This window comes from Toxorhynchites rutilus, chromosome 2, assembly GCF_029784135.1.
Source record: "Toxorhynchites rutilus septentrionalis strain SRP chromosome 2, ASM2978413v1, whole genome shotgun sequence".
Lineage (NCBI taxonomy): Eukaryota > Metazoa > Arthropoda > Insecta > Diptera > Culicidae > Toxorhynchites > Toxorhynchites rutilus.
Window position 1 is genome coordinate 192,730,501 of NC_073745.1, and position 51,190 is coordinate 192,781,690.

Here is a 51,190-nt window from a genome sequence, read left to right on the forward strand (position 1 = left end):
ATCGTCTTTTATGAGCAAAACTGAACAAATAGTTGACTTATTTTACATATTGAGGAAAAATAAGGTGCGGCTAAACGAATATCTACCATTGTAGGCGAACGATGGGTGGCATATGCAGATCCTTCTCTTATCGGCTGAACGGAACCCCCTGCATAATAAATTATATAAACAAACTTAATATGATATCGATTGCAACGCTTTTTATTTATTTATTCATTTTTGTCAAACAAATGTAAACTACATACTTATAGTGAATTCGTTTTTGAAACTGGGTTAGTTCCAAAATTGACTCTGTATTAATAAAACGTTTTCGGGTTCACGAATGAGGAGGTTAGTTGGCGTGCGTTATCTAGTCTATTTTTTTTATATTTGTGATGACAAATGTACAGTGTCGACGTCTGGTGGCGATTTGAATGCTTGGGAAGTTAATTATTCTCTATCAGATCAGAAGATTGAATGAAAATTTCTACTTCATGTTGTTTGATTACCTAGGACATGTAGGTCTGACACTTACTTAACCATTTGTCAATACATTTCCTGTTTGTTCCATAAACAATTACCATTATGATATAAAATAATCATCAGACACAGTTTTCGTTTTACATGTTTTTGCAATTTCGAAAAAGGAACAAAGTTAGCCGTGGTCGAGTGCGGATGTGTTTTTTCTTCGTTCCGTGTTTGGCTCGTTATCCATCAAATGATATGTTCAGACCAAGGAAAGTGAAGTGGAAGGTAAAACGTAATGTCAGAATTGCCGTTCGGACGTATCCCGTAAGTTTGAATTTATTTACATAGATGGTATCCAAACTACACTAAACATTGACTACAGTTTCGCCGGCACGGTTGATTGCCGTTATGAACCAGCACAAAAAAACAAAGCTGCAAATTATGCGCCAGTGGCGATACCACGATCAAAGCATTCCCTGAATAAATCATATCACATTAGCCGAGCCAGCTGGCGGAAGCAAATGCATAAAGGGTACTAGGTTACTATTTTCAACGACAACTGTTTGTTTATTATACTGCTTCAAATACCTTCAACGAAATCAAATGTAACCATACCAACGTAAGTAATAACACCACCATAACGCCACCTGTTAACTCCACCATCTTGTTTCAGACGTGTTTCGGGTTATTCTATTATACGTCGGGTATAATTTGTTGGTGGAAGTTATCGATTTCGAAATCGCTGAATGGTGTAAAAATGTAAAGCTTGGTTCGACTAAATAAAAGCGAAGTTTTAGGTGTTTTCTTTCGCAAGTGATGTGTTCAGGCTTGAAGGCTCAGGAAGTGAAGGCTTTCTCGATGCCGATGTCACTCGACGGTCTGTACAAACCTGAAAGTTAGAGAAAAGGAAATAGGAAAAGAAAAAACTAAAGTTTTTGTGACCTGATAAATCATCATGACTATTCAGATCTTCGTTTTAACCTAAGTGGTGCGGATTCAATCCACTTCATTTTCAAGCAAATTCATGCATGTTTTCAAGCGATTTCTTGCAATAAATTCTCAGACCACCAGAGATGCCAGATTTACAAATATGTTTGTAAATTTACAGACATATCTGTAAAACTTTCTATTTTTGTTGTAGACTTTTTGGATATAACAATATTTCACAGGTATTTCAAAAAATAAGAGGCTCTATCCATCACATCAAAGATATTTGACTCACCATATGACATTTTTCCACAGTTTTAATACAGAAAAGTTATTATATTTAGTTTATATCAATACACATGACGTTAGACCAGCGATACTCAACCTGCGGCCCGGCAGTCTTTCTGGTTGGCCCTACTGGTGTGTATAAAGTTTGGAACTCATACACATAAGTACTTTTGCCCTGACATCATTGCAGACGAAAGAGAGGATACGGTTATACACAATTAATGAAAAATTGCATTCTATGTAGGTAAGGAAAAATCTTGAACGAAAATTGTCTCTGATAATTATTTTCTGTTCTAGATAAGATTGTTTTGCTGGAATGCAAGGAGATTTATTGAAAATAGTTAAGTTAGGGTCAGGACTTTGTCTTCTAAGTATTTGAACAACATCGAATAAAAATTTTCATTCTATTTTCAACAACTTACATTCGCTTTCGGGTCTGCTTATGACGAAATATGGGTTACTGTTCGATATTGTTACCACAGTGATCTAAAACTTGTATAGTCTTGCATGGCGGATGGAAAATATACACTGTATTTTCTTATAAATTTCATCAACGACAAGACCGCAAGCCTTGGTGAATGTCCAATATATCAACGAAGAAATACTGATTTTTATAAAAATTAACAACGCGTATGTATGTGTATGTATGTATGTGTAGATAGTTGAAACATTCAAACACACTTACAACACATAAGTTATTTAGTGGTCCCATAAATCAATTTTTTCCACTTTTTCCCAAAAATGACAAACGAAAATTAATAACTTTTGAATCACTGAACCGATTTAGATGATCGACATATAAAATTGAAACTAATGACCTAGACTTTTATTAAAAAATATTTAACCTGCAAAAAGAATAATTATATTTTAGTATTTATTGATTTTAGTGGTTTTTTATTTTTTATGACTTTGGCGCTATATTTTTCAAATATTTTTTCTTGAAAGCTGAGCATTTTTTACATAACATATCTCGATACCAGAGATGCTATTTTTTCGTTTTTTAGATATGATTTTTCAAAGTTAACCGGTGGTTCAAAAAATCATTTTTCCCCCTTTGTCCAAAAATAACTTTCTGCAAAAAATCATAACATTTGAACTACTGCACCGATTTAGATGATGATATATTAAATTGAAGCCAATAAGCCAAGCCAATAATGTCACACTTGCGGGAAGATTGGATTCTAGTAGCATAGGTCTAGTTCAGTCACATATGAATATGTTAAATGTTAAATTTACAAAATTATAACTTAAAAACGATAATTATAGCATCTTTGATATCGAGATATGTTAGGTAAATAATCCTCAGCTTTCCATAAAAAATATAGAAAAATATAGCGCTCCTATCTTTAACCGAGAAAACTATGAAAAACTAACTCAATCAATAATTACAAAAGCAAAAATTCAATTTTTTCGCAAAGGAATATTTTTTCAAAGAAAAATAACTCGTAAGCTTCAATTTGATATACCGATGATATGAATCGGTCCAATAGTTCAAAAGTTATGACTTTTTGTAGTGGGAAAAATGGGGAATATTGTTTTTCGAACCATCGATTAGTTTTGAAAAATCATATTTCAAAAACGAAAAAATAGCATATCTGATATCAAGATATTTTATGAAAAAAATTCTAAGCTTTCAAGAAAAAAATATAAAAAAATATGGTGCCCCCTAGTCCAAAACCATGAAAACATTAAAAAACGACTACAATCAATAATTACGAAAATAGGATCCATATTATCTGCAAGTTCAATATTTCCCAATTAAAGCTCATTGGCTTCAATTTGATGTGTCGATCATCGTGGTTCGAAAGCTATAAATTTTTGAAAAAAGTCATTTTGGGAAAAAGTGGAAAAAATGATTTTTTGGATCACCCTAAAATGGAAATGGGCACCCTAATGAAAAAATAAAAAAAAAATACGAGTCTAATGTTTTGCGATGAAGAACATAATTACCATTTTTGACGAAGATCTGAGAACCACTGTATTGGTTTGGCATGGAATGGTTGTATATATATACAAAATACAATCTTACGTGCATCGCGATGTACAAAGTATTAATGAATATGTGAAAATTAACGTTAAAAGACATTTCTATAGATCTGCACACTTTTACAGACTTTTCCACTTTTTCACAGACATTCACATGTTTTTGCAGACTTTTTTTAAAAATCATCTCTTCCTTCACTTTTTATCGAATATTTTCAAATCGCAGGAGGATTTACGTGACTCTGACTTCGTTTGTTTTTATTTCGTTCGGAAAAACGTTATGTCAAAGAGAGGGGACATTAAAAATGCGTTGCTCAGTGAAAGGCTGAGATGCTCTTTCAGAGATGCAATGGTTAATTGAACAATTAATTGAAAAATGTAGTTCGTTCATTTTATAATTTTAATTATTTTTGCCCTTGACAACAATACCTCTTTTATAGTGTTGATTATCAGAAGAAAAATAACACTCCTGATCGTTGGATCTTGTTTGACATTTTAATTGGATCTTTTTTGACAGCCTATTTGATTCAGTCCGCACTACCTAGGTTTTGACAATCTTTCAGCGCAACGATTAATCAGAAGACCAAAAAAAATGAATAAAACGATTATCGAAGAAAACTTCGTTACATTTGTCTATAGGATGTGGTCAACTACACACAGAATCTTTAAAATTTTAAATATTCACTCATATTGGTACTTACGTATCAACGCCACCGGAGCCGAAAACAATAGAGATCAATTTTATTGTTCGCAAGGGCACTCAGTTATCCATAGTATTGTTGTTTGCATCGTTTTGGTATTTTTAGTGCTATGAAAATGTGTGTTTCGAATTTACGGTATTTACGTATGAACGCCACTAAAGCGTAACTTTCATTATGATATTGTTTTTTCATAATGAAATTTATTCTGAGGTCAATGTAGTGGGGACGAAGCACCCGTCTAACGAGGATAAGGAACCGAGGCGGCCCCAAGCCACCTAGGTGACGCAATCCGAGTCAGCCCCTGCCCACCATCGGAAGCAGTGGCCTTTCGCAAGTAAACCTGCGTTCCACCGATTGCCTGGTTAGTTTGAAACATAAGAGACGAACATTTAGCTTGGTCCGACCGAGCGCTAGCGAACGTAGGATGGCGCCCATTTGCCTGGTGCTTTACGTTTGTCCGGTTAGTTTTTACTTTGAGATATGAGTAATAAATATACCGCAAATTCTAAATACGAATTTTCGTAGCAGTGAGAAATAACAAAACACTGCATACAACAGTACAATACATAAACTAACAAAAAAAAAAAGAATAATAAAATCTCAACGTCGGTGGCGTCAATATTTAAGTACCCTCATATTTTCTGAGTGTAAATGTGTCAGTTCATTTCAGAAAACATCTTACAGAAAACCCAGTATGCAGATTTATTACAGTCCCACTGCATGCCGACTCGCATCCACTTGTTTGTCAAAATCGTCTGCAATTTGTTTAGGAAGAAAAATCGGGTTCACAAATTGATTCAAATCCTGTTTTTAATAATGTAAACTAGTGAATAGATAAATTTTGTGATTGTTTAGAAATATTAATGGAAATTAATATCTTCTATGTGATGCAATGGCAGGCTATTTAGATCCCACTCAATTTCGTTTCTACGAATCGATGAGGGTGATAAAGCTGATCAAAACAAACAAACCAATGCTCTCCGTAACACCCACTTGGGTGAATGCTCCCTTGAATTGATTGACATAAACAAGAACCAAATTAAAGAGCAGACTGAATATTATAAATTATTATTTTGAAATTGATGTTATGGCAGTAAATGTTTGTGTAGCGAAATAGAACAACGTTATTTGGACAATGGATCCTCATGAAAATGATCTCCAACATCAGAGAGAGTTTCGCAGAAGAAGAAACCAATATGCAAGTGGAAGTATCTGCAATATCTTCGTACATAGAGAAGATCGGTGTTCAGCGCTGACCCTTCGTCAGATTACAGGTTCTCAGCTGTTAGGTCTAATTGTTTACAAATCACTCGTCCGTCGGTTATATAACGCAACCCGTTAGTGGTGCAATAATTACAGTGATTAGACCATTGATAAGTTTATTGAACATAAATTGGAGGTAGGTAATAATAACTTCTGCGTATGATAACCATTCAAGGGTTTTCATTTTAGGTCTGAGAGCTGTGCGTTGTTCGCTGAGTCATGGATAAAAACGACAGCTCGAAACAAAGTAAGAGCAAAAGACCGTTTTTGGGATTACTCTCGAAGCGATCTTCTCGGGTGGAACCTCAGAGATGCACCGAAAGCTTAGACGATGCTGGTGTCCAAGACTCAGCGGATAACTCTGCTTCGAGTCAAACTGACACCAGTCAACAAACTCAGCTGCGAAAATCAGAAACGTCAGAGAATGACAATACTAAGGTATCGATTACAACCCAGCGACAAAACTCTTCCAACCAGAGTGATACCAATTCGTATCATTTATTGTCAACGTCTTCTACGGCTACGACTTCATCGGCGGATCATTGCACTCAAACGTCATCGTCGTCGCATAAATCAAACAGTAACTTCGTCACAAGGTAAGCAGCAGAAACTGGATTCATGAATGATTCAATCATGAGAACCACTCATAGTTGTTTAATATTTTTTGGGATGTTGCCATGAACGGAGAAACTTGGCGCTCGGTTGGCTTTGTTACGTTTTCAATTCTGGAGCTATTCGAATTTCCAAAGTTCGTTGATGGTTTGTCAAGGAAGGCCGCTATGAGCATTCTTTGGAATACGGCTAGGCGACAAACCGCTTCAAAGCTTATTGTTCGGTTCTCTGAACTATCTTACAGATTTCTCATCCGTTGCCAGATCATGGTTTATAATTGGTGATTTAAAACTTTGGAAATGTACTCCAACTGAGAAGTTTTATGTCTTTATACCATGAGTATCTTACCCGCGGAGTACACTCTTCAGTTTGCTCCCCGTATTTTTGCAATTGCTCTGTCATTTTTGATCTGCTCATGCGTCAAGAAATCCATGGTATCCCAGATCATCTACGCTCCGATGTGATACCGTAGATATTTTCGGTAAATTTGGAACGATCAACTGAATTGTGCAATATCTAAAGCCCAGACTGTCTTGGACTTGTAGTGAAATATTCGGGAAAAAGTGAGGACTTGACTCGAGAATTATTCACTGGATTTGCTCGGTAGTATTGAGACCCAGACTAACATATGCTTTGCTAATGTTGAACTACAACGTCTGGCATGTTTATCCATAACTGGAGCAATGCCCAGCGCACCCTCCAAAGATGCTCCCTAGATGCTTTTTATACTTTCTTTGCACCAACATGTGCGACGTGAAGCGGAAAAATGTTCTCTTAAGGTGGCCGTACACTGTTTGCCCGGAGGTCAAATATTTGATATTTTTTGACAGATAAGGTTTGATTTGATATTTGTACAAACACTATTTTGTTTGCCACTCTTCAATTTTAAACAGTAGTAAACAATATCAAACACCGAACATGGAAAAAAAATCAACTGAAATATCCAAGGTAACCTAACCATGTACCGACAGGTTCGAAGAACAGACTGAAAAAATATTTTAGGCATCTTCTTCTTCTTTTTCAATGGCACTAACGTTCCTAGAGGAACTTCGCCGTCTCAACGTAGTATTACTTGCGTCATTTTTTATTAGTACTTAGTTGAGATTTCTATGCCAAATAACACGCCTTGAATGCATTCTGAGTGGCAAGTTCTAGAATACGCGTGATCACAGTGCAAGTCGGAGGAAATTTCTTTGACGAAAAATTCCCCCGACCAGAACGGGAATCGAACCCGAACACCCGGCATGTTAGTTATGACGCTAACCACTCGGCCAAGGGAGCACGATATTATATTTTAGGCATCCAATAATTGAATATTTGCTTGTCGTGTTTTGTGTAGAATATATTTGATCAGTACACGTTGAACAAATTTTATCTGTCAAAAAGAATCAAATATTTGGCTTCGGTCAAACAGTGTATGAGCACCCTTAGGCTAAAACGTGTAAAATATTTTCTAGAAATAGATCTCACAGTGTATTTACAAATCCTGAAAGTTTTTCAACTGAACACTATAGTAAGCATGAATGAATACTGGATGGGAATAAAGACTAACTTCAGTGTTCCATTCAAAGTGATTGAATTTAATCGTAGTGAATGGAAAAAGGTGGTCCTAAAACTCGTCCAGGGATCGATATGTCAATTCCATTGGGACAGTGTTCCACAGATTTTCAAGCAGAAATACAAGCTATTCTTAAATGTACAAATATTTGTTTGGCTAGAAAATACAGGTATGCCAATATATGTATCTTCTCAGACAGCCAAGCAACTCTCAATGCATTAAAAACATACACATGTCAGTTAAAGCTAGTTTGGGAATGCATTCTATCTTTAAAACAGCTAGCTGCTACTAACGAAGTTAATTCCCTGTGGAACTTTTACCGTCTCAACGTATGCATTAACTAGCGTCATTTATTAATACTTAGTTGAAATTTCGTGAGCCAAATAACACGCCTTGAATGTATTCCGAGGGGCAATCGGGAATCGAACCCGAACACCCGGCATGATAATGTGAGACGCAAACCACTCGGCCACGGATGCACTGAAATTCATCAAATTTTCATCAGCGCACGTTCATAACAAACAACTCCGCCTGCGAATGACGGATCTCTATAGTATCGTGTCCGAAAAAGAACCTGAAACTAACCATGGTTATTATGGAAAGAAAGAAATGGATAAGCTCCTAATCACATTACTCACCACAGTGAATCCTGATTCTTACCTCCCCCCACTAACAACTATCCCTTCCTTGATAAACGCTAGGACCACGCTATAGAGACGACCCTTCTGGGCGGTGAATTTCATACTAACATTCATTTCCTTCCCCTGGCGACTGTAAGGACATAGCCGGCGTTATTATTGACTATTTAAAGTTCGAATCACCGGAACTTGTACAATGAGAATGGTTTGTTACTCCCAAGCGTCATTCAGTGTGTTCTTTGTGCAACTTCACTGGTTCAGGTCAATCACGGAGAGCAACTATGAAGTGTACAGTCTACCCAAGCTCAAGCTCAAGCTCATCAGCGCGCGTTCGAAATAAACACGTATTCTCTCTCGGTACGAAGTGTACCAAACTCATGAACCCGAGAGCGTAAAATGAACACAGCGCAGGGTTCAGATACTAAACATCGCTTCTTACTTGTGTGATGCGCGCCTCATTTTATACACACGCATACCAAATTCTAGTGCCCGTTCAGTCTTCGCTTGTTCTAAGCAACTCATAAAAATAAGAGCGCTTCATCCATACCGACCGTATGCGCTTGGACGAAGAAAAATAAATCAACAGAGGAAGCAAAGAAGACAACCATGTTCAAGTGCGGTTTTAAACTGGATATATAAACACGGTGTATGGATACGGTACAGTAAGGATGTTCGAACACTATTCAACTATGTTTCGGTGCGTGTGATTTGCCCGAGCGCATGTGTATACAAGGAGTGAGAGTTCAAGTGAGTGCAAAAAAAAAGTTGCACATCAGCATCGCGTTCCATTCCGAAGACACACTAGGTTCCTGGTCACTGCGATATAGAAGGTAATGAAAAATCGATCAATCTACTAGCAAGATTTGGATCTTCGATTAAATTCGTCGGGAGAGCCATTTTGTGGATTATTTACATCATACCTATTGCAACCCTATTGCAACCGACCAATACATTGCTAAAGGCAACCTACCTAGTTATAAGCAAGGTGCCTCTATATATACCAAGTGAAACAATCATATGAAGTACACTTTCAGCCATATTGGAATTGCTGTCGGTATTGTTTACAAACAGCTCTGGTGAAAATCTGTACCCGGTCGGAAGAACAGGAAAATCATCAGAACGCTGCCTGCGGCTGTCTACAAACTGCTACGACACTTATTCGAACGATGCCTACTATGTTTAGCTTCTGCGAATTTATGTGAAAAAGAAGGGATGATTTTGTAGAATTTCATTCTTATCCAGTTTATCCACTACTCTCGCATGTGAAAATGCAATAATGGCGTATCCTAGCAATAACAAAACAAACAACCCCCGCTCCACAAACCGTAATCCCCTTCTTATTGAAGTGATGATGTTGCTTCACCTGTTTTACATTTATACAAGCGCCTTGGTTATAAGTATTGCTTTGACGTTTCTCCCAAAACTCTGTCTCTGTTCACGCTAGTCATCGTTCAATAAAGACGAGTTTATTTATTGCCGCTCTGCCTATTTTATTAGGTTATGGGCCCAGCTAGTAACAAAATAAAAGTCCGGAACATTCTTTTTTTTCGAAAGTAGTAAACGCGGAAATTGGTGACGAAAAATTGTGGCTGTTTGATGGAACGAATTTCGGAAACTGGAAATTCCGAATTGAAGTTCTGATGGCGGACAAAAATTTGCTGGATTGTCTGGAGAGGGCCATCGATGACGAGGAGTACGCGAGGGAGCTTCCGGAGGATACAGTGGCTGTCAAGGCCAGGAGTGCAAAAATTTGCTCATCCACTGAATAGCAGAGGATCAATTGGACTACGTAAAGGACAAACGGACGGCGAAAGAAGCGTGGGATGCTGTGAAGAACGCGTTCGAGCGTGTCGGGATCGCAGGTAAATTATTCCTGAAGAAGCAGTTCCAGGAATTGCGGTTAAAAGAAGGCGAAAATGTGAAGACGCATCTGCTGCAGTTTGAAAAAGTGCTGTGAGAGATGAAGGCTGCCGGGGTGAAAATCGACGAGGAGGATGTTGTTTGCCAGTTGTTGCTATCGCTACCGAAGTCTTTTGATGTGGTAATCACGGCTTTGGAAATCATTCAACCGGATCACTTTACTATGGAGTATGTGAAGAAGAGGTTGATGGACAAGTCGGCAAAACGTGCGAATCAAACGGGTCACGTGGTGAATCATGTTGGTGAATCAGCTTCGCTGGAAAGGACGCCGGTTTCAAATGTTTCGAGTGTGGCAGATTCGGGCACAAACGTGTGGACTGTCCCGATTATCGACCTACAGGTAGTAAGGAGCACCAAGCCAAAGGGAAAATCCAATCGAAAAATTAAAGGAACCGCACATGCTACGTGCGAGGATGAAACTTTGTTTATTGCAACCACAGACAACGGTGCATTTGCGACACCTGCTGTGAAGACAGGTAAACGAATTGAATGGTTTTTGGATTCAGGTGCGACAGATCACATGGTGAAAGAGAAGCGACTGTTCGAGGGAATACACTCACTGGAACGGAAGGTGTGCATTTCAGTGACCAAGTCCGGTCAAGTCATCGTGGTGGAATCTGCCGGTACAATCCGTGTCGATATGATGATCGATGGTAAGAAGCAGCCAGCGGTGGTGAAGGCTGTTTTGTACCTACCGGAGTTGCAGTGCAATTTGTTCTCCGTGCGCCGACTCGAAGACAGCGGTATGACGGTGAAGATTGCTACAGGAAAAGTGATTATCCAAAAGGCAAAGCGGATCGTGTGCATGGGGCACAGAAGCGGTCAGCTGTATGCTCTTGATATATACTCTCGTGGAGATATGGGATCAGCGAATGCGAGTCCCATGACGACGAAAAACGACGTTTTTGATTCGTGGCATCGGAGATACGGTCACCTAGGAGGGACTAACATGAAGAACCTCTGGAAAAACGGGATGATCGAGACAGCAGCGAAGACTCGTTCCATGATGCAAGACGCTGGTTTGCCGAAATCGATATGGGGTGAAGCTGTTCTCACTGCCGCATTCATTCTGAATAGAAGTCCGACGTCTGCTCTAGAAGAGAAGAAAACGCCGTTTGAATTATGGTACGGTAGGAAGCCAAATGTGGATAAAATGCGTGTGTTTGGATCAACAGCATTCACATGGGTGCCAAAGGAAAAACGTGGAAAATTGGATCCAAGAAGTGAGAAAAATGTGATGGTAGGATACACGGTGAATGGATACAGGATCTGGGATCCTAGGAGGAAAACAATCTTCACTTCCCGTGATGTTATGTTCGACGAAGAACGGAAAACGGAGCGAAAACAAGATCCAGTAAAAGTGTCCTGTGAATCAGCCGAAGAAGACTAACCTAGTGTGGAAACGTACAACGTGTCGGTGCAGACTGAACCAACGGGTTATGAATCATCTGAAGAGATTGATGCCGAGGAAGAAGCTGCCGGCGCGCTCCCTCCGCAATTAGAAATTGACAACAGTCCAGCAGAAATGTCGACGAGGCACAGTGGACGGTAGCGCAAGCTCCCCGGTAAGTTTCACGATTTTATTACTGGATTTGAAGCAAATACTGGCGGTGAATGTTTTGCAGGTTCAGCCGGAGTTGATGCCGTTATGGCGTTCGCATTGAACGCGGAGGCGTTTGTTGAGGATCTACCATCAACCATCGATGGTCTGAGGAAACGAAGCGACAGGAACCAATGGAAGTCTGCCATCGAAAGTGAGCTCGAATCGCTCAGGAAAAATGAGACGTGGGAACTCGTACCGAAACCAGCAGGAAAGCACCTTGTGGACTGCAAGTGGGTGTTCAAGGTTAAGTGCGACGAGGCTGGAAATGTGGATCGCTACAAAGCGCGATTGGTTGCGAAAGGCTGCTCACAACGGAAGGGGTTCGACTACGACGAGACGTATGCACCCGTAGCCAAAATCACCACTGTTAGAACGCTCTTGGCGGTGGCGAATAAAAAAGGGTATTACATTCATCAGATCAACGGTGTACTGAAGGAGGAAATATATATGCGACAATCTGAAGGTCTCGAAAGTACGAATCCAGATTTTGTGTACCGTCTCAAGAAAATCTTATAAGGCCTGAAGCAAGCTCCGAGGAGCTAGAATGATAAATTCCATTCATTCGTGACGAAGCTCGGATTCAAACGGTCCAACGTAGATACCTGTCTCTATAAGAGTTGGAAGGAATCCGTCGTCTATCTGTTGTTGTACGTTGACGACATCATTCTTGTATCTGATAGAATGAATTTATTGACTAGGTTCAAACAGCAACTGTTGAAACAATTCGAGATGTCTGATATGGGGGAGTTGAAACTCTTCCTTGGTCTGAAAGTGGACCGTGATTTCAGCGGAGGTACTTTGAATATGAGTCAACCTAAGTACATAGCGGATATGTTGGATAGGTTCTGTATGGCCGACTGTAAGCCAGTGGCGACACCGTTAGAACCAAACTTGAAATTGGAAATCGAGGAACATCAAGTGACGAAGAAGTAGTACAGGGAACTCATTAGCAATGGTGTCTCTCTAGTCAACGGAGGCCGAGTACATATCCCTAAGTCAAGCTGCGTGTAAGGGGATTTGGATTAAAAATTTGCTTGAAGAACTTGGTGTCGACGGCGCCAGTGGTTGTGTGGTTAGCGTAACAGCCTCACAATCCGATCGGCCTGGGTTCAATCCCAGCTGGCGCCGTTGGGATTTTCTGAGGCGAAAAATCTCTGGTTATGTCTTCATTCGGAGGGGAAGTAAAAGAAGTTGGCTCGGCTCATGAGTTGCTGGGTCTGATAGGTAGGGACAGGTGGAGTCGCCTCCCTGATGTCGGCGGAAATCGACATCAGGGAGGCGACTCCATCGACATCCGGTATAATTTCGTTCGTGAGAAGATCCAGAGCGGTGTTTTCAAAATATTATACAAGCCGACATTGGAGCAAGTGGCTGACATCTTTACAAAATGATTGGCACGTGGACCGTTTGAACATTTACAGAACAAGCTAGGGTTGTTCGGTTGTACGAAGGTGTTAAGTTAGCAACCCTATTGCAACCGACCAATACATTGCTCAAGGCAACCTCCCTAGTTATAAGTATTGCTTTGACGTTTCTCCAAAAACTCTGTCTCTTTTCACGCTAGTTATCGTTCAATAAAGACGCGTTTATTTATTGCCGCTCTGCCTATTTTATTGAAAACCAGTCTTCAGAAAACAAACGCTGCGCTGCGTTCGAGTTCAATTTTCATCAGCGCGCGTTCATAACAAACACGTATTCTCTCTTGGTACCAAGTGCACCGAACTCAGAAACAAGTGAGCACGGCGCAGAATTAAGATACTAAACATCGCTTCTCACTCGTGTGATGTCCGCCTTATTCTATACACACACACACACACACACACGCACATCAAATTCTAACGCCCGTTTTGTCTTCACTCGTTCTAAGCTAAGCATAAAAACAACAGCGCGCTCTATACCAACTGCCTCAACAAAGAAAGCAAAGCAGACAAACCAGATTCGACCGTGGATACGATGCAGTAAGGATGCTCGAATTTTGAAGCGAGCGGTGTTCACAACAAAACATTTCAACTTTGTTCCGGTGCGCTCGGGCGCAGGTGCAACGAGTGAGAGTTCAACTGGGTGAAAAAAAAGTTGCACCGCGTTGCATTCCGAAGACTGCTGGAAACCTTGGAAATATCGATGATTGAAACCAATTAGGGGGCTCTATCAACACCAAGATAATCTAAACTATTCACACACCTTGTAACAGAATAACACGCAGTCTACTCAGCTTGAATGAGGTAGATTTGAGTACATCAAGGCTCCCACAGAAGAAGAAGAAGACGGTTCATTTATAAACGGGTCCACAGGCTTTGCCATCTTCGATGAAAATTCCAGCGGCTCTTATCGCACGTTGTCGCTCGCGTTGACGAGTATTGTCAAGTCAATGTTGGCAGATAAGTTGAGATGTCCAAAATGCTATAGTATAGAGAACAAGAAGGGGTGTACATTGTACCACTCTAACAGAATGGTCACTAGCCAGCACAACCTTTGGCTCGAGTCATTTATATCTCTAAAGAGTATGTGTATGTATTGCCGCGACTGAGTAAAAGTGTATCGGTCGGATAGGAGGGATATGACACAGGGATACAACGGAGGAGCAACATAAATAAGCTTTGGCATCGGCGTTTCTGAGGAACAGGCAGAAGATTTGGATTGCGGTTATCTAACGTATCCCAGATGGAAATATCCGATTGTTTGCCTTGTATCCTCAATGCCCTGGAAAACTGAGAGCGTGCAGTATGAAACTGGATAAACGACCAGCCAGCATGTTCGATGTCGTGGTAGCCATCGCCACAATCACATAGATTGCTTGCTGCGAGCTCAACGCGATAAATTTGTGCGTTTAGGTTTTTGTGATAGTGCTAAGCCGTATCCGGAAACCGAGGATTGGAGAATCGTGACAGCAAAGCTCGTGTGAATATCGGACTATTTATAGAAGATGACCAGTTTAGATTGATGAACAATTGCACGTGAAATGTGGCTGGCTCTCAAAGAGCACCACGAAAAGGGAACAATATCGACGAGAGTTCATTATCGTGCAGTGCAAATTTGTCGGAAGGTGATCACATGGAAAACACCTGGATGACTTGTTCGATTAACTCTCTGCAGTGCAGCAACAATTGGATGACAAATTGCAAATCGTAACGATTTTTCGGAGTGTGTCTGAATCATATTGCGGTCTAATACAGAGCTTGCAACAGAGTTTGCCAACTGAACTGTGGCGTTATCAAAGTAACCGTTATGACTATTACTATTACCGTATTACTATGCTACTGCGATTACAGTCACGATTACAGTCACAAATCATTACTAAAGCACTCCGAAGGGTGCAAACCCACATCACACTTCAAGCAAATATACAGGGTTTTCCATTTCGGGCTTCCGAAATTATACAGCCCTGCGCTGACAACCGTTTGACATAGCTGTCAACCAAAGCGTCATATCGTTAGTTGAATGTCTGCCATTTTACAATATGGATCGTTTTAGCATCGCACAACGTTGTTACATTAGTAATCACATTTGTCAATCATATTGATGCTGCACGATGACAAATCTCAACACACCACATCCAACACAACACAAGCTCTCATGCAACACCTCATGTGTATCGAAACATACCGTCACGCAACATCATCACTACACAAGAGTGAATCAGTGGTGATGGAGGAGCATCACCAATACACCAACAGTAGAGAGAGCGAGCAACAAGCTATCGAGTAGCAGATAGACACACGACTTCTAGCGGAACGATTGTCGGCAATGGTGGAAAAAAAAGGTCACGGGAGCTGGCTTAAGAAAAAACCATTGGAGGCTGTTGGTAAAAGTTCTGGTAAAAGTTCGATCCGAGTGGAAGAATAAGTTTTTTTTGGTGGCAATCGTAGCAGAAGGATCGAGGATTAAATACTGTGGGTGCTGCTGATGTTGCTGCAAAGTTATGTCAATCTGCGGATTACGGCTGATGGTGGGAATTCGACTGGAATGCAATCCTTGCTGATTTTTGGGAATTGCGGTTTTGCTTGTCGGCAAGATTGCCGCGGTTGACGGAGATTTTTTTGGAAGTGAGGCGATTTATGGTGGTGAACGCCGCGATCGTAGTGCTGGTTTCGGTGGTGCAGTGAGGTGTGACTTCCTTTTCATGAGGAATTACCGGTGTCACATGACCGAAGGAAGGCCGTTCTTGTGAAGAAGATTAAAGTAAAAAACGTGAGGGTGGCGCCAAAAAGGAGTGAGTTTGCAAAAGTGCAGGAGAAAGTCAGTCCATGAATTTGAAGGGTTTACCGCGAAGAGAATTCCGTGGAAACCAGTGTCGTGACGCGTATTAGTTGTGGCCTGATTTAGTGGGCAGGTTTTGCCGATTCAAAAAAAAAAAAAAAAAGGAAAAGGAAAAATTTGAGAAACAGTGCTAGATTTCGCTAAGCGCCATAAGAAGCGGCACACGTGGTGGTCGTTTCCGGTCGAAAGGAATAAGAAGTAGAGGAGAAGAGCGGCTGTGAGAAAAAGCAGCATATCGAAGATAGAGCGCGCCAGAAGAAGGCGGCCAACGGAAGAGCGGGACGCGCACGCTCCGAGAGAGGCCGCGACAAGCAACGGGAGAGCTGCCCGCATCGGAAATAAGGTGAGTGTGTGTGCATGAGAGAGAGAGAGAGAGAGAGAGAGGGAGTACATGTTCGTGTTGTGGTGTTGAGGTATGCGTAACGGCGTGAGTTACAGCCAATTCCTGGCATAATGGCGGCACATTGAGCAGCCCCCCCAATATCATGCAGATTGATTAAAGGGTGGAACGATCTAAAAAGGAAATAAGATCAGTCTCGCAATAACGTGTTAATTTTGTTAAATTATACTATAAAAATGATGAAAAACCGGCAAATGTTTTTCGAGCATTACGGACGGATTTTGGTCGTCATGGACGGCCTACAGAGCACACAATCGCTAATGTAGTGCGTAAATTCGAACAAACTGGAGACGTAGCGGATATTGTGAAACCTGTGCATCATCGTAATGTGCGTTCGGCCGAAAATATTCCAGTGTGGAGGATGACCCGAATGTTTCGATTCCACGGCGTGCTCAGCAATTGGGCTTGTCAAACACATCATTGTGGCGAATTTTGCATTTGGACTTGCACCTACATGCATATAAAGTCCAACTGGTACAAAAATTAGAGCGTGGTGACCATGGAATGCGTCGGGCATACGTCGATCGGGTAAACGAACAACAGCAGCAAAATGCTGAATTTTCGCATCAAATTTTCTTCAGCGATGAGGCACATTTCGAGCTCGGTGGCTATGTGAACACCCTAAATTTCCGTATATGGGGCTCAGAAAATCCACACGTGATTGTTGAGAGGCCATTGCATCCGCCAAAAGTCACTGTTTGGTGCGCATTATGGTCTCGTGGAGTCATCGGGCCGTATTTTTTTGAAAATGAAGACGGCGAGACGGTAACTGTGAATGGTGAGCGCTATGGCCGCATGTTAACCGATTTTTTTTTTGCCACAAATTGAAGATATGGATACGGATGACATGTGGTTTCAGCAGGACGGCGTCACGTGTCACACAACACGACCGAACATGACCATATTGCGAACGAAATTTGAGGGACGCATAATTTCGCGTTTTGGTGATGCCAATTGGCCGTCCAGATCATGCGATTTGAACCCGCTAGACTTTTTTTGTGGGGTTATGCGAAATACCGTGTTTATGCCAACTCTCCGCAAACTCTTGAACATTTGAAAGACAACATTCGTGAAGTTATGACCGAGATACCGCCCCATATGTTCCGAAAAGTCATCGTAAATTACCTGTTCCGGATCAAGGTGTGCGAGGAAGCCCTAGGTGGACATTTGAATGATGTTGTATTTCACACATAATGGCATAAACCAAACTTTAATTTCAAATAAAAGTTTCATCGAAATTCGAATTCTAAGTGTGTTTTATATCAATTTACTTTCGGAATTTAAAGTTGGAAAACCCTGTACATATATAAGGAATATGAGTTAATTTTTTCCCAGTGTCTGGCTCTCCGCTTCTTGCTGCTGCCCGAGGAGCATTCTTGTGATTGGCCTCGTTCAATGTTGCTCTCGACATTCACTTGTTTGCCAAAACCGGAAGGACCGTCCTCCGAGTCACTATCTCCAGCATCCACATCGCTGTCTCCACCGCTTGGGGGCACGATGACAAAGTCAATATTATTTATTGACACTAGATTTTCGAAAGCGTCTTCGTCGAAATCAATCAGATAATTGTACAGCTCGTCCGGATTATCGGGAACCTGATATATCCTATTGAGAAAAAAATATACCGTAGTTGCACAGCGTATGAAATTTCATACGCTCAAAAGTAAACATAGATTTTTTGCGGTTTCATAATTTTCTTCGGATTTTTTGCTAGATATCATTTGTTTACACTCGTCTAGTAGTGTTGTGCCACAGATTTGAGCAATTTAGAATCCTTCAAGAGGTAAAACTTTGATAAATTTTTGCGACTCCATTAAACTCGAACTTTGCAAATTTCAATACACAACAAAACAACAAAAATGACACTGACACAAAAAAACACTCTTAAATTGTCATGTGGTATCATTTAAAATGCGCTTAACACTTTAGTTTTATCAAAAACAGTTATTCAAAAACGGGCCTTTTTTTATCCCTTTTGTTTATTTTAGGCTCATTAGCATTTTAGCTGTAACAGAGCCGAATTTTAATCGTGTACATGTCACATGTTTATCATATCTATAATTAGCACATTACACAGTTGCCATTTTTCGGCGTTAGACTATTTCCTACTATACCATTGCATATGGTACAAATTTACACAGTAGCCATTTAGGCGTAAGAGTTTTCTATCTGTTCTTCCATTATCCAGTTAGACCGGACAGCGGAGACAGTTGTTGATCATTGTTGAGTTATTTATAGAACAGCAGCCCGATGTTTCTTGCAGAGCAGAGTAGTTGTATGGACGAATCGATCTTTATTCGACCGTGGATCGATCTCCATCGCTGATGATTGTTGCGTGGACGTAGCTATTCTGTAACAACACAAAGATGATGGTCAATGAGGGCCCTGAGTTTTGAACTCACGATCGATCGCTTACTAAGCGAACGCGCAACCAATGTGGCTACGGAGACCCCCCTATAAAAAACGGGCATTTTTGCGTATTAAATTTCATACGCTGGTCACTAATGGGTTAACCCATTAGTAGTACTTAATTGAGATTTCAATGCCGAATAACACGCCTTGAATGTATTGTGGAGTGGCAAGCTATAGAATACGCGTGACCTCAGTGCAAGTAGGAAGAAATTTCTTTGACGCAAAATTCCCCGGCCAGAACGGGAATCCAACTAACCACTCGGCCACGAGAGCACCCTCGTATTTATTTATTCTGGGATGATTCATCTGAAATCTGTGGTCTTAATAAATAAAATATCTACAGCTAGGCAATTATAAATTCGACGAACTGGTTACTTTTTTAAAGCAGCAGGATGTCTCGCCGAAATCAAATAGGTCTTCCACTAACGTAAAAGATCCAATCATCGATGACAGCGGTTCGTTGTATCCAAACAAGTTACAATAGAATCTATTTTGCAGCAAAGATCGCTGACGAAGAGCTCGTTGACCAGCACGAATTTATATGAATTTATATGGTTCATTTATATGGTTCAATAATGAGAGTAGCCGAGGAGAATCAACTTCCCCATTCAACAGCTTTGATACGTGAACCGCTTGTTGTATTCTGCGCCTTCTCTCAAGAGTGTCCCTGTTTGAAAGTTTGCATCGATCCGGGTAGGCAGAAAGATTCAATGGATCGCGCCAAGGTATATGACGCAAGGCCAACCGGATGAATCTTCGTTGTATACACTCTATCCTCCATGTCCAGAAAACCACATTTAGTGTCCAAACAACGGCGGTAGTTTTGAGAATTGGTCCTACTAGTGCACAATATACTGAATTCAAGCAGTATGGGTCAATAAAATCCTTTGTAATCTTCGAGCTGTCGGTTTACCTTAGCAATTCTTGAGTTGTAATGAGCGTTGAACGTCTAATTCGGATCCAGCACGACTCCAAGGTCAGTAACTTTTTCAACCCTTCCAAGCAGAGCACCGTCGATGCAGTAGTCAAACAGCAACGGACTTTTCGAACGATGGAACTTAATGGAGCACTTCGGTACGCTGATGATAAGTTTGCTCAGATGGCACAAGTTAACAAACACATTCAGCCAATTTTGCAAACGTTGGCAGTTTTCGGCTGAGCGGATTACGCAACTTAAAATAAACGGGTACGGGATTACTTTTTAAAAAATGATGTATTCCATTTGACGGTCAAACTAAGACTAACTTTATTCTTCTCTTAATGCTAACATGATCGTTTATCAGCTAAACCCTAAATATGTCAACTCAGCACCATGCGGGCGGGCCTTGGATGATGTTTATTTTATGATCACGCTTCCAATTCCTTCGCTAGCGGATCCGATGTTTTGTTTATCAGCCAAGCAGCATAATATTCGCCTGGTCTGCAAATTCCATGCGATGCTCGATCGTTAACTCCTCCCTCCTTAGTGATGATGCTCCGTATCCATCACACCTTCAATGATCGGCTCCCTGTATCTGCTGTTCTCAGTAATTGTGGGTTGATTTGTTTGGGTTGTGATTTTAACTTCAGATCTGTGAAAACGGAAGAACAGAATAATGATACCAAAAACTACAATAGGGAATGAACCCAGAATTGAAGTTGTTTTCCAGTGTAAGCCTTTATTCTCCAACTGTATATGGTCCAATATTTGCCTTGTTTCTAAATGCAGATTATGTAAATGTTCCAAACTGATGTTGACTATTTCGTGTTGTTGTTCGACAACGATACTGTCTAATGGTAGATAAGTCGGGTTTCCACCTAGGTTTATCCTGTTTGCGTTGTAGGTTACATTATTGAGTATGGCGGTGCAATTGTGGAACGTGGTCAAGAATGATCCGTTCAGGGTTTTGTTAGTTATTCCACACGTGGTTTCCACATGGATGTTATCTATTGAGTTCATCAAAATATGTTGATTATCCAGATGTAGAACCTCTTGTTTAGGAATGTAGGATGTAAAATTGCATTTGGCTTGATCACCGTTTAGTAGTTTTGGTACACATTCAGATACATCTCTTTTGATTTCATTTCTGTCGAAAATTGTTTGATTCAGATTCTTCGTAATGTAATTCCCACTGGAGTGTGCTAGAAATAGCCTGTTTGTAAGGTATATTTGCTTGTTATCCTGTATGGTTGGGTAAACATGGATTTTCCTGAAGATCCGGTTTTCCAAAACGGGGGTTTTGATAAGAAGTACCATCTCTTTATCGTTGATGGCCACGGATGTTTCGATGTAGTTCAGCGCCTCGAGATTAGTGTGAATTGTCAAATTCTGGCTTCTTAGATCCTGTATTATTACGTCTAATTTATCAGTGCTTAGAATTTTTTCACTGATAAGTCCTAACTTTGCTAATGTCATACTGTCTAATATATTTTCTAGTTTTTCAGAAAGATATTTTAAGTTTAGGTAAATATTAATGGAATGAATTTCCAAAGCCTTTGAATTAAAGAGGGATATTGCTTCACTTGTTTTACATATGTATTCTTTCATTTGTGTTGTAATTTTTCTATTTATTTTGACCTGCGTATTATTTTCATCAATTATATTATTGATAGTTGAATTAATCATTCTTAAATCATTTGCATCGGGACTGCCTGCAATGAATTTCCAAATTGATCCTAAAGTATCCCATCTTTTATGTCTTCTAGTGAGAGATAGTTTTTTCAATCCATCCTTAATTTTATGGAATTTATCCTGGATAAGATGGCTGAACTGATTCGTTTTTACTTTATTATATTGTGATTGCAATATGTCAATATTAACTCGCAGAGATGTGATGTTGAAGTGGTGTATATAATAGTGAAAATCATAGCGAATTCTTCCTCATATACAAATAGCGGTTGTTGATTTAAGCTTCTTATTGAAATTTGTTTTTCGTTTGCGTCTATTGTGCAGTTGTATAGTAGAAGGCAAATCGTCAGTCTGTAAAAGAAGAAAGTCAAATGTCCAGTTAGATTTTCCTGATTTTTATGTCGTCTTTATGTATTTTTCGTCCCTTGTCAGTAGTAATCGTGCTTCTGTGAACTTGTGCTATTTTGATTTTTTTATATCTATTTTTGTGTTTAAGTCTTTGTCTTGTTGTCTCGTATGTGTCTTGATTTTGCTCGATGTCTACAGGTTTTTTCTTTTTATTATGGTATTGTATGTCCTTTTTCTGTTTTTTTCGAAGGTTTTTGTATGCAGTTTCAATTATTTCAGTAGTCCGAGGAGAAGGAAGTATTATTTCATAAGGTGTAAATTGTGTTGTACTGTGGATAGTCGCATTGTACTTTTGGACAGAAAGTTGGATTAATTCAAGGATAGATCTATCTGGATTTTCGGTTTTGTTGATTCGATAAAGTTCCAATATAGTCGAATGAAGACGTTCTACTATACCGTTCATTTCACTTCGACCAGTTGCTGTGACGTATGGAGTTATTTTATGCAAATTGTAAGAGTTGACTAATTCACCAGTCATAAAGGATTTTTCACCATCCATTACAAGAATTTCAGGCGTTTTATATTTTAAAAGTATATCTTTTATAATTGGTGTCAGATCAACTGCAGATCTGGATTCTATGTGTGTCACTTGAGCGAACTTTGAAAATTTATCGATATAGGTAAGGAAGTGATTGAAGTGATAATGATAATGTTGTGCTCCCGTGGCCGAGTGGTTAGCGTCATAACTAACATGCCGGGTGTTCGGGTTCGATTCCCGTTCTGGTCGGGGGAATTTTTCGTCAAAGAAATTTCCTCCGACTTGCACTGTGATCACGCGTATTCTAGAGCTTGCCACTCAGAATGCATTCAAGGCGTGTTATTTGGCATAGAAATCTCAACTAAGTACTAATAAAAATGACGCAAGTAATACTACGTTGAGACGGCGAAGTTCCTCTAGGAACGTTAGTGCCATTGAAGAAGAAGAAGAAGAAGGAAGTGATTATTTTCCAGGAAAAGTATATCTATATGTACGATTTGGAAAGGGCTTTTAGGTATAGGAGTTTCTTGAATCGGGAATTTGATAGGACGCCTGTCATATTTGCATTCATGGCAAATTTGACAGTTGGTTGCAAAATCTTTGCATTTTTGACGAAGTTTAGGGAAATAAAATTTGCGAAGAATTTGTAACACGTTTTCTTCAGCACACCTGTGAGCTCTATGGTGCTCATTCCGGACGACGTTCCATTGCTGGTCTTCTTCCTCGATGTCTTCCAATAGATTCTGGGTGTACCTAATTTTCAATAATCTCTGTTGACCGAAATGTTCTCGATAGATCTCTTGTAATTGTCCCATTATGTCTTCTGTGGTGAACAGTCCGTTCAGTTTTGTATAATCGAAATTATTCTTCAGAATCTGTAATAAAGACTAATTAGTTATTTCGTTTACAAATATTGTTATTCTAGTAAAATTTCCAAATAATTTTTTTGTTTCAATTTTATCAGGTCCTTTTTTGATTATTACCTGGTGGCGATATACATTCAATGGGGCTTCCGTAGATAATATGTAAAAGTCATCGGTATTTTCAGCCGAAAGCTGAGTACCGGTAATTGAAAATTCGATTTTCCAGGTGTATAGACGATTTGGTAGTCATGTTCTTCGAGATAAGCTTTCCAACGCTTTAACTTGGCATTGGTGTTTTTCGGGGACAAAGCAAATGTAAGCGGTTGGTGATCAGTTAAAATTTTGAATTTAGCACCATATAAGTAATTCCTAAACGTTTGAAGAGCCCAAAATATTGCTAGCATCTCTTTCTCCGGAACTGAATATTTTTCTTCTGTTCTGGATAAAGATCGCGAAGCAAAATGTATTGGCAAATCTTTTCCGACGTCACCTGAGATAATACTGCTCCTATGGCATAATCTGAGGCATCAGTCGTCAAAGTAAACGGTTTATTATAATCGGGGTAGATAAGAATATCATCTGAAGATAGTATTTTTTTCATTTTCAAAAAACGTTGCTTCTCAGTTTCAGTCATTGAAATTTTTTTGGCAGAGGCTGGATTTCTCTCCCCTCGAAGAAGGTTTGTGAGGGGTTTTGCTATTTTAGCAAAATCTTTCACAAATCTCCGGTAGTATCCGATCATACCTAAAAATCCGCGAAGTTCTTTCATTGTCTTAGGTTCGGGATATTTATTAATAACTTCAATTTTTTTACTGTTAGGTTTTATTCCATCGGATGAAATTATATAACCCAAAAATTCTGTTTCAGTCCGCAAAAACTCGGATTTATCAAGTTGAACTTTCAAATTGGCTTCATTCAAAAGCGTCAAAACTGTATTCAAATTTTTCAAATGTTCATCTAAATTTTTACCGAAAATTATTACGTCATCTATGTAGACGTAACAAATTTTCCCAATTTGATCCCTGAGCACATCGTCAATGGCTCGCTGGAAAATTGCTGGAGCATTTTTTAGCCCAAAGGGCATTCTAGTAAATTCGAATTTCCCATTATTTATGGAGAAAGCTGTTTTATCAATGTCGCTTTCTTTCATCCTGATCTGGTGAAAGCCAGATGCCAAATCAAGAGTAGAAAAATATTTTTGCCCTTTCAACTGGTCTATAACATATTTAATTTCGGGCATTGGATACTTGTCGGCAATTGTCTTTTCATTGATTTTTCTATAATCAATGACCATCCTGAATTTTTTCTCACCAGACGCATCCGTTTTCTTTGGAACTATCCAAACAGGAGCTGTCCAAGCGGAACGTGAAGGTCTGATAATACCATCAGCAAGTAGTTTACTGATTTGTTTGTTGACCTCGTTGAAATCGTGAAATTTTTGTAAAAGAAATCGTTCAGAATGATTAATTCTTGGATAGAAGAAATTGATGTCAATAGCAGAAGTTGCGTTGAATTTACCATTCGCACTTGAGATCGAATTTGCTGTAAAATTGTATGGTTTCGAAATTCTGTATGAATAAGCTAGCTTAGGGTCGATGATACTAATGTTTGCACCAGTATCAACTAGAAAAGGAAAGGTTCCGATTGTGGTTCTCAGATTAATATATGGCAAGGCTGGTCTTACCATTGGGGGCACCACCCTAAAAAATTACTTTCAGGAGAAGTAGTTGTATCTTTGATTGTTTCATTATTTTCGGAGACAACGTTATTGTTTGAAGCACTAGGAGAATCTTCGATTTCTCCTTGTTGGTCGTAATATTGATCTTCTTGATCATAGTATTCGTCATAATTTTGGTAATACTCTTCTGGCGATCCTTCTAAAGGATGTGCCTGTCTTTTGAAATTTTGAAATTGTCCTGATAGTTCCCTTGGTCTTTTGAAATTGAAATTTGGTCGATTGCCGTAATTAATATTTCTTGTCCTCAAACTTTGATCTACTTCCATCGGTTCGGGACGTAGTAAATTTTGTGAAGGTCCAGGCCTAAAAACATTCGCTGGGGGAAAAGGAGGAGAATAAAAATTGTTTCCCCTGAATGGTTGCTGCTGTGGAATAAATGATTGTGGCCGAGGAATGAATGCTTGCTGCTGTTGAACAAATTGTTGCCTCCTTGGGGGAATTTGTGGTGGCTGTTTATGTGCAATTTTTAAATAATCAAGCTCTTTTGGTTTTGGAGGAAAGTGCGAATTACTTTCATTCCTGAAATTTGAACGCACGTCTAGATTATAATATTCTAAACAAAATTGATAAGCCTTGCTCAATGAACCAGGCTCTGCAATTTTAAGAAGCATTGATAGTGGACGTTCCAGACCACGGATAAAGGAGTCTAATGCCTTTTCTCTAAAATATTGAATATGGACTGTCGCATTCCCTCTGTATTTTTCGTCAGTTTGTATTTGTGCAATAATCGATGATAGCAGTTCGTTCACTCTGCTGTAATAAATACTCAGAGTTTCATTAGGAAGCTTTTTTATGGTTGTAATTTCGTGATCAAGAGTTTTTAATTCCCTCTTATCACTATAATACATCAGAAGGGTGCTTTTGATATCTCTCCAATTGGAAGAAATATTATTGGCATTTAAAACATCGGCAGCCTCGCCGGAAATTTTCCTACGAATTGTTTTTTCAATAATTTTGTATTGAAGCGATGTTTGAGATAAATCTCTATACATCGCGAAAATACTCTCGACGTCCATAAGCCAGTTCATCAATTCATTGGCTTTCCCGGTAAAATTATTGAGTCCTTTTACAAAATCGGGAATTCTCCCTAATTCTGTGAAATTTTCCATCATCTCCACTTGTCCTGCTACTGGCAGTTGTGGTGGAACGAAGGCAGGATTCATTATCTTTGAAAAATAGAAATCTAACCTGGATTTTTTAACGTTCTTCAGTTTTATAAAGAAAATAAATCAAAATTTTCACAAAAAAAAATATATCTCACTTCACACGTTATTCACACGCACGTTTCTAATCACACTGGTTTTTATTTTAAATTATTATTAATAAGGATAATTAACTTACATGAAGGACCATGTCCTTAGTACGGCCAGCATTTGCAAATCTGGACTTGTAGTAGGTTGACCCTCGATGTGGAGGAGGCTACAACAGGTAGTTCCGGATGCTCCGTTTTGCTTTTAGCTACTACGGTCCGTAGTACCGATCGGGGAGTGTCCCTCGGTGTCTGCAATCTCGCTTAGTCGGGTGTGGTGCCGGCTCCTGGGACCGGATATGATGTTCCTATCGGATATTCACTTTTTTCGGATTGAGGAAATTTTTCACAACACTCACGACGTTATCCGTTTTCCACTACAAGGGTCCCTATTCGGGCGCCACTTAAAATAAACGGGTACGGGATTACTTTTTAAAAAATGATGTATTCCATTTGATGGTCAAACTAAGACTAACTTTATTCTTCTCTTAATGCTAACATGACAACTCAGCACCATGCGGGCGGGCCTTGGATGATGTTTATTTTATGATCACGCTTCCAATTCCTTCGCTAGCGGATCCGATGTTTTGTTTATCAGCCAAGCAGCATAATATTCGCCTGGTCTGCAAATTCCATGCGATGCTCGATCGTTAACTCGCAGAATATTTGCATGTCATCAGCATACATGAGTTTGTAGTTCAACCCTAAATTCTTAGCAATGTCATAAAGTAACAATGTGAACAACAAAGGGGCTAAGTTGCTTTCTTGAGGCACTTCAGACAATAGCAGAAGCTCGAGGAAATTTGAACGCCTTTTCTTTCCGTCAGATAAGATCTCATCCTCGACACGAGCATTGCAGATGATCCAAGACGTGGCAGCTTAATCAAAAGTACGTTGTGCTCGTTCCTATCGAAAGCCGCCTTCAGATCGGTATAGATATCATCAACTTGAGCCTTGCTCTCCATAGCAGTAATGCAAGTGTTGGTAAAGCTCAACAAACTCGTGGTGACCGACCTGCCAGGCATGAAACCGTGCTGATCGGTAGAGATGAACTTCTTAGATTGAGTAAGGATAACTTCGCCGACGAATACTTCAAACAGCTTGGACGCCGACAAACTTGTAATTCCACGATAGTTCCTGACGTTCTGCTTATCACTGTTTTGACGTAGGACTACGTCTTTCATTTCTATACCGGGGTGTAAAATCAAAGTTTCGAAAACGAAAGCGTTACGCCGGAGACCGAGATTTTGAGTGTTAATAGCTCCTAAACAACTGAACGAAATGGTATGATAAACACTTCATTCGAAAGATAAAATTTCTACGCGTTCTATACTTGTTACTTTCTGATCCAAAAACTTGTTTCAATAGTCTTAAATTTGCTTTCAAAACAGGCTATTGAAATCACCAATCGGTATATAAGCGAGCGCCGCTTGGAAATCCACTCAGTTCTAATTGAACAGCGATTGGAGCATGTTGTCGCTGTTGTGGTGAAGCTCTTCATTTATCATGAAAGCGCTGATGAACGGTGTCACCAAGAGCCTGTTTGTGCACCTTAGGCCAGAAGGGAATCCATCAGGAGGAGAGTGATGCCACAAACGGTTCCCCGGGAAGATCTCGATGAAGCCGCTACACACACACACATACACGCGCGGAATTCTTTCCGTTTGGATGCCATTCAGCATCGAGAAAGATCCGGAAAATAATCTGCCTGTTCCTCTAGGAATTTAAAAATACATTCATGTGAAAGAGTTTATTTGAATGTTTTCTATCCATGTAACACTGTGACCAAATACATTTGGTTTTGTGATTTTTCAATCAATCGCAATTAACAGGATAGCTTTTGAAGATTATTCTTCCCCATCAGTAGGATATTTCCGTATCCAATATTGAATGCATAAAACCTTGTGCCTCCAACGTAACGCTCTCGTTTTCGAAGTTCTCCAAATATTCATTCATTCAGAATGAATTCAGATTAAACTTCAAACAAATGATCTCTAAATCAACGATAGTCCTACGTCACCCTTGCGGTTATACCATAGATATAACCCACTTCCTGTTTTTGAAGACAGGAAACATAAAAGATTCCTTCCAGATCTCAAGGAATACATTCTCACGCAACCAACGTTGGATGGTGAAACAAAATTCGGAGGCCAACGTATGAACATTTTGACAGTCATTCAGGTAGGTCCAGTCAAGAGTGGGAGGGTAATAACGAATTGCATTGTAGTCTTTTTTTCCAAATCAGGGGTGCACTCAACGACAACAGAAGAAGTGGAAGAACTGGAAGAGATATTTCCAACGGTGGATGGTGCAAATCTGAGGATAACAGCGCAACCGCAGCTGTATTGACGATTACATTACAGTCGTTTGAGTAGAAAACAAGATCAATAGTTCGATCCAAATGATTTCGGTGCCAATTGACTTGACTCAAATTCAGAAAGTCCATTCCATTGATCAGTGCAGAACTCGACACAGATACCGTAGAGGTTCTTGCTAACAAAGCGTCACTGCCAGCACTCTGCAACCACTGTAAGCGTGGCCACCAAGCAGGACCTGATATACAAGTGTATCTTTGTCACAAATATCACGAACGAAGGCCACATGTTCATCTAACAAATCCACGTCGCGTCTACGATCAGGTGGGATGTATACAGAACCGATGGCTAATCGTTTATTTCCGATGACAGCGACAACAAACACCTCCAATCTTTCACCGTGACGCGTGTGGACTTGCGTACAAAGGTAGCGATGGTGAACCGATATCAACTCGCCACCAAAGCACGTTTTATTTCTGTTTATAGAACTGAAGTCACATCGGAAAACGTTAAACGTCGGTTCGAAAATTTGCAGGGCATCAATACAATCATTAAATCCAGTCTCTGTCACTATCATGACGTCGTAATTACAGTCCGTAACAGCCAAAAGCAAATCGTCGATCTTATTCCTAACACCTCAGACGTTTTGATAGTACGGCCGAACACAATTGACGGAGGCAGCAACGGGCTGTGGTGGTAACCATACATTGGATCGCTAGAACCGTTGGACTGATAGGTAACTGAAGTACTGAAACCATTGCCGTACTTGCCGAGAATAGCATGGTGGAAAACCCCTTCTCTAACCCCACTCACAAGGTCAGAATAACAATGAACGAGACGAATGAGAGGTCATCCAGACTTTTCCCACGAGATACAAGCTTAGTGAATTTGATCAATGAAGAATCCACATTCGCAATCTCATGAATGTGTTGCTTAACGTCACATTCTTTCTGGTCAGGAGTAAACGGGGTACCGTAGAAAGCTGTCATATCGTCGGTCGATCCAGCTTTAGCGACACTTAAAGTACCACTACTGCGTCGTGAAATGTTGTTATCATTCTGATTTGACAGAATGGCAGAATTGGGTTGGTTACCATTACGTTCAGATCAAGCGAGAGATGATTTATTCAAGTTGGACGAAGTCGGCGTAGATGCAGTTGCATTAGATTTGGTGCTGGACTGCTAGTTCGATAGTATATAAACTCGTCGGTTACCCACAAGTTTTTCAGATTGTTGTCCTACTGAATTATTGACTTCGCCTTAAACCTAAAAATATGAACATTGGACGGGTCAAAAGTCAGTTTTGAAACATTTTTGCGTATTCGGTTGTAAAGCTTACGTACACATACCTTAAAATAAGCGCATGAAATTAGATGAAAAGGCTATTAAGCTAGTGTTTGTGGGATATTCAGAGAGAGCCGAATATTGTGCCGGCCAACGATCAGAGCATAGGGAGTTTGAAAAATTTCAAATTATGAAAAACTCATTCTAATTCCAACCTTGAGTCAACTGCGAGCAATCGATTACATATTACTAACATAGTTATAAGGCAAAATTGTAGGAATATAGGACTCCCGAAAACGCCAAGCTATAGCCAAAAGCGCTTTAATAAATAAATACATTTTCTAATTCCAATTTTTGATCTATTCCAGGGATGTTCCCGGTGCGGGTAGAGGTCGTACCGTGACAAATAGGCTAAGTCAACAGTTTAATCTTTGCTGTTCGGTGGACGAGAGTTTGCTCAAATCGCCAAAGAAAAATCGTCACTCCGATCCCCATGGCGGGGGACATTCGCTTGATCAAAACAATCTGCAACAACAGCAGCAGCAACAACAACGTCGCCAACAGTTAAAACTAGAGCTAAGTCCAAATGCGCCGTTGATCGGTATTCCAGTAGATAAATCTAGTCCAATAGCAAATAGTAGTCAGCCGAATATAGTAGATAATGCGCCAATTATGGAGGGGAATAGTAGCGGTTCACAAAGCAATAGATATACAGAAGTAATCGGGAATAAAGTGGTCTCTAAGCCGGTAGTATTTCGAGAGTATCATACCCAGAGAGCAATCGTAAGTAGCAAATCTAGATTCAAGGATCGGTTTCTTCCTCCGTTGCCAAAATTGGACGGTTATGAGAAAATGGAACAGCACTACAGCTCTCCAAACATAACGGAGAAGGAAGATCCTGAGGGTTCTGATAAGAGAGACAGTCGAAAGTCCATGTCATTCGACACTGTCATTGCCGGGAATGACAGTGATACTTGTACTGGTAATCCGGCAAGCGCTGATTCACTAGCTAGACAAGCTTTGATGGCGGCTCACGTTTTGAATCTCATACCAGCCGAGAAAGCTCGCCAGAGAAATTTCCTACATGGACGATTAGGTACAACATCACTGTTGGGTGCTTCGGAATTAGATAAAATACTACCAACTAGGGAAATTACGATATTCGTCGGTACCTGGAATATGAATGGACAAAATCCGCCAAAGCAGATGAACGATTTTGTTTTTCCAACAGCGCTAGAGCATGTTCCGGACATCATTGTATTTGGCACACAAGAATCGTACTCAGAGCGTTTCGAATGGGAGGTTACCCTGCAGGAAACACTTGGTCCGACGCACATTCTTCTCCACTCTACCAGCCTTGGAACACTCCATTTGGCGGCCTTCATTCGTCGAGATCTGATATGGTTTTGTTCGGAACCTGAGGATGCGAGCTTATCGGTACGTCCCGGAACCGCATATCGGACGAAAGGAGCCGTTGCCATATCGTTCTGTCTGTTCGGTACATCATTCCTTTTTGTGACATCCCATTTAACGGCGCATCAGCAGAAGGTGAAGGAACGTGTGTCGGATGTGAAGAAAATTATACACTCACTCGATCTTCCGAGGAATTTCACCATTAAACATCGCAACAAAGATATTACACAAAATTTCGATAGTGTGTTTTGGTGTGGAGATTTGAACTTTCGTCTAAGCGAACCTCGCGATAAGCTGATGCAATGGATCGAAACTACTCAATTTCCGCTGCCGGCTCATCTCCCGCATGGGTTTATGCACACTGATCAGCTGACGTCTGTTCTGGCCGACGGAGCCGCCTTTAAGGGATTTAGAGAGGCCAAAATCACTTTTCCTCCTACGTATAAGGTAGATTTTTATTCACTTGCAATCATTGTTGTTGTACGCCCTATTACATTATAATATGTTCACCCCAAGCTTTCAAATGTCTATAAACAGTTCACATTAGATACTCGACAACAACACAACGTGTCTATATAAAAATTGTAATGTTGTTTATTCGTGTAACAGTATGATCCTGGCACTCAGCGTTTCGATACGTCCAGTAAACAACGGGCACCAGCGTATACCGATCGTATCCTCTACAAATTCAAACCATTGCCAATAACTACGGCCCACCGTCGGACAAGTTCCGCTTCCGGTGGGAAAATCACTCATCCTCCCTCTCCAGTGAAGTGCTTAGCGTACGACTCAGTGCAGAATATAACCACTTCGGATCATAAACCTGTGTGGGCACTTTTTCGCAGCATCATCCGACCGGGAATGGACACGTAAGTAATAGATATGTGGTTTGTGTAAGACGCCAATTATATCGAACATCCTTCCATCAGCATTCCCTTAGCTGCTGGACTTTTCAATCGGGAAGTGTATCTGGAAGGTATGAAGCGACGCCTGGATAGCTCGGGATCTAGTTCTTCTGCTGTTTGTAGTATACAATAATGATACGAAAAAATCGTAATGTGATAAGTAATCAGCACATAGGTAATATTTTCTAGTCCACTATACTGTGATGAGTTACTATGAAATTAACGGAATCTTCATGCAATCACTGTACAATTGCGCATTTGAAAGTACTTCTTATGTTGGGAGCGTAAAATCCCACGGAATCTCTGAAATCATAGGTTCGAGAGAAATGCTGATGGAATGCGTTACTAAAAAGTGACTATAGCGTTAAGAGTGAACAAAATGAAATGATACAAAAAAGACAGCCTTGAGCAGCAAGAATTGTTTCTAGTCGATATAAAAGTCAATTTTCTACCATAGTATTTGTAATCTAATGTATATTTCCACAGTACTGAATTCTAGCTAGTCGTGTCATTAATAATAATCATGACATATCGTTTCAATACATATATCTAATTCTCAATCGTGAGTCGAGTATAATGTATGGCTGTTTAGGGTCCCTTCGATTCACAAGCGATACTATCGATTTAGGTGCGTAATATTTCCGAAAAGAAATCATTCTCGTGATAATCTTTGATTTATCCAACATTTGAGATAAAATCACGTAATGTAGTCCAATAAATGTTCTGATTAATAAAACACTTTTTATCCTTTTACCTCTTTTGGTAAGTAAAAATCCCGTTATTACTTATTTGACCAGTATGTGAGATGTAAATTCAAAACGGCACCTGAGCAGTCGCAATGTATTCAATAAAACTAGTGTTGTGATCAAATTTCCAAACAAAATAAAGCGAATAAACAAAATTTCGTTGATGCATTTTATGCAGTTTGATCAAACCTCGCCTTATAGTTTGGAGTGACTCTGTATTGTTGACCCATTCCGTTCTACACAGGTGACTGGACTTTTTTTTATAATTGCTATCTTATTCTTTCATTCTAGAACAAACCGAAAAAGTGTGAACGCGTTTAAATAAAAAATTGTTTTTCCATTGTCCGAAACGGTGTGCTATACCATAACTCCATAATATTCTTTTCAAAGTTCAAACCATTCCGTAACCAAATATATGCACCATATCACAAAACAGTTAATGCGGCCTTGAAATTATATCACTAGTAGTAACATTGAAAATAAAAACCGCAAACAATGCTTCATAAAACTATTTCAAAAAAGTCACAGGAGGGTTGTGTCCGAGACACGACCGCATAGTTGACGTAGGATTCCGTTTGCATGCTGATTTTGGATTAGAAGAATTACATCTTTAAAAATTTTGATAGTGACTTGGTGGTCCTGAAAAGACCCGTTTTGTTTGGTTGTTGGGTATTGTTTTTTCGCTCCACCAGTGTTTACAACCGAGTGATGATGACAAAACAGCTCAACAGCTCATCAGCTCAACAGCTCAACAGTTCATCAGCTCAGCAGCTCATCAGCTCAACAGCTCAATAGCTCAACAGCTCAACAGCTCATCAGCTCAACAGCTCATCAGCTCAACAGCTCATCAGCTCAGCAGCTCAACAGCTCATCAGCTCAACAGCTCAACAGCTCATCAGCTCATCAGCTCAACAGCTCAATAGCTCATCAGCTCAACAGCTCAACAGCTCATCAGCTCAACAGCTCATCAGCTCAGCAGCTCATCAGCTCAACAGCAATAGCTCATCAGCTCAACAGCTCAACAGCTCATCAGCTCAGCAGCACATCAGCTCAACAGCTCAACAGCTCATCAGCTCCAGCTCCGTAATGAGCTGATGAGCTGCGTTTTTTTGATTGTGAGCCGATCCGAATCCGCTCACTATGATGAAGCGATTCGAATGAACAGCTCATGAGCGGATGGCACATCTCTAGTCTCGAAGCTGCATTACCGGGTGTAGACGAACTGGATGCTGCTCCTCCCGATAGATGCTGGTACATCCTGAAAGTAGTAATTGGTAGCACAGTAGAGACCGTCAAAAATGTGGACAATGGAACGAATGGTTCGACCGACGAGTGCCAAACGCTTATGTGCGAGAACGCACGCGCAGCAATGCTGCAACAAGTGACTCGACAAAACGTATAGCGACACCGACTGAAGCGAAGGCAGCAAACACATCTCTTTGGGGAAAAAAGGCCGCATGGAAGAGAGAAAGTTCAAGAAACTAAAGGCTTTGTGTCGCGGGCTGAAATGTGCAAGAACGATGAAGGTGGCATCTTGACGAACGAACGCGAGGTGACCGAAAGGTGGAGGCAGCACTATGATGGACACCTGAACAAAGACAGGAGACCTAGACGGCGTTGGAGAGGCCTACACCGATGCAGCGAACAACGACGATGTACCACCTCCTAGGATGGGGGATGTTGAGGATCTCATCAATCTGCTAAAGAACCGAAAAAGCAGCTGGTAAGGATGACCTCAAAGCGTAGCTTTTCAAGTGAAACTGATGCAGTGCATGTATCGGTTGATAGTCAGGGTCTGTGACACGGAACAACTATCGCAGGAGTGGAAAGATAGGGTAATCTGTCCCATCTATAAAAAATGTGACAAGCCGAGCTTCCGACTATCTTAAAAGGCGTCTACAAAATTTGTTCAGGTCCTCTTTCGCCGTTAATCGCAAATAGTAAGCTGATTTGTGGGAAGTTATTAGGCCGGGTTCATGACCGGTTAGACGACGACGTACCAGATTTTGACGTAGGACTACGTCTTTGATTTCTATATAGGGGGGTCACTCTACGAAAAATGTGACGTTTATTAAGAGTTCTCAAATGCATATTTCGCAGAATCTTTTCTACGATATATGTTATAATATATACCATTAGACGGCAATTATATCCAGCATTTTTTTCGCCTGAGACATCAATAGTGGAAATAATAAAACAAGTGAGTAATTTAACAAATAAAAGAGGTATGTATTGCGAGCGGATGCGAAGGTAAATCATGTATTATGCATTCTTTCTTCCAACTTTATTCCCATGACTGTTGTATGTAACACAAAATTGCGTGCAATATTCGTTCTATCAAATCAGCAAGATGTTAAAGTAATCAGTTGCAATATTTTATGCATCACTCAAACTTCATGCGAGATTTCATGAAAGCTACGAAGAAAGTGTCACCCATACAGTGATCGTTCATTAATTAGGAGGAAGCAGCGTTTATCATGCGAAGACTTATTGAGATCGGCAAAAATGATCACAAAAATGAAACGAAATGAAATATCAATAATCTTCATGACTCATATTCATAATTCTCAATGACTCAATTCCTTCTATGATAGATTGAACTGTAGAACCAATACGACTTGATTGTGATAGTCTGCAAACGAACATTATTTCACCGAAAAAGCTACTGCTCTTGATGCTTAATAATAAAAATAAGACATTGGAAAGAAATCACAATACTATAGTTATTCATTAAAAATAAAGCAACTTCATGATTTCATGTGTATTTTACCTCAAGATATCGTGAAATCGTGAGTATTTTCAACTTTTTTCGTTCCTTCCCCATAAATTTCATATTCAATGTAATCAATGACGATATAGTTTTTTAGTTATGTGTCCCACTGATATTCATTGATCATTTTCAGATAGACAGTTGAACTTCCTGCCAGAAGCTTATTGTCTTTGTTTGTTAAGAGACGAATGAACTCTCTGAGTTTAAAGTCTCTTTAATTCAATACCGTTACCGTTTGTTTGTTCGTTACAAACCGTTTGAAGGTTATGAGTACATACAACAAATGACCCTTTTCAGGGCTACTATTTAGAGTTTCAAAAGAGTTAAACTAACAGATTTCTGAACAATGAAAAGAATTACATTCAAAATTACCAAGTGTTCTGAACGATCACAGTCCTACGTCAAACTTCCGTCCGTGCCCATAGGCTCAGACCCTTCTACTTTTTACACTGCGACATACCCGCCAAAAGTGCCGCGAATATCAAGTTCCTACGCATTACATCTTCGTCGATTTCACAACCGCATATGACATCTATGAAGAATCATGGATCAACACAGCATTCCTCGAATGCGGACAAAACTGATACAGGCAACGATGAATTGGTGTGCGAATCTCAGACGAGCTGTCGGAAACGTTTGAGACTTACAGGAGACTTCGAGTTAATGGGCTTTCCTGTCTGCTCTTCGACGAGGCCCTGGAACGTGATATGCGGAATTTAACATGCGTGGCACGATTCAACAAGTCTAGTCAGTTTATCTGCTTCACCGATGAAGTGGACATAATTAGAAGAACGCATGCGAAGGCAGCGGACTTGTATACCCGATTGATATACGAAGCAGGGTTGATTGGGATTGAGATCGTTGCGTCTAAAACTAAATACATGCTAGCAGGAGGGGCTGATCGCCACAGAATATCTTTTGATAGCGTTGTAATCCTCGGCGACGAGCTTGTGGTGGTCGAATAGTTTATCTTCACTTTTTCATTGGTAACCATTTACAACAACAGTAGCCGAGAAATTCGCAGACGCATAATCAATGGAAGTCGGGCCTACTATGGGCTCCACAAATCCCTAAGACCCAACAAACTCCGGCAACGTACAAAGTGTACAATGTACAAAGCCTTGATTCGACTGTTTGACGATGAGAACTGACCAGCAAATATTGGTGCACTGGTGTTTTCGTACACCGAGTGCTCAGAACAATATAGGGAAAAGTGGAGGTAAGACGGACATGTTAAGAAGATCTTGAATTGTGTCTTTGGAAACTCATGTTTCTCAAAACTTGAATGCAGTTTCTTACAATTCACTATACTGTTTTTCGAAATATCGGCCAAATGTTTCTCAAAAAAAATCTTTTTCAAAGTTTTCTTTCTGAAATTAAAACATACCAAAAAGTAGAATTTTGTTTTTCGATGCGGGTGATATGGGGGATATGAATAGGGAATATGGACAGGTTTGTAATATATGAATCGTAGAAGTTTATCACTCGTGAGAGGAAAAATTTTATTCAACCAAGTTCGGAACTCTTTTTAGCACCTCACACAGTCTTCAGAATCCTTGCTCAGTGTATATTGCTGAATTGGCAGCAATTCATTGGGCGCTGGACAGCGTCGCCTCACGACCTGTTGAACACTATTACATTGTAACGGATAGTCTTAGCTCTGTCGAAGCTATCCGTTCAGTGAGGCCGGAAAAGCACTCGCCGTACTTCCTTGAGAGAATACGAGAAATTTTGAGTGCTTTATCCAGACGCTGTTATGTCATTACCTTTATCTGGGTCCCTTCACATTGCTCCATTCCGGGTAATGAGAGGGCTGATTCATTGGCAAAGGTAGGTGCAATTGAAGGCGATATTTATCAGCGTCAAATCGCCTTCAATGAATTTTATTCTTTAGTCCGCAAAAATACCATCGCTAACTGGCAACGCAAGTGGAATGAAGATGAATTGGGTCGGTGGTTTCACTCGATTATCCCTAAGGTTAGCCTCAAACCGTGGTTCAAAAGTCTGGACTTGAGTCGGGACTTTATTCGCACCTTCTCCCGACTCATGTCCAATCACTGTTCGTTAGATGCACTACTCTTCCGTTTCAATCTTGCCAGCAGCAATCTCTGCGTTTGTGGCCAAGGTTATCACGACATCGAGCACATTGTTTGGTCGTGCGAGGTGTATCTGGTCGCCAGATCGAATTTAAAAAACTCCCTTCGGGCCCGAGGAAGACAGCCCAATGTGCCGGTGAGAGATGTGTTGGCTCGGTTAGACCTTGATTACATGTCCCATATATATGTTTTTCTTAAAGCTATAGATCTTCGTGTGTGATTGCCCCTACATCCTTATACCCTCCTTTCCTTCCTTTGCGGGTAATTCGTCCCCTTGCTATAAATAGTAGAATAAGTTGAAATGTAAATACACTATAGATATACGAATAGATTTATAAATTGAGTGTTCATCAACATTGTTACAATTTCCTTATATCCCATCCTTCTCCTAAAAATATGTCACCCTCCTAAACTCGAGTACACCGCGAGTAATCGGTTTTCCACCTTACTAACCATAGATGTAAGAAAATTGTTTATATATATAGTTTTAAAATTATATTTAAGAATTCGGCTCCTTTAAACTTAAGTAACTGAGCCTGTAAAAATAAACGAATTAAAAAAAAAAAAAAGTTCGGAACTCATCACAAATGTCCGTTAAATGATGAAAAAAGACGGGTGGGTAATGTCGGGGACATAACCGGAGTGACGTAGGACTATACAAAGGGGACAGCTTTTTCTAAATATATATTTTAAAAATATTGTTTTATTTTCTTCTCCTACGTGAATACCTACCTATCTACCTGAAATATGGATTAGTTTACTGTTTACTCTTTATGAACATGTTCGGAGTTCTGAAAAGAACCTTTGGTGTTGTGTTTTTGCGTTTTTTTTACAAACTTTCTCATTTTTTTCTCACTGTCTTATAGTTGATTCTTGATTTTTTTTTCTGAAGGCTTTGTACTAATTAAATGTTCAACGCCGGGCATCTTTTGGCGTATGCACATATCGTACAATCAAAATGATGGCTGTGATAGGAAATGCATAGGTGGTCATCAGCTCATTCATCATCATATATTAGGCTGTCAAAAAAGTCCTGCGGTATTTCCGCGAGGTGTTGTTGTAAGCGCGTAGTTCTAGTTGTATTCATTGTATCGAGTCATACTATAGCTTGTTGGAAATGTATTTTTGCGCGCTATAATATAGTCGTTGACAGTGTTTTGTTTGTGTTGGGAGGACAACCCTGACGAGCAACGTACATCGAGTCGGAGGCTCGCCATCTGACAGCTGTCAGATCGGTCGATGTCGACCGTGCTCGATAAGAGGAGACATCGCTCAACTCTCTCTTGTGTGTGGCACGTCATCGGGAAAGGCCACGTTTATAGATCGCACATAGTCTCGTATTTTAATAAAGTTTTAATTTGTTTGTTGTATAACCGCGTGCATTTTTATTACAACAAAGTGGCGACGAGTATTATCGGTGTCGGTTTAGCGCGTCAGTGATCCGATTTTGCCAAGTTTTGTCGGAAATACGTTCGCGAAATAAAAAGTAAGGTTACCCGAACAATGGAATCAACACAGCAATCATCAGGAGCATCCAACAAAGCATCGGGGCGACGACCTCCGTCTTCCACCGACGCTACTAGTGTCTGCAAACTTCCAAGGACGATTCGGACGATTTTGTTTCATACTCCTGCAAAGTGAACAAAGCGTGTTGGAACTTCAAGCTGGGTGATTTGACGGAAGAGCAGTTCAAAACGCTCATCTTTGTGTGTGGACTGAAATCACCGAAAGATTCCGACATTCGCATGCGTCTGATCACCAAGCTGAATGACATGGCGGACATAACCTTGGAAAAAGTCGTTGAAGAGTGTCAGAACATGGTTAACCTCAAAAAGGACACCAGCCTCGTGGAAAAACTTTCTGCGTCGGTAGCAGTACATGCGGTTCATCAGCAGGGCAGCTCGAGGTTCAAACGGAAGCAGCAAAAACCCAAGCACGAGTTCAAACAGCAGACGTTCGGTAGTGGATTTAGCAACGAGCAGCCTAAAACACCATGTTGGCCATGCGGGGGCATGCATTTCTCGAAGGATTGTCAGTTTCGGGAACATCAGTGCCGTGACTGCAAGAAAAAGGGACATAAGGAAGGATACTGCGCCTGCTTCTCTAAGAAATCAGCCAACGTCAAGAAGAATGTAGGAGCGACCATGAAGGAAGTGAATATCGTTTCCGTCAAAAATATCAGCCAGGGGAGGAAGTTTGCCGAGGTCCGGATGAATCATGTTCCGACACGACTACAGATCGTCTCAGAGTCGGATATTACTATCATATCCGAGCAACTTTGGAACCAGATTGGTCAGCCTCCGGGAGTGCAACCCTCCTGCAGAGCTAAAACCGCTTCTGGAGAACCCCTGGACCTTATATTGGAGTTCTGGTGTGACGCGGAAATTGGCGGCATTTCGAAACGAGGTTTGTGCCGTGTAGTACCCGCTAATCTGAGTCTGAATATTTTAGGTGCAGACTGAATTGAATTGTCTGGGCTGTGGGACATACCGTTCAGCACATTCTGCGCAAAGTCAGCGGTTCATCATCAAATGGCATTCAGGCGCTGCAATCACAGTTCCCCAAGGTGTTCACCAGCAACTTGGGTCTATGCATCAAAACAAGAGTTCGGCTCACACTGAAAGGGAACCCAAAACCAATTTTCCGTCCTAAACGTCCCGTGGCATACAGTATGCAGAATGCTGTGGAAGACGAAATTCAGCGTCTACAGAACCTGGGCATCCCCGTTCCTGTCGACCATTCTGACTGGGCAGCACCAATCGTGGTTGTGCGCAAACCAAATAGCACCGTCCGCATTTGTGCTGACTTCTCCACCGGGCTCAACAACGCTTTAGAGCCGAACCAGTATCCATTACCACTACATGAGGACATTTTCACGAAAATGGCAGGCTGCAGGTGGTATAGCCACATTGATTTGTCGGACGCATACCTCCAGGTGGAATTCGATCCCAGAGACCAGTATTTACTGACCATCAACACGCATAAGGGATTGTTTCGCTACACCCGTATCACCCCGGGCATCAAGTCAGCGCCGGGGGCATTTCAACAGTTGGTGGACACAATGATTGGTGGTCTCGCTGGCACGTGTGGTTATTTAGATGACATTTTGGTCGGTGGTCGCACTGAAGAGGAACACGACAACAACCTAAAACAAGTGCTCCGCCGTCTTGAAGAGTACGGATTTACCGTCAGGATAGAAAAATGCAGTTTTCGGATGCCTGAAGTGAAGTACCTCGGACAGATTTTGGATGGGAATGGAATCAATCCGGATCCCAACAAAACATCGGCTATCGCAATCATGCTAGCTCCTCACGACATCCCTTCGTTACGTTCGTATCTTGGTGCCGTTAATTATTACGGAAAGTATGTTCCGGAGATGCGCAAACTACGGTACCCGATGGACCAACTACTGAAAGCTGGCGTGAAATGGGAATGGTCAGATGCATGTCAGCGCTCGTTCGATCGATTCCGTGACATTCTGCAGTCTCCGCTAGCACTTGCCCACTACAATCCAAAACTGGGTCTTATAGTTTCGGCAGACGCTTCACAGCACGGTATTGGCGCTCGCATTGCTCATCAGTTCCCGGACGAAACAGTTAAAGCGATTTCCTATGCTACTCGCAGTCTCACACCAGCAGAGTCCAACTATAGCCAAATCGAGAAGGAGGGTCTCGCACTCATCTTCGCCGTAACTCGTTTTCATCGGATGATTTTTGGTAGAAAATTCACACTTGAAACCGATCATAAACCGTTATTGGCCATCTTTGGCAGCAGAAAAGGAATCCCGGTGTACACCGCGAACAGACTACAGCGTTGGGCACTTACACTGTTGCTGTTTGATTTCAATATCCAGTACGTCAAAACGGAGAGTTTCGGGTACGCAGATATTCTATCTAGGCTGATCAACACCCATGTTCGGCCGAATGAAGAATACGTCATTGCATCGATCGAGTTGGGGGACTGCATGCAGAACATAATCAAGCAGTTCCTGGAAGATTTCCCCGTCACCTTTAAGATGGTCCAAAATGAAACGCAGTCGGATTCAATTCTCAAACAGGTAGCGCTGTACATACAATCTGGTTGGCCTTAAAACAAGTCCGATCTCAGCGACCCTCAGCTGCAACAATACTACCAGCGTAAAGACAGTCTTTCAGTGGTTTCCAACTGCGTGTTGTACGGAGAACGTTCAGTTTTTCCATCCAAATTTCGGATCCGTGTTCTCCGTCAACTCCACAAAGGACACCCCGGCGTGGAGCGTATGAGGTCGGTGGCACGTAACTATGTCTATTGGCCTGGCATCGACGAGCAGATCACGCTGCTCGTTCGTTCATGCACCGAATGCGCTAAGGCAGCGAAAACCAGCAGTAAAGTAAATCTGGAGAGTTGGCCTTCACCGCAAAAACCATGGCAACGTGTACATGCAGATTATGCTGGACCTGTGGACGACTTCTACTACCTTATCATGGTGGATGCATTCAGCAAATGGCCTGAGGTGATACCAACCAAGCGAATCACCACTGAAGCAACACTCACAATGTTCAGAGAAATTGCCACGGTATGCCAGAGACGCTGGTAACTGACAATGGTCGTCAGTTTGTCAGCGAGGATTTCGAGCGCTATTGTGAGCAGAACGGCATACTCCATCTGAAGACACCGCCATATCACCCACAATCCAACGGGCTTGCTGAACGCTTCGTAGACACGTTTAAGAGGACGCTGAAAAAAATCACATCGGGGGGAGAGGCCCTCCGCGAAGCAATAGCAACCTTTTTGCTTTGTTATCGCTCTACACCGTGTCGAAGCGCACCCCAGGGAAAATCACCAGGCGAGCTGCTACTGAGTCGGCCACTCCGAACTTCATTGATTCTGTTGAGGCCACCCACACCATTCCACAAAGTTGCAGATCCCAAGCAGAACGCTCAGTTTAACAAAAAACATGGTGCAAAACCGATGAATTACGACTTCAAAGAACTTGTCTGGGCAAAAGTACATCGCAATAACACTTGGTCTTGGGAACCAGGACAAGTATTGGAAAGAGTCGGTCGAGTGCTATACAACGTCTGGCTACAGAGTAAACAGAATCTCATTAGGACTCACTGCAACCAACTACGTAGGCGATATATATGTGAACAAACCGAGTTGACTGAGCAGCAGCAGCCAGCGTTAATCCCACTCAACCTTCTTCTGGACTCGTGTGGGCTTTTACCAGTAGCAGTTGATGCAGCTGCACCGGAGCCTGATCCAGAGTCACAACCATCATCATTCGAGAGTCAGCCTCTCGAATCTCCCGAACCTAGGACAATTATCCGAAATCCTTCCCTCATCTCATCAAGAGCTACTCCTCAGCTAGAACCAGTTCAGCCTCGCCAATCTTCACGACCCAGAAGAAAGCCGGTGAGGTATGACCCGTATTACCTTTACTAAAAGAGGGAGGTGTTGGGAGGACAACCCTGACGAGCAACGTACATCGAGTCGGAGGCTCGCCATCTGACAGCTGTCAGATCGGTCGATGTCGACCGTGCTCGATAAGAGGAGACATCGCTCAACTCTCTCTCTTGTGTGTGGCACGTCATCGGGAAAGGCCACGTTTATAGATCGCACATAGTCTCATATTTTAATAAAGTTTTAATTTGTTTGTTGTATAACCGCGTGCATTTTTATTACAATAGTTTGGTTAAGTCGTTCGTGAGTTATAGTGTCGCAAATATGGAGTAAAATAAAGAGACAATCCGACATATTTTACAGTACTACTATGACAAAGGCAAAAATGCATCTCAAGCTGCCAATAAAATTTGTGCAGTTTATGGACCCGATACAGTTTCCATTTCCACCGCACAACGATGGTTTCAACGTTTTCGTTCTGGTGTAGAGGTCGTCGAAGATGCGCCACGCTCCGGAAGGCCTGTCGTCGAAAATTGCGACAAAATCGCTGAATTAGCCGAGAAAGACCGGCATAGTAGCAACCGTAGCATCGGCCAAGAGTTGGGGATAAGTCATCAAACCGTTATTAACCATTTGAAGAAGCTTGGATTCACAAAGAAGCACGATGTATGGGTGCACACACGTTGACGCAAAAAAACATCTTTGACCGTATCGACGCATGTGAATCGCTGCTGAATCGCAACAAAATCGACCCGTTTCTGAAGCGGATGGTGACTGGCGATGAAAAGTGGGTCACTGACGGCAACGTGAAGCGCAAACGGTCGTGGTCGAAGCCCGCTGAAGCGGCTCAGACGGTGGCCAAGCCCTCATTAACGGCCAGGAAGGTTCTGCTGTGTGTTTGGTGGGATTGTCAAGGAATAATCTATTATGAGCTGCTTCCCTATGGCCAAACGCTCAATTCGGACCTGTACTGCCAACAACTGGACCGCTTGAAGTTAGCACTCATGAAGAAGAGGCCATCTTTGATAAACAGAGGCCGCATTGTCTTCCATCAGGACAACGCCAGGCCACACACTTCTTTGGTGACGCGCCAGAAGCTCCGGGAGCTCGGATAGGAGGTTCTTTTGCATCCGCCGTATAGTCCGGACCTTGCACCAAGTGACTACCACCTGTTTTTGTCCATGGCGAACGAGCTAGGTAGTCAGAAGTTAGCCACAAAAGAGGCCTGTGAAAATTGGCTATCCGAGTTTTTTGCCAATAAGGAAGCGAGCTTCTATAACAGGGGTATTATGAAGTTGGCATCTCGTTGGGAACAAGTCATCGAACAAAACGGCGCATATTTGACTTAAAACAGATGATTGTATCTAATTTTATGAACATGAACTAGTTCTTGCCACCGAACCGAATGTGGAATGTTCTGTAGGCGGGTTTTTTCATTGTCGTGAACAGCTTTGCAAGCCAACTCGAGGACTCCGGCGGCCGAAACTCTATAACCGCTGTTAGGTATACTGGTGCTCCGGCACCAATCCGTTCGACCTAGCTACCCTTGCGGAGCAATCAGTGAATGCGACCAACAGGGAACTGCGAACCTGCACGGTTCGAGTGGGACTTTGCCTTTCCCTTAACTCGTCCTCCTTTGTCACGTCTACGTTGCTGCTTGTGTGCTTTGTTGATGTGATGCGATGCGATGTGAAACGAATATCTCGGAAACCGACAAGAAGAAGGAGAAGGAATCATATGCTATCTACATCATTAGGTGCTGAATTAGGATCATTCCGACACCGGTTTCTCATCGAAGGCGATGAGCGTCATGAGTTTCGTCAATACATCTTTGAGCGTATCGTAGCGGAAGACTCGCGTCTGACCCACTACAATAAGCGGTAAAGCATTTCGGCGTGGGAAATTCAGATCGCAATCAGTCTGTTGCTGCCCGGTGAACTTGCATGCGGTTTCCGAAGGTACCAAAACGGTGAAGAAGTATACCAGCTCCAAATAAAGAGCGTTTTCGGACTGCTGATTCGGAAGCAAACCCTAAAAAGGGTCCTTTTTAGGACCACAATATCATCTTTAATCTAAAGAGTTCATTGTTTTGTTATCACTCGATGTCCCCATCTTGTTCGGCTAAACCTTCCTGTTTAGCGATTGCGTTTGCCACTCGCCACAGGATACCCTTGCGGAGCAATTGGCGGATACACCTACGGGGAACTGCAGACCAACACGGTTCGAGCGTGATTTTGCCTTTCCCTTCACTTTTCCTCCTTTGCCATGTTCAGACATGACTGCTTGTGTTGGTTTGTTGATGTGATGTGATGCGAAACGATGTGGTGCACGGTTTCGATGAGAATGATCGTTACGGCAGCGGAGCGGGGATTTTTAAGCTGACTGGCTGGCTCGAGAATTACGCATGTGTGAGACTGTGACCAATGTTTCGTTCGTTTTTTTCAATTAATGCAAAAACCTTTTCGATCTATTGAGAAATGCTCGAGTTATAAGCGTTCCAAATCTTGCATTTCACCCCCTATATCTTCCGGTTAGACGTAGTCCTACGTCAAAATCTCGTTAATCCACCTAGAAGTGATATTATGCCTTTAAGCAGTATGAACGGACAGATCCTCAACTATTTTGCTTTTGGTTCCAGTCAGCTTCTAGACTGTTCACCTTCGGCTTTTTGATTTCCATTTATAGACGCAGGACATTCCTTAGGAATAGAATAAACAACTTTTTCGCAGTCCATCTCACTCCTACTGGCCATTGTCCGTTTCATCCCACCAGTACAGTTATTTCAATAATGAAAATTTTACGCTCACTAATGAAGTTAATTTTTCGTGCATATCCAATATCGCTTTGTTTATAACACACAAATTGAAATATAACCATCGACGATTTGAATTTTGATATTACACCACTCAAAATGCTTAATTTCGAAGCCGCAAAAACTACATCCGCAGGCAGAATCGCGTTTTATTTTCGGTTTTTTTGTCCCTTCTCCACCTTTGGTCAATATTCATTGTCATAGGGTGGTTGAAATATCATAGAATAGCATGTAGAAGGGGTTGTGATTAACAGAAATTTGAAATACATTATGTGACTACACAAATCAACTACCTGTCCATCTTACCCCTACTGTCCGTCTTACCCGCGCCTCCCCTACGGCGGTGTACAAAAATCCAGCATACAGAATGTCACTTAGGCTGGACGAGTGCGATGGATAGTACATGTTTCAAGTTTGCCGGACGGTAACCCTGTAAAGATGGTGGTCGCATCGAATCTGGTGAGGACAGCAATAAGAGGAGTCCAGCGAGCGAGGTGGTTGGACCAGGTGGAACGGGACTAGGCAAAAATCGGTGTGGCCCGGAATTGGCGAACTGCAGCTATGGACCGGGTTTATTGACGGAACAATGTTGTGAATAAGTTCCAATCTCTTTATGCAATGTAGCATCATAACAAAAAAATAAATCGCCAACGTTCGCTCGCATACTTTTTTATGCCTCGATGACCATCTCTGGTGGAATTGCTAGACTGGTACGTCTAACCGAGACACCTGATGGAATCGATACCAGTGTCGATGGACCGTATTAAAATCCTTGTCTTTGACAACGATTTTGCGGCCAATAAAAATGTGAAGCTATGAAAGGTGAAAATTTGAATCAATCCATATGTACTGCTAGATCGGATTTCAGTCGAGTTGAAAAATTCTTCGAAAAATTCTTGTTTAATCGGATCGTTAAACCCAATCTAATTTCAAATCAGATCAGACTAAAGCATTTCATCGTGTGATTCACCGATATGACCTTGTCAGGAAGTACCTGACGGAACAACTGCTGGAAATACTTCATTCGGTCATAAATATTTCTAACTTAATCGAACGTGTTTCATGGAACTGTGCAAAGCAATTCGTTCAAATCATAAGATTCTGTTTCTCTACACTGCAATGCGGTGGTTGTTCAGTTGCATTTTTTTAATCTGGAAATGAAAGTTTTTTTGAGAGCTTTAGGAAAAAAAGACTTCCAGGCAGATTTTATTGAGGAACATTGGCATAAGCGTCTCGCTTACGTTGCAAATATTCTTGTACAAATTAATCTACTTCAGCTCCGAGGCATGTCCACGCATTTGTTTCATAGAGTAGAAACTAACGGTTTCACCAGGTTTGAGTGGCTCCTAGCAGATCAAACCATTCTGATCCCACTAAATACAGACCATTGTGTTTCGTTCATAGCGATTTTGGCCTTTTGGACACGTCAAAATCACCACTTTTTAATTCATAGCAATGGGATTTCCAAAGAGCATGTTCACCGTACGCTTCGATAAGCATTCGATGCGATTCTGCAATAGTTTTCTTCAAGCAATGTTGACTGCAAATCAGAAAGTATTCATGCACATAAGTCGACATGTTCAAAGCTTTTCAAATCTAATGTATGTAGCTGTGATTGACCTGAACCAGTGAAATTGCACAAAGAACACACCGAATGACGTTTGGGAGTAGTAAATCATTCATATTATGCAAGTTTAATATTTATTTATCAACATCTTTGACACAAAGTCACACAGATTGGTTACGGACACTTAATATTATTCTTAAAGACTACTCTATTAACGTTAAAAATAAAATATCTACAAACGTCATTGAAGAGTCTGCAGCATCTGTCAAGCGGGTGTTGTAGCTATAGGCAGTACGGTGCCTTGGAACCCATAAAAGGCTAGTATTGCGAAGCTGGCGGGCTGAAGCATGAAAATTGACATCCTGTAACAGACTACTGCAGTTAATATAATGACGAATGACGTCAAAAACGAAGAGTCTCTGTAAAAAGTCTCGGCTTTTGCATTCCAATGAGCGCACATCTCTGCTCGTACGAAGGCAGGTTGTTAGGACTCGACCATGGAAGTCGGCGTAACGCAAATCTTACGAATCTTTTTTGAACTCGTTCAATTCGTGACATGTGGACAGCATGATATGGAGCCCAAATTTGTACTCCATATTCAAGAACACTACGAACCAACGAACAATACAAAGTTTTTAGCGCATGAACGTCGTCGAACTGTGCTGTATTGCGGCGTAAAAATCCAAACATGGCATTAGCTTTTGCGATCGACATGGATATGTGTTCGTTGAATCGTAGTTTGCTGTCTAACATCAGTCCAAGATCGTTGATAGAATCGACTCTTGCAAGCGTCAATTGGTCCATCGAGTATTCGAATCTGATCGGCGACTGACCACGGGTGAAGGTGATGACCTTACATTTGGCTGTGTTCACTTGCATGCCGTTCATCTGACACCATCTTATTAACCGAACAATATCAGTTTGAAGTGCGCAGCAATCTAGCATTGAGTTGATCGTATGGTCAAACTTAAGGTCATCAGCGTATAGCAACTTACAGGAGCTTAGGTGGTCACACACGTCGTTGATGAACAAAACGAAGATCAAGGTCCCAAGTGACTACCTTGAGGTACACCAGATGGTATTTCGAATATCTCAGATTTGGTATCATGAAGAACGAAGGCCTTCCTACATGACAAATAAGACTTCAGCCAGCAAACAATCCATCCAGGCAGACCAATGCTGTCTAGTTTCGATACGACGTGGTTGTGGGGTACTTTATCGAAAGCTTTCGAGAAGTCTATGTACACGGCGTCTACTTGCTGACGCTTCTCGATGCTGCGAATAGCCGTGCTGGTGAAAGTCATCAAATTAGAGGTTGTCGAACGCTTTTTCATGAATCCATGTTGAAAATCCGAAATTATTGGTTGAACAACTGAATATATCTTGTCATGCAAAAGTCGCTCTAGCACCTTTGCCAAATAACTCAGGATCGAAATCGGCCGATAAATTTCCACATTGTGCATATTACCAGCCTTAAAGATCGGTGTGATTGATGCGCGTTTCCAAACATCCGGGAAAATGCCATCTATAACGGAGTGGTTAAAAATAAGCATAACGGGAGTGGCTGCATGCGAATATTATAGCTTGGTAATTGATCAACATACAACTGCGACGGAGGAATATCAGAATGCTCGAAAACGCTGCGGAAGAATTCAGCAAAAAGATTCGCAGAATTGTCACTGGTGATGGAGTTTTGGCTGCCATATGTTACGTCAAGCGGAATATCAGGTGATTTTTTGGGCGAGTTCACAAACGACCAACAAGATGATGGATTTTCTCTAAGGCCAGTCTGGATTCGATCAATGTACTCCTTAAAGCAGAATTCATGCAAATTGCTGTACTCGGCTCCTGCTAGCTGTACATCAAATTTCTTTTCCGCAGTCCTAGAGCGAAAGTAACGTTTGCGAGCCTTACGCAGACGGTTTCGCAGGTTACGCAATTGCGGATTCCATCATGGTTGTTGGAAGTTCATCGAATGCTTTCGGGTCTTTACCGGAACCAAATCATGGATTATTTCGTAAATGTTTTCATAGAACACGGATAAGGCATCGTCCACGGAAGGAAGGTTTAGTAACCGTTCCCAATCCAATGCCGCAATTCTCGAGTTAATCGCATCAAAATCGCACCGTGCAAAGTTATACTCACGGTATGCTCCGGAATCGGACGACTGATGATCTTTAACACTGATGTCCACTTTCACTACGAACGGTTTATGGTGACGGTCAACATTTAGTATGGCGGAAGGCGGTTCGAATAGCTAAATGGAGTGCGGATCACTGACGAGTGCCAGGTTCGGTCATTCGAGGTTTAAATAGACGCCAGCCACGTTTTTAAGGTCACCAAGGGAAGGGAAGCAATGTTAGTATGATATTCGCAGCCAGAAGGTTCATCTCTATAGCGTGGTTCCCTTGCGATTATCATGGAAGGAAAAATTGTTAGTGGGAATGAATAAGAAGAATCACGATTCACTGTGATAAATGATGTGATTTGGTGTTTATTCATTTCTCTCTTTGTATAATAACCACGAATAACCACAACCATCCTTCTTGCACATCTCACATCTCTCATTTGGTTTATCAAACAACAATTTAAAATCATGCATGGTGAGCTATTATTCATGTCGATCACTGTAAAACTATATTGTTAAATCTAGGTTTACGGACGTTTCTTATATATTTCTACGAACACGCGTCATTTTGACGCAACACGCATATAACAACACTTAGAAAGCAATTTACAATGAGCAAAAAATGAAAATATATAAAATTGAGGCTCGCAACAATATTACTAATTCAAAAAAATATTCTAGTATTTCATTTTTCAACTTGAACTAGGCAGTTGAAAGTTTTAAAACCTCTTCGCACTCTGACATCAATTGACATTCTGCGTTTCATTGTTTCTTTTCTGCTTTTAGGCAATAGTTATGTATCGTTTGTTTCATTTGAGATAACGATATCGGATAACGGAAATAGCGGATCGAAATGTTGGTACATTCCTATATATTATTTATACATTATTGATGTTTGCGTGTTTACTCAAAATTTTGTCTACATGACGATTGCGTCAAATTGACGCATATCCGTACAGATAGGTATACAGCATAAAGAATTTCGATGTTTCAATACTTTTGAAGGAAATAGACCTCAATATGTATTCACTTCGATCAATGGATAAAAGTCATTAGGGGAGATGGTGGTAAGACGGACATGTTAAGGAAAACTTCAATTGTTTCTTTGGAAAGTCATGTTTTCCAAAACTTAGAAGCAATTTCTTACAGTTCAATATACTGGTATTCGAAATGATTGGCCAAATGTTTTATAAAAATGTGGTTTTTCATGTTTTTTACTGAAAACCGAAAAGTAAACATGGGTATAATGGACATGTAGTGGGGGGAATATGGACAGGTCAATAATATATACAATATGACAACACAAATCAGATGAAATAAATAGAGAAATATACGAAGCGTAGAAGTTTATCGCTCGCGAGAGAAATAATTTCACTCTCTCTCAGTGTTTGTGCGTCCAGTAACTGAAATAGAACAAAAA

General features: G+C 41.1%; 2 protein-coding genes across 2 annotated transcripts; both read left to right on the forward strand.

The window, feature by feature from the left end:
- The first annotated feature begins 5,080 nt into the window (after positions 1-5,080).
- On the forward strand, positions 5,081-33,123 carry LOC129767677 (inositol polyphosphate 5-phosphatase E). The gene is made up of 6 exons (XM_055768805.1): positions 5,081-5,164; positions 5,246-5,745; positions 5,799-6,205; positions 30,320-31,811; positions 31,974-32,233; positions 32,294-33,123. The coding sequence occupies exons 3-6, from the start codon at positions 5,829-5,831 to the stop codon at positions 32,400-32,402; spliced, it is 2,238 nt and encodes a 745-aa protein (XP_055624780.1). The 5' UTR covers positions 5,081-5,164; positions 5,246-5,745; positions 5,799-5,828; the 3' UTR covers positions 32,403-33,123.
- A 1,060-nt stretch (positions 33,124-34,183) lies between these two features.
- On the forward strand, positions 34,184-43,305 carry LOC129766552 (uncharacterized protein K02A2.6-like). The gene is made up of 5 exons (XM_055767125.1): positions 34,184-34,411; positions 39,483-40,301; positions 40,379-41,938; positions 41,999-42,373; positions 42,424-43,305. Exons 1-5 carry the CDS (start codon positions 34,184-34,186, stop codon positions 43,303-43,305), a joined length of 3,864 nt encoding a protein of 1,287 aa, XP_055623100.1.
- The last annotated feature ends 7,885 nt before the right edge of the window (positions 43,306-51,190 follow it).

What these genes read in the sequence shown, in the direction of transcription:
- LOC129767677 (XM_055768805.1), top strand. Translation starts at nt 5,829, where the DNA reads ATGGATAAAAACGACAGCTCGAAACAAAGTAAGAGCAAAAGACCGTTT. An exon ending in CTTTTCCTCCTACGTATAAG is followed by an intron (nt 31,812 to 31,973) that starts GTAGATTTTTAT and finishes TTCGTGTAACAG; the next exon opens with TATGATCCTGGCACTCAGCG. An exon ending in ATCCGACCGGGAATGGACAC is followed by an intron (nt 32,234 to 32,293) that starts GTAAGTAATAGA and finishes TCCTTCCATCAG; the next exon opens with CATTCCCTTAGCTGCTGGAC.
- LOC129766552 (XM_055767125.1), top strand. Translation starts at nt 34,184, where the DNA reads ATGAGCGGATGGCACATCTCTAGTCTCGAAGCTGCATTACCGGGTGTA. An exon ending in AACAAGTGACTCGACAAAAC is followed by an intron (nt 34,412 to 39,482) that starts GTATAGCGACAC and finishes CAAACTTCCAAG; the next exon opens with GACGATTCGGACGATTTTGT. An exon ending in CGGATTCAATTCTCAAACAG is followed by an intron (nt 41,939 to 41,998) that starts GTAGCGCTGTAC and finishes AGCGACCCTCAG; the next exon opens with CTGCAACAATACTACCAGCG.